Genomic DNA, 72,089 nt, shown 5'->3' with positions numbered 1-72,089 from the left:
GGTCACAGTGAGGTCAAACATCCAAAACATTCGATTTTTGATGGTTTGGTACAGAATCATCGTAGAAACTTCTGGTTTGCGTCGCTACCTTCTCGAGAGACAGCTTTTATTAGACAAGGTCAGAGGTCAAGTTGATGATTTCGTAAGTACCAGTCTATGACTGCTTGTTTGTTTGTTTGTTTGTAGGCACGATAACTCGAGAACGGAAGAAGCTACCAATGCCAAATTACACCACGTGATTCAGGAGGGTGATGGCTAGTGCTGATTAGATTTTGTTCGAAATCGGTCAAAGGTCAAGGTCACAGTGAGGTCAAATATCCGATTTTTAATGGTTTGGTACAGATAACTCGAGAACGGAAGAAGCTACCAATGTTAAATTACACCACGTGATTCAGGAGGGTGATGGCTATTGCTGATTAGATTTTGGTCAAAATCGGTCAAAGGTCAAGGTCACAGTGAGGTCAAACATCCAAAAAATGATAACTCGAGAACGGAAGAAGCTACCAATGTTAAATTACAACACGTGATTCAGGATGGTGATGGCTAGCGCTGATTAGATGTTGGTCAAAATCGGTCAAAGGTCAAGGTCACAGTGAGGTCAAACATCCAAACATTCGATTTTTGATGGTTTGGTACAGAATCATCGTAGAAACTTCTGGTTTGCGTCGCTACCTTCTCTCGAGAGACAGCTTTAAATAGACAAGGTCAGAGGTCAAGTTGACGATTTCGTAAGTACCAGTCTATGACTGCTTGTTTGTTTGTTTGTTTGTAGGCACGATAACTCGAGAACGGAAGAAGCTACCAATGTCAAATTACACCACGTAATTCAGGAGGGTGATGGCTAGTGCTGATTAGATTTTGTTCGAAATCGGTCAAAGGTCAAGGTCACAGTGAGGTCAAATATCCGATTTTTGATGGTTTGGTACAGATAACTCGAGAACGGAAGAAGCTACCAATGTTAAATTACACCACGTGATTTAGGAGGGTGATGGCTCGCGCTGATTAGATTTTGGTCAAAATTGGTCAAAGGTCAAGGTCACAGTGAGGTCAAACATCCAAAAAATGATAACTCGAGAACGGAAGAAGCTACCAATGTCAAATTACACCACGTGATTCAGGAGGGTGATGGCTAGTGCTGATTAGATGTTGTTCGAAATCGGTCAAAGGTCAAGGTCACAGTGAGGTCAAATATCCGATTTTTGATGGTTTGGTACAGATAACTCGAGAACGGAAGAAGCTACCAATGTTAAATTACACCACGTGATTTAGGAGGGTGATGGCTATTGCTGATTAGATTTTGGTCAAAATTGGTCAAAGGTCAAGGTCACAGTGAGGTCAAACATCCAAAAAATGATAACTCGAGAACGGAAGAAGCTACCAATGTTAAATTACATCACGTGATTCAGGAGAGTGATGGCTAGCGCTGATTAGATTTTGGTCAAAATCGGTCAAAGGTCAAGGTCACAGTGAGGTCAAACATCCAAAACATTCGATTTTTGATGGTTTGGTACAGAATCATCGTAGAAACTTCTGGTTTGCGTCGCTACCTTCTCAAGAGACAGCTTTTATTAGACAAGGTCAGAGGTCAAGTTGACGATTTCGTAAGTACCAGTCTATGACTGCTTGTTTGTTTGTTTGTAGGCACGATAACTCGAGAACGGAAGAAGCTACCAATGTCAAATTACACCACGTGATTCAGGAGGGTGGTGGCTAGTGCTGATTAGATTTTGGTCAAAATCGTTCAAAGGTCAAGGTCACAGTGAGGTCAAGCATAATTCCGTAAATTCACGTGGAGAAATGGAGTATTTTTGCTTCGCTCGACGTTACGAGTTCGTTTTAACTTCGATTTTAATTTTGTCTTCGGTTTTTGCGATCGCTTAGGACGCTTAAAGCTCGGTTGTCGAAATTCTGGTAAAAATGGAATGTTTTGGAGACGTTTTAAGATTGTATAAAAATATTTCACTAGCGCGTCATGGGTCATCACGTGATGCAGTGTGCTCGAGCAGACGCGTCGTTGACTCACGTAAGGTCTTCCGTGTGCGCGCTGATGGTGTTTTCGATAAAGATGATGTTTAAAAGTAATTTTTTATCCCAATAAAGGTTATCGTCGCATGCCTGACTCGCTAAGCCGTCGGATTATGTAAAGATTGTTGGTGGATAGCCAAATATTACGGTTTTGTGACTGATAAAATAATATAAAATAATTGCGTGGAGAAATGGAAGTTTTTGCTTCGGTCGACGTTACGATTTTTGATGGTTTGGTACAGAATCATCGCAGAAATTTCTGGTTTGCGTCGCTACCTTCTCTGGAGACAGCTTTAATTTGACAAGGTCAGAGGTCAAGTTGACGATTTCGTAAGTACCAGTCTATGACTGCTTGTTTTGTTGATTGAACATATGAGTTGAATTCACCCATTTAATCGACAAGGAAATAAAAAGACCTTCAGTTCATTTATTTTCCTTGTTAATAATAAATACCTTGTTGACGTTTCAACCTGTCCGTGATTGTCATTGCCTTCCATTGATCCAGCATTCTCCGAACCGAGATAGACTGGGAGATTATAATTCCAAAACTAATTAACCTGTCAGAGTCGGCGTGCACCAGCGGTAAACGTTTCCCTGGTCTCTGTTTATGCTCCAACCGAGGCGAGTGATCTCAACGTGAAGGACGCATTCTACGCCACGCTCGAGTCTGTGGTTGATCAGTTCCCAAGGTGAGATACTCTTCTCGTCTTGGGGGATTTAAATGCATCGACTGGAACTGATAGGGATGGTTATGAGACATGTGTTGGACCCATGGTTCTGGAACACTAAACCAGAATAACACTAAGTTCCTTCACTTTGCAAGAAGTCATGGATGTAGGATGGCTGGTTCATAGTTTTAGTGCACACAGGCTCATCGCTGGACTTGGAATTCCAATGCTGGTGGTGTGGCAAAGGAGATTAACCATGTTCACGTTGATGGTTGCGAGAAGATGATCCAGAACTGCGAGATCTACCGGAGTGCTCAGTTCCTCAATATCGACAAAAGGCTATTTGTAGCAACTCTGAAGTTTCAGCTTACATCCAGGAGAATGGTGCCATCCCAGCCGAGGCTGGATGTTGGCAAGCTGAAGGATGAGAGGGGAGCTGAGGAGTTTGCGAATAGGCTGAGTGGGGATTGGAGTGTCTGGGTGCTTTAAGCGAATCCTGAAGGGTTGTGGAGTGCCTTCAAGCCCACCATCCTTGATGTTGCCGGTGGATGTCTTGGAACTCACCGTAGGGCAAAGAAGAATTTTGTCTCTCAAGGGACACTGGATACCATTGAACAGAGTTGCAGGGCCAGGCTGATTGGCAGAGTTGAGCTGTTCAGGGAGCTGAGGCGTAAAACTGCACATGCGCTGAGGGGGGACAAGGAGGCCAATGAACAAGGAATCTGTGAGGGGGTAGAGCATCACCCGTGGTCAAGAAATTCTCGCCCTGCTTACAGGGGAATTCACACATTGTGTTCCTCCAAGCCCGTCACTCGGTGTACTGCAGTTAAAGCGGAGGATGATGGGCTCTTGACAGAGGAGTCCGAAGTGAAGGCCTACTGGGCCAGTTACTTTGAGTGGCTGTACCAGGATGATCCACCAGCTGTTGAATTGGATAGCAGGGGAGTTACTATCCCTATTGCTGACCATCAATCAACTGTGATCCACCTTTGTTTGTGGAAACACAGGCTGCAGTGAACCGGTTGAAATGGGGTAAAGCTCCTGGGAGTTGTGGCATCTTTGCTGAACTTCTCAAGACTGGTGGAAATGCTGTCCTCATGTTGTTGCCTGCAGTTCTGTGCTCTACATGGAACACAGGCATCATCCCAACTGACTGGAAGAGGGGCCTTGTTGTCCCTCTCTGGAAAGGGAAGAGTGAAGGTCAGGACTGCAACAACTACCAAGTCGTGACGCTGCTCTCAGTGCCAGGCAATGTATTTCCTCGGATATAATTATTGATAGGGTTCGCCACCAATTGCTTGAGCAACAGCAGCCAGAGCAGTCAGGCTTTACACCAAAGAGGTTAACGATTGACCATATCCTTGCCCTCGGGTCCTCACCGAATGCAAACAAGAGTTTCGGCAGGGGCTGCTTGCAGCCTATGTTGATCTCTGCAAAGCATTCGATTCAGTGAATCGAAATGCCCTCTGGCGGATTTTAGTTCTTCGTGGGGTGCTACCAAAACTGATGAATCTGATGTCTCAACTATACTCTGGCATTGAGAGTGCTCTGAGATGTTGTGATACCATCTCGGACTTATTTCCAGTTGTTGCTGGAGTTCATCATGTGTGTCCTGGCACCAACACTTTTCAGCGCTTGTATGGATTGGATTCTGGGGGGATGTGGGACAGTTCAAGCTGCGGTGAATAGTTTGGGAATGTCAAGATCTCTGACCTTGATTTGACAGATGATACAATCATCTTTGCAGAGACTCTGGATATCCTTTTGGGGGCCATCGAGGTGCTGATTGAGGAGTCAGAGCCACTTGGATTATGGGATTCCATCCATCCATCAATTGGGACCACACTCTCGATAGACCGTTGGTGCTGCCTAAGCAGTCTCCTTGGCTATTGGGCACAATCCTGGATGGGTCGCCACTCCGACGCAGGATACCAGCAAGCTGGCACTCATTTTGCCAACCTAGGAAGGACGACAAGCAAAGTCAACCCCACCTGTTATTAATTCAACAGCAGAGGGGGATTTGAACTAAGGATCCGAGGATCCCAAGCCTACCACCCGAACCATTAAGTCAATACCAGGCAAATATTACAGGTTTCCTGTGGCAAAACTAAGATCCAGGCTTTCAATGACATCTTGGATGCTGCTATCTTGTCTGTACCTGTTTGTGGTGAGGATGTTGAGGTCACAGAGAGATTCACTTACCTTGGCAGTGATATTCATATCTCTGTTGGCTGAGAGCCAGAGGTCAATAGATGTCTGGGTCAGGCCTGGGGAGTCATGGATTCACTGGATCATGGGGTGTGGCACTGTCGGTACCTGTGCAGGAGGACGAAAGTCCGAGCCTTCAGGTCCATGGGACTTCCAGTCTCGCTCTCTGGAAGTGAGACTTGGATTCTGACTAGGTATCTGAGACGGAGACTTAATTACTTTGGTAGCAGGTCTCTTCGGAGAATCCTTGGCGATCACTTTTCTGACTTTGTGCCCAACGAGCGGTTGCTGAGAGAGACTCAAATTGGATTTGTTACCTGCATTGTCTATGAGTGTCAGCTGTAGCTGTATGGATATGTGGCTGGTTTTCCTGACGCTGTTCCTTCTTACCAGATTCTCTCAGTGAGGGAGCCTCATGAGTGGAGGTGGCAAATGGGCCGACCATGTGTCTCGTGATTTTAGCAGGTTGATTGGCATGTCAAGGAGATGGGGATGAGCCAGGCATCTGCCTTGGGGATTGCCAGACGGAGGCCCCTTGAGTACCAACGGAAAGTGTATGCAGTGACGCGCTGCTCCGGCGCTTGCTCCCATTCCTGACCTGACCTGATACTCCATGAGAAGTGTGGTTAAAAACCTCTGGAAAGAATTTAAGTGAAATATTTCTGAAACGAGTGACCCAATCGAGTTGCAGCCCAGTGGTCCAGCTCCCTCTGGGGAAGTTTAATTCATCAGTGCAGATGTAATGTTGGCAAATTGAGAAAAATCTCACATTACCACTGAGCTTATTTCAAACACCATTGGATGCGACGTTCGGAAATGGCTGGACTTATCGAACACGTTTTTAAAAATCCTTCAATTGTTTGAATATAACGAGTGAAACGTTATTAAAATGTTTGTCTTATTTTTGACAATTTAATTAGAAAGATTCACACCTTGAAACAGCATTGCACAATGCACTAATCAAATGAAGGTTACTTGAGCCTTTCAGTCCCCAGTTCTGCTGGCTTAGGGTGCAAGGACTAATACCAGACTTTGCCGCTGACTTATGACTCAATTTTTTTTATCAGTGGCTTAATCCCAGCAGCACGATGAGTCTCAGCAGACTGGGAGGTCCAAATGCGATGCTGTCAATGAAAGCACGGTGCATCCATAAGCTTTGGACAGTTATTGGATTTGAGGATAGATGGAACCAAATTGCTCTGTGCTGCTGGAAGCATCTCGGCGGTCCATCTCTTTCATAATCCATCAATCCTGTGCTCCAAATGCAAGTGATTTCTCTGCCTAGATTTTTGTCTTCCGTCTTAAGAATGGATAAAAACTGTACACATGAAGAAAGAGGTTATCTTGTTTAGAATTTCCCTCTTCACCGGAAGCTCAAGATGCAGAAACTGTGTTGAAATCCCATATTCTGTATTTGCCCATTGTCAACAAAATACACTGTTGTCCGTCAATGTCTTTGTCTTCCAAGTGATTTATGTACAAACTTCTCCATGAGCCATAGATCAATATAAAAAAAATAACAAAAAAGTTATAGTTGAGAAAGTTCATACTTAAACGAAAAATGACCAAAATGCAGTATTTGCCTAATATTACGGGTTGATTAAGATCTGATGTTTTCATCATCAAGTAGTCTTCATCCGGAGCCGAAACCCAGCGGGGCAACAGGTGGACACAAACATGGGAATGAATGAGCAGGAATAGAGGAGAGAGAAGAGGGAGAGAAATGGGTTAACAGGAATTAAAAAAAAATACGATTGTGGGAAAGGGATGGAAGATGACATGAGAAGGTGGTATACTGCTGAGAGAGAAGAGGGAGAGAAATGGGTTAACAGGAATTAAAAAAAAAAATTGTGGGAAAGGGATGGAGGATGACATGAGAAGGTGGTATACTGCTGCTTTTAATCTCTGGAGGGAAACCTGCTATTGAACGAAGGTGATTCCATGTACCAAACACTGACTTTGCACCACTGATAAAATTATTTTTCACTTCTGAAAATATTTCTTTATAAATGTAGCTTTCAATAACAAGGTAAAAAGTTTTATTATGAAAACATAAATGACAAAAAGGCTGACATGCTGTTTGGATTTTTGAAAGAAAGATTAAAATGAAGACAGAGGATTTTTTTTTTTAACTACAATTGTTTCAACTATATTCTGCTTTTAAAATATGAAGCCTTAAATTAATCAAAGTAAAGGTTTCTTAAAAATATAAACATATATATATATATATATATATATATATATATATATATATATATATATATATATATATATATATATATATATGAAAAAATGAAACGGCGTCTCACCTGACTCAACCTTCGCTCACCAAAAGCTCACCAACCTCGACCACCAACATCTTCCGCACATGGGAAAGGTCATCTCGCACCTCCTCGCACCTCCACATCGATTCAGTTCGCCACAAAGCAGAGGTATGCTGCATGGCCCAGGCTGCATGGGCCGCATGGTGCGGGGACGGGCAAAGCACATAAACAGCACCAACCGCAGCTCACCGGGGGTGCACCGGATGGGCATGCGGGGCCAACATAACCCTCGTCCAGTCATCAGAACACGGCCCAGGAGTTTGGACCGTGTTGTGCCGGATGTGCGAATGAGACCACTTCGTCCTAGGAGTCTGGCAGGGTGGGACCGGGACCCAAAAGGAGAGCACAATTCGGATGACAGCGCGTCGCTTCAGGTCGTCACCCCACCCTTCGCCAGGGCTTATAAAAGGCAGACCATGAAGCCGTTCGGTCTCTCTCTGTTCTTCGTCCGCCTGCCTGCCTCACCCGATCCTTCGCCTCTCTGCTCCACCCTCACTTCACCGCTCCTCGTTGTCTGCCTGTCGCTGCATCTACACTTGGGGCTGGTGTGCGACAGATGTACTTCTGGACCAGTGTGGAGCACACATTTCAATGAGCCCCGGCAAAGTGATCAAGCAGGAGATAATGCGCCGACTCTTAAGGTGGGATTGCTCAAGCGGAGCATCCCCCATAGTGTACTGGGTTGCGTTGGTCAGCCGACCCAGACAGGTATTGAGAGGCCGTTAGTCCTCATCTGCTCTCCTTCCTTCTGGCTAACTAATCTTCATCAGGTTTGTGTGTGTGTGTGTGTGTGTGTGTGTGTGTGTGTGTGTGTGTGTGTGTGTGTGTGTGTGTGTGTGTGTGTGTGTGTGTGTGTGTGGTGGTGCCTGTCGTGGCATAAGTTAAGATTGTAGAAGATATAATGGGATAAGTCTGCTCAGTCTGCTTTTGTAAGTTGCTTACCTTTTGTCGCATCCCACGAATTCCTTGCTATCCCTGCTGTACATAATAATAAAACCCATTCACTGTGTCACATACCTTTCCTTGCCTGATTGTAAATAAATGCTTGTGCAGAAATGTTCCCAGCTCGTTTTCATCTTTTCCTTCATTGGTCCAGCATGGTCCGTATCCAAGCCTAGCCGGGACGTTGTCCCCCAACTATCTGTTTTCTCTCCGGTACATCCTTGGCAGTTACACTCAGCTGCATCTGATGCAGTAAGGTGATCCAGTTTGACCAAGGCATACTGAGGGCATGCCCCCTGTAATTAGATCACCTGACCATTTTAGGTAACCGGTTTCCATTTGATGCAGGACCCTAAGTCACGTGGTTGAGTTATTAGCATTAGATTCGCGACCAGCCATGTCACGGAGTTACCTGTGTGTGATGGCCTGCAATTCCGGCGAGTCTTGTGGGAACCCGAGGTAGTGGTGTGGCATTGGACCCCCTCGTGGTCTTCTCACCCTGACCCCAGGTCCACAACACTTTATTGTCAGAAGTGGTACAAACCCTGGACACTTTGGTGTCTGGAACAGGATTCAAACCTGGGTTGTTCTTATCGCACCCCCCAAAATTAAGAGCAGGTTAGGATATAAATTTTATTTAATTATTTGGATGGACCATGGTGGACCAAGACGAGCTGGTTCAGGTGGGTTTTGTAACAACAATGTTAGAGGAATCCATGGCTCAGTATGACAGCTTTGACGGAGATCGTTCCCTGCAGCCATACCCAGAGGAAACGTTGGTGGCAACCGCGATAACAACGATGTTTGGGCACCCCCATCATCAAATTTCCCTCATGGAGGACATCGTGATCCCCATGGGATCCACATCCGATCATAGTAGATTGGCTTCGCCAAAGCCATTTGACATGACTCAAATATTGGAAATGGTGAAACAGATGATGGACCAACAGAGTGGTATGCAGAGTGATATGTAAGCAGGACAAAACCAAATGAGGAGTGATATGCAAGCAGGACAAAAACAACAGAAGAGTGACATGCAAAAACTGGCTGAGGATATTCGAGTAAATGGCGATGGAATTCGGGAGGAAATGAAGGCGGGTCAGGAGGAGTTGAAGGCAGAGCTGGAAAAGGGAAAGGGAGTAATGCAAAACATGGACCGTAATTTCGCAAATGAGATCAGGACAGAACATGAGGAGATGAACAGGGTGAAAGAGAATATGGAGGGTGTTTGGACTGCGATGAAGACGGGTAAGGAAGAAGTGACGAATAAAATAATGGCGGTTAAGAGAGAAGTAGATAAACTCGGACAGGTAGAGACGAAAAATCAGGAAATGGGCAAGCAATTAAAGAAACACGAGGACAAGACCAAAGAGTGTTTTAACATAGCAAGGGAGAAATTAACGGAGACACAAACAGAGATGGAACGGGTGAATGATGAATTACATAAAGTAAAAGAGGAGCAAACACAAATAGAAGGGAAGGTGAAGTACATTAAAGGCCCGGTCACACCTTGACGTTTTAGCCAGCGATGGCAACGTATTAAAATGTATGTAAAACGCTGGCTTGCGTTGAACTTTGATGTTTTTTTTGAAAGATTCGGACGTATTCATAGCGACTTGGTCTTATGTATAACGCATTGGTAACGGACACAGAACGTTTCGTTGTGTTATAGATAACTTATACCAACGAATGCTGAACCTGTTGTCGGCCTACACAACCAATGCCCAACGATAGTCTAACTTAGGCATAGCGCGTTGCACGCATCGCCGACGATGTCGTGACGTAGCCTATTAAAATGCTGACGCACAACGATTCGAATCATAACTGCCGTAGAAATGGAAGTGACAACATCGCGGTCACACCTTGGCGATCTTGCCAACGTATGCCGACCTAAGAAAAATGTGTCTAAAACGTTGGGGCACGTCAAATACGGTATGAGTAAGTTTGGTATACGTGAGTAGAACGCTAAAGTACGCTATCATACGTCGTAGTAAGTAGAGTACGTCAAGAAATTTTAAACATGTTCAAAATTTTACGACGTACTCGGCGTATGACACACGTTCCGCATGCGATGGGGATAAGTTTTACACACGATATGCGGACGCTTACACACGTCCACAAAGGCTACTTATAAGCTACTCATAAGTCGAAACACGTCGCGGTAATGTCTTTTTAACGCGAAACTTATTTCTAACTTATGTTTGACATGCTTTGAACCAATTCTTTACGTAGACCCAACACACATCGCCGTATGTAGACGTATTCCAATGACGTCTTCCGGTCGACAAAAATAAATAAATAACGTGTTTCTAGCTTACAACTGCCATATAAAGACGTGTTCCCAGCGGTTTTGGGAATTGGTATATAAAAATGCTGCTCATAAAAGGGGAACCCAACAGTGTTTTCGAGTCCTTTTTGAGTCGATGTCCATGTCAGCAGTAACAGTATCAGTATCAGTATCAGTATTAGTATTAGTAGTGGTTTGTTCATGTTGGCAGTAGTAGGTGAGTGTGAGGGGGAGGGTGTGGGTTATGATGGATCGTCCTTGCGTTTAACGATTTAACGATTTAAATGATAAACTCAACGATTTAAATGGCTGCATCTCCACTATTGAAAGTAGACGCTTGCGCTCAACAATTGGATTTTTTTTTCCACTCAACGACTTTTAAACGGTACCACTCAGCTATTTCATTGTTTACAATGAACGATTTAAATTGCTCTCACTCGCCTTTGTTTTTTGACGCTGGGGTTTGGAAATTTGAAGCGTTTCTTCTGAACGTGTTAAAACGCTCAAACTCGACTATTTTAAATAGACGCTGCCGATGGACAATTGGAATCATCGCCAAGCTAGACATCGAAGTGTGAACATCCTCGTCATGCCGAAGAAAAGTTTGAAGAATGCTGCAAATAAGTGTCCTGGCCGTGGCCCTGGACGCTGTCGCAAGGACGATCCATTATACCAACGTCTTTCAGCCTATGAGTAACTTAAAAGTAACGTCTGTCGACGTGTGGCAACGATCGCGTAACGTGCCAACAACAGGTTAATCATAGGTTAGAAATAAGTTTCGGGAACGCTAAACATTACCTCGGCGTGTCTCAACTTATGATTAACTTACAAGTAGCATGTGTTGACGTCTGTCAACGATCGCAGACCGTGCATACAACTTGTGGCCAGCGTAGCGGAACATGTGAGTCATACGCCGGCATACGTCGTGAAATTTCAAGCATGAAAAAATTTGAGGACAACCAAAAAGTACGTTTAAAGCCAACGTACAACGACGTATGGCAGTGTTTTTCAGCGTGCTCTCAATGTTATCAAAACTTACCCATAATGTATTCAACGTGTGCCAGCGTTTTAGAAAAAAAATTCAAAAATCGGCATACGTTGGCTAAAACGTCAAGGTGTGACCGGGCCTTAAGATTGAGCTGGTTGAATGTCTTGAGACCCGATGTAAGGGTCAGGATAACCTCCTTCAGGAAAAGAAGGGAGAGAATATGCTCCCTCGAAGCAGATGGCGACCAGGTAAGTCCAGTCAGTTTTTCCGAGGTGGAGCGGGCACATAATGGGAAAGTGTACATGGCAAGTTTTTTTTTTGGGGGGGGGTAGAAGCCCCGGGATATATTTGGCTGACACAAGCCCCCAGTATGATTGTGTCAGAATGTATGCAGGGCGTGAGTACCATGGCATGGATGAGTGTGTGTGATGGTGCAGGGAACGCATCGACCCAGACGGGAGTAGCGGTTAGTGTGACAGACGGGAAGGGTGGGCCTCCCGAGCGTGATAAAATTATTTTGGAAACTGTGCCCACTCCACGGGACTCTGCGTGCAAGGTACGACATTGTGCACAGTCTGTGCTTGGCAAACCACCCGAGCGCGGACCATTGAATGAAGTGCTAATGGCTTCGGAGGAGCCGGCGTCAAAACGCTCCGTGCCAGATAAGTTATCGGACACGGATGGGTAAAAGCAGAGCGAACAAAGGGATTATGGGAACTTGGGGAAAAATATTTTCCCATGTGAGCCCATTTCCGAGGGCCCACGTGCTGTGCGACATGATTAGTGCTGGCGGGACACCCGGCACGAGTGCAAATGCCTGTGTGACCGCCGGACGGCTCTTGTGCATGGCCAGAGTAAGAGTGGGCGTGGAGAAGCTCACGGGGTGGCCCGTTTGCAAGTGACATCGGCAGGGATCCCGCAGCACGAATAGTGGGTATGCCGGACACGTCGGCGTTTCCTGTAGGAGATTGTCCAAAGCCAGTGCAAAATTTGAATCAATTAACAGGCGATGGATGTGCTGCCGACCACCTCCGTGGAGACAGAAGGCTCACCAAGACTGCATCTGGGAGAACGAAGCCAGGCGAGGATGAAGTGAACATCCTCGCCTGGGCAAAGGAGCACTAGTTAGGGGAAGGAGATAGCATTAGATAGAACGGCCTCATGGGGGCATTCAAAGCAGTCCTCCATGTGGGTCTGGGAACACGAGTTAGGGGAATTTAGGTTAGAAATTAGAGATCATTGGGAACAAGGACAGACATGGAATGTGGAGTGGGGGATGTAGCTTAGCTCTATAGAATTAAATGGAACGTGCATTCGAGTTAGGGATAACGGGGAGCATGAGTTAGTTAGAAGAATGTAGCTAGTAGAGCGTCTGTGTGAGTGGAAAAATGATGAGTGAATGTGGGTCAGTGGGCCTGATTCTGAATGGAGTGAATGTGAAATGCATGGAGTGAACAAATTATTGGGGGAAGGAGTGAATCCCACCCAAGGGAACCCGAAGTTAGAGTTATATTAGTAACTGGGATAGTCAAATTAACAAAGGGATGTCGTTTTGTGGTTGGTGTTGAACGAAGGCACGAAACATTTTGCAGGGTGCAGGAGATGATTAACCGGCTCGTAGCGTGGCTTGTGAAAGGTGAGTATCGAGTAGAGGACACCCCGGGCGCTGGAGTAGTCGTCCAGAGTAGGCCGTGTGTCCAAGAAACCGAGGAGTTAAATTAGGTAATGAGCATGGGTTCCCAGGGAAAAGGGACCTGGAGCACCAAAATGCCCTGTGGGCATTGAGGGGGAAGTGCCAGTGAGGGCATTCCCCACATTAGTGAGGAGTAGGTAGGCTCGGAGATAGTCTCAGCGAGCCGTGGGTGTGGAAGAATTAGTTCGGCAGGTGGGCAGACCTGCCAATGGAGCCACGCTGCCCAGCCACGAAATTGTGTAAGAGCACGGAGGAAAATTTGCCGGCCAGACCCAAATTAATAATGAACACCAATACAGGCGACAGGAATCATGGTGACTGGTGATGAACTCGAAAGGAGATGACTCAGTGCCATGCACTGCTCTCTTAGAAGTAAATATTTAAAAAAATATTTTCAAGTGTTGGGTGGTTGCTAGACTACCCTTATTCTCAGGTTTTCCAGCTGTCTGTATGTCTGTCTGTTTGTTTGTATGTAATGGACAGCTCTGGAGGCCAGAGGAGTCAACCGATTTTGATGAAACTTGACTGGTAGGTTCATACCGGGATCTAGTTGTATGCTTTTGAGCACCGTTGCTATGGACGCCACCGTTGCCTAGCAACGGGACTTTGAAATTTTTGAAAAAATCCGAAAAAATATTTTAAATTTTTTTTTTCGAAAATCAAAAATCGGCTTCGGCGCTTTTATGCGCACTATAATCAACCTCTTTGTCAAAAAAATTCAGCCCGATCCGTCAAAAACTATGACTAGTATGCAATTATATTGCTACCACCCATGTCACCTACCGGCTTGTTTATTTGTTTGTTTGTGTGTCTGTGCCATTTGTACATTATTCTTTCACGGCCAAACCTTAGCACCTGGAGGCCCCAGATTTTGGGTGTGTGTTGATCCTTCAGAATCTGGGCAAGGTTTGAAGCTGCCACACACTGGCCTTTACATCCGTTTGAAGATCACCAAAGGCTGCTATAAAGTGTATTTTGGGATGTATGGTCAGGCAGTGATTGCTACTGCCAGCCCACAAGCAAAAGGCAACCACCAAGAGGCCAATGACTCTCCAGCTTTTCAATGCCTAGCACACCTCAAAACCACCACCTGTTAACACCTCTCATATTTTCATAAAATGCAGGCAGGTTCAAACAGAAAGGTTGTACAGGTTGCGTGTGATCTGAGTCATTGATGAACAAATGGCAGCCATCACTATGATGACAATACAGTATATTGTTTTTCAAAACAGGTGGCTGGTACACCCACAATTATGCAAGGATATACAAGGAACTTTGACACAGGAGCAGGCAGGCCATTGCTTTCCCGTAGTTCATCAACACCCCAGTTCATTTAATCTATCACAGTTTATTTACTTCATAATTTCATTTACTTAATAGTTTTACTGGGAAGAGGGGAATTAGGTTGAGGTGGGGAGAACAGTTGGGCAGGCACAAGGGCATTATAGCAAGGGTTCATATGAAATTTATTTTATCATTATTATTATGGTATTTATTTTTTATGATCTTTTTTTTTTCTTCCTCTTCATTCACTGGCGTTTCACCCACACCAATTTTTTTCTGTCACGTTCTCATTCCTAATTGGATATTTCAAATGAGGAGCTGAGAGGAGAAAGCTTTGTACAGGATCAGTCATTGCTGTTTTGGATATGACAGCATTTGGATTATTGGAGGAAAATGTTAGATAGATGCTTCAAAAGCAACTTCATGTTCTTTTGCATGTTATAATAGTTGTTAATTGATGAACATTCAAATTTGACCAATTACCTTGTTATTTATCTTGCTTTATTATCAAAATAGGCAACCAATTGTCTGCTTTTATTATCAGCAATTGACAGTATAACACAACGGAACTTGCAAAGTTAGTACACTGAACTGATCAGGACACAACAGACAAAATCAGGATGGAAAATATGCATGCATGTGGTGGACAAGATGGATCCAGAAGGAAACTCCAAGGAGGGAAAACTGGAAAATTGCAAGGAGAAGGGATTTGGGTGGGGTTAACGAGGGTAGAAAAGATCATGGTTTTGTATTGGGGACGATTTGAGATGGTGGTGAACAACTATCTTGAAGACCTGGAGAGAAGAATGAGATTGAAGAGGAGGTGGAAATTGATTCCACAGATTGGGAAAAATAGGAACAAATGAGTGGAGGTGAGCAGTGATCCTGGATTTAGGTAGTTTCATCAGAAAGGGGTTGATGGTGGACCGTGTGAGCCCATCCTCACACCACTCCCTCAAAGCTTCCCCCTTAAACATTCCCACTCACCCTACCCACTCAAATCACCCCCCCTCATCCTCCACCCTCCCATCAAATCCTCCCATCACATATATTCATGTATTCTCAGATGTATTAACTTGCGGCTTGTGATTGAACAAAGTATAAAATAGAATTGTACCTTACTAAATCTTGTGTGCTTTTATCTCACTGAAATACCTCTAACCAAGACTGGTGTCTCCAATGTTTAAATGGAATTGCCCAGCTGCTAAAGAGGAGAACGCCTTGCTAACGCCTCGTTGTCTAGCAGAAAGTAATCCACCCGGTCTCTGTGTTTTGTCCTAACCCAGTTGTCACCCTCTCCTCAAGGCTGAACTGGTGTTCACATTACTTCATGTTTGTTAGCCCTCCCCTGTCTTTTTCTGTCCAAAATAGTATAAAGAGAATTACCGTGTGCATTTTGAGGAGAAAGGGGATTGTGTTTGATGTTGTTCATTGTTTGTTTATCCTCTTTTTCCATGAGCATGTTCGTTGATGTTTTCTGTTAATAAATGGTCTCAGACTCCGACAGAGAAGATTACTGAATTTCTTCCACAGTTGGGACTGCAATTAGCCTTCTCACTTCAAGACTGGCCTCCTATATCTACTGCCCCAGATATGAACTCAGCCTGGGAATTCTTCAAAAGAAACCAGCTCTCTATTATGCACCGAGCCATCCCATCTCAAATTCTACAGTTATGCTACCCTCCTTCCCACCCATGGTACACTAACCTGTGGTGATGCAGTTCCTCTGAAACAACTTGCCTTTTCTTCCTGGAAAGCAAACCCACCGAAGGTAATCTCAGCTTGTTCCACAAAGCCCTCGACTAGTGTGTGTCCACTCTCAGGCAAGCCAGAAAACAACATCTATCCAACCTCAAGATTGAACTTTCAAATTTTTCAAGTCTCCCTCAATTTTGTCCTTCAACTCTGCTGTTGGTGTTTCTCCACTCTCTATACTATTCCTTTTGTTCTGTTGCATCCTGATCCTTTGAGTGTTCTTGCTCTCCCCTGAGCCTTGAGTGTGTGTGTGTGTGTGTGTGTGTGTGTGTGTGTGTGTGTGTGTGTGTGTGTGTGTGTGTGTGTGTGTGTGTGTGTGTATATATATATATATATATATATATATATATATATTGTCATGGTCTGACCGATTGAAAATTGATCAATGCATACATAGGTCACAACAGATGGTCACCATCAATTGTGTTAATCTGCAAAATATTAATGAAATTCCATGTGCAAAGAAGCTCACTTGTGAAGCACAGCAAGCTCATGCTTCAGACGCACTAATCTCACCCATTGAGCACCCCAATCTCATCATTCCAGCACCTAAGCTCACCCGCCCAGCACTCCAAGCTCACCCACCCAGTGCCCCAAGCTCACCCACCCAGCGCCCCACGCTTACCCGCCCAGCGCCCCAAGCTTACCCGCCCAGCGCCCCAAGCTTACCCGCCCAGCGCCCCAAGCTTACCCGCCCAGCGCCCCAAGCTTACCCGCCCAGCGCCCCAAGCTTACCTGCCCAGCGCCCCAAGCTCACCCGCCCAGCGGCCCAAGCTCACCCTCCCAGCACAGCAAGCTCATCTGCTGAGCACAGCAAGCTCACCCATTCAGAAAAGCAAGCTCACCCATTGAGAACAAGCTCAAGTGTTGACCATAAGCACAACCATTCACAAGAGCAAACTCACTCGCCAACCACATTATGTTCACCCACTCAGCAAAGAAAACTCGTGCATTCAGTAAAACAAACTCACCCATTGATGGGTTCAACTCTTCAACAAGCTCACCCATTGACCATAGCAAATTCACATATTCAGTTGAGCTAACTTACTGATCAAATGCAAGCTGTTCATTTTCTGCAATCTTCTGCTGGAGTTTGTTTGAAATGTGAGACTCCTGTGTTGTTGCCTGTGCCAATTTGGACTCCTGGCATTTCAGCAACTACACAAAGCATCGATACCATGGAGGCACAAAACAATCAGGAAACCACTACTCATGCATGCTAAACACTGGCAGTGCCTGTACATATATACAGTATATACATTATGAGAATTGTCATTTGATAGGATTTTCAAACAAGCATGAGTAATTTCTCAAAGTTACACTGAAATAAATGGTTAAATTAATGTGTAAAAAGGAAACAACAAAGCACTGACTTATTATTAATCCTACATATTTTTAATGGGTTCTGGGTCTGTGCACATGGATGTTGGACTGGCAGTTCCTCCCAGTTCATCAGGTTTTTCTGTTATATTTTCGGCCCTGTACTGTATTGCTGTTTGTGTTTCCATCCAATTTTCCATGTTAAACTGTACATTGTTGTATTGTATTGTCAAATTAATATCCGTGCTATTCAGGCCTAGTCGCCCAGGCCTCAGATAGCTGGCCTGAAAATTTTGTCTCCACTCTGATGTCACGTACCTCATTCCCCTTCTTTTCTTCCAGTACTATCCTTTGAGCCTCCAAAAATTTTGCTTCAGAAAAAAATGAAGACAATCAAAAAGCATTTTCTTTTACTCCAATAAAAAATAATCACAATCTCAATCTGCCTGTACGTCATTATTTTTCCCCTCCTTTTCTAAATATCTCGAAAATGAACCTTCATTGAATGAAACACTTCTTCCTTTGAAAGCTTTTATTCATTTTAAAATGCATCACCTTCCTTATTTCTCCATCACGAACACTCCACACGTTATTCTTCTTCTTCTTCTTCTTCTTCTTCTTCTTCTTCTTCTTCTTCTTCTTCTTCTTCTTCTTCTTCTTCTTCTTCTTCTTCTTCTTCTTCTTCTTCTTCATCAAAATCTATTCTTTATATTCTTCTTCTTCATCAAAATCTATTCTTTATCTTCTTCTTCTTCTTCTTCTTCTTCTTCTTCTTCTTCTTCTTCTTCTTCTTCTTCTTCTTCTTCTTCTCAAGGTTTTTTTCCCCCAAAACCTGTCTCAATCCTAAATGTTTTTGTGCATCAATCCTCCGACACACTACTTTCCTCCATGCCCATACCGACGGCACTACTTTCCTCTGTGCCTTCAACAATTTTTTTTTGCACCTCTCCCATGATTTGTGTCTCCATATATCCAGATCAGGAATCTTGAGAAATCCAGTTTGCAGAGGTTGTCTCTCATGACAATCGATCCTGCTTTACATCCCTTATAATGGCATCAAACTCCTCCATGTCAGTACCCTCCTCCAAATTTCCTATATGCCAGCATCCTTCCAACCCCACCGCTTCTATATCCTCCTCTTCAGCATCCCTCCACTTAATTTCCCCTCTTTCTATGCCCCTTCCCCCACCACACCTCCTCAAAATTTCCCCTTCACCCACCCACTCAAATCCAGGCCGCTGCTAATGAACCAGACATCTGATTAATAGAATCCTCCCTCCCACAGGATGTCCCAGACTCCTTAGTGTCTCTCCCTGGCCATTAAATCCTCCAATTTTATAGGCCTGAGCCCCAGGCAGAGATGCACTTTACATCAAGAATTCCATTTCTCACTGCCCAGGTACTGATCTTATATATTCAAACCCCAGGTGTACGTTTGGCTGCGACTCCCCACGCGCTCCCATCTCTTGTTTGGCTGTGTGTTTTACTGTGCTCCAAACATTTCCCGATTGTAGCTTCCACGATTGTGACTACCACTTTAATCAGAGTGTGGAAACTTGTGCACTCCAGTGACCTGTTGAGATACAAGTGACCTGGTATCTTCTTCTCTTATTCGCTTGTTCAAAAAAACAAAATTAAATCTAATTTAGTGTCTTGTTCTTTTGTTCAGAAAAAAAAATTTACTCTGAAGAAAATATAAAATGTAATTTAGTCTTGTATAAAAAACCATCTTCTTTTTCTTGTTCTTCTTTCGGCTGCTCCCGTTAGGGGTCGCCACAGCGGATCATCCGTGTGATCCGCATAGTGATTTGGCACATGTTTTACGCTGGATGCCCTTCCTGACGCAACCCTGGTCGCCTCTTACGACACAGGGATATGGTACACCTATTTTAACCGGGGTATACACCGGCCCAGTATACTGGTACTCATTTCGCCGACCTCGGAAGGATGACAGGCTGAGTCAACCCCCTGGTGTATTAATTCAGTGGCCCAACGGGGCTTGAACTCAGGACCTTTTGGATCCCAAGCCGCTGCCCTAACCACTGCGCCAACCCTGTATAAAAAAAACCATATGAAAGGTAATTTAGTCTTTTTTGAAAATAACAAAAAATGTAGATATATATATATATATATATATATATATATATATATATATATATATATATATTACAAATTTGCTCTTCTCTTTTCTCTCTTGTTCAAAAAAAAAAAAATCAGTATCTTGTTCCCTTGTTCACAAAATTAAAAAAATTAAAATTTCATCTTTAGTCTCTTGTTCAGAAAAAATGTAAAATATAAATTTACTCTTGTTCTCTTTGAATATAATATAAATACAATTTACTCTTTCGTCTTGTTCAAAAAATAAAATACAATTGTGTCTTGTATAACAAAAAAAATACAATTTAGTGTCTTGTTTCTTGTTCAGAAAAAAATAATAATTTAGTCCATGAAAAAAATATAAAACGTAATTTAATCTTGTATAAAAAAAAATACTAAATATAATTTAGTCTCAGAAGAAAATAGAAATCTAATGTAGTCTCTTGTTCAGAAAAATATAAAATGGAATTTACTCTTGCTCAGAAAAAAACAATTTTTATAAAATCTAATTTACTCTTGTTCAAAAAAAAGATTTTATAAAATACAAATTTACTCTCTTCTTTCTTGTTCTCTTGTTCAGATTTTTTTTTACAAAATCTAATTTAGTCTCTTGTTCAGAAAAAAAAAAAATGTAATTTAGTCTTGTTTAGAAAAAAATAAAATACACCACCGCTTCTTGAGTTGCACTGTAACTCTAATATTGTTCAAAATAAAAATAAAAATGTAGTCCATTAAGATAATATAAAATACAATTGTCTCTTGTTGAAAAAAAAAATCTAATTTAGTCTTATACAAAAAAATGTAAAATATGATTTAGTCTTTGAAGAAAATGTAAAATGTAATTTAGTTTTAGTTGAGGAAAAAGTGTAATTATGTCTTGTTTTAAAAAAAGAAAATCTAATTTAGTCTCTGGTTCAGAAAAAAAACAACAACCTAATTTAGTCTCTTGTTCAGAAAAAAACAACAACCTAATTTAGTCTCTTGTTCAGAAAAAAATATCTAATTTAGTCTCTTGCTCAGAAAAAAGTATAAAATATAATTTTGTCTTGTTCTCTTGATCAAAAACGATTTTACAAAATACAAATTTACTCTGCTCTCTTGTTCAGAAAAAAAGAATATGAAATACAATTTACTCTTGTTCAGAAAAAAGATTTTACAAAATTTAATTTAGTCTTATACAAAAAAATATACAAATTTACTCTTCTCTTTAGTCTCTCATTCAGGGGAAAAAATAAAAACTACAATTTACTTTTTACTCTCTTATTCAGAAAAAATAATACCAATTTACTCTTTTCTCTTTGAAAAAAATGTAAAATCTAATTTAGTCTTATTCTCTTGTTCAAAAAATAAATAAATTAGTCTTGTACAAAAAAAGAATACAGTTTGAGTCTCTAGGCCATCACCTTGACAATGCAGACAGATCGTTAGTCACTGTCTTCTCCCACCTCCTTTCTTATCTTGCACCCTCTGCTCTTTCATCATCCCCCAGGTTTCTGTTTGACACTCGTGATCTGCCAGTAGCACTCTTGAGTGAGACTTCCAAAATCCAGAATCGCTGCTTACTTCCACTCATTCTTTCCTCTTTATTTTTGCGACCTGTGGAACCAACTTCCTCGATTTCTTTCATGTAATTCCTCCTCCATGTCTTTAAGACAGCTGTTCACCTGCATCTTAGATCATCCCCCCCCCATCTGAAACCATGATCTTTTCTACCCCCGTTAACCATGCCCAAGCTCACCTCTTTCCAAATTCCCATTTTTGCATTCCTGAGAGTTTGCTCCTGCATATACAAAGCTTTACCACATACAAAGCTTAAATCTGCAGCCTGATGGAGTACTGCTCTCCCCTCTGGAGTGGTACTCCTGTCTCACACCTAGCTCAGCTTCATGCTGTGGAAACCAAGGCTTTTAGGATCATTGGTATCTCCTGCGATGAAGCTGAGTCTTTGGGTCTCTCACTCTCTCACTGTAGGCAGGTCGGTGGTCTTTCTATCTTCTACCATCTCCTCTCCTGCCTTGCCCCCCCCCTGCTCTATCTGTGCTCTGTTCCCCCTATGTTTCCACAGGGCCCTCAAGGCTCGCCAAAAAACCCCTTCTGGTGAAACTGCCAAAATCAAGAATCACTGCTTACCTTCACTCTTTCATTCCTCTTTCCTCCTGGCCCTGGTACTAACTCCCACAGTCTCTTCAATCCCACTATTTCCTCCAGGCCTTCAAAACAGCTGTTCATCACAATGTCTTATCTTTCCCCACCCAAATCCATGATCTTTTCTATCCCCGTTAATACACCCCAAAACCATGTCATTCAAATTGCCCGTTTTCCCTCCTGAAAGTCCCTGTAGTGTCCATCTTGTTCACCCCATGTACCCCTCTCCATCCTTCTCCCTTTCACAGATCTCCTCATGTCTCTGTTCCTCATTGTTTTGGGCTTCCCTCTCCTACCCCTCTTGTCTCCTGCTCCCCTTCTTCTATGTTCTGTGTGTTAGCTCTTATACGAGCCTCGACAATGTATGCAAATGTATGTATGTATGTGTATATATATATATATATATATATATATATATATATATATATATATATATATATATATATATATATATATATATATATATACAGGGTGTCCCAAAAAATATACAACTTTTCATCTGCAAAGAGGATGGTCATAACATATTTTTTAAAAAGATATATGGCTGGCTAGAAAGCTGAAAGGTTGAAGTTTATTGTACCAATGTCAAAATTGCCACCAAAATTTAAATTTTGGTATAAAATCGTCGTTTTCTTTTAGACCACATGTTCGATGTAGGCTCCACGTTGTCCGATCACTACCTGCAAATGTGTTGTCATGCTCTCCATCACTTTGGGAAACGTTTCCTGAGGAATGTTCTGGATTTCTCGGTGGATGTTTTCCTTCAGCTGATCAAGAGTCTGAGGCCTAGGGTTTCCATAGATCCTTTCCTTGAGATACCCCCACAAGAAGTCTGGAGGAGCAAGGTCAGGGGAATACGGTGGCCACTCAACGTCTTCGTAGAGGGAGATTAGGTGGCCCTCAAAATGTTGGGTGAGAAAACGCCTTGTTTGGAAAGGCATAAATGTCTTTGCAAAGGATCCTCTGAACGGTGCTCTTATGAATGTTTATCTTGGCAGAAAGTCGTCAAATCGATTTTTTTGGACTCTGAACGACCGCCTGTCTCACCATTTCCACATTTTCTTCACTACGACCTGTCCTCTTCCGACCACTGTGACCCTTGTGAAGGTCACAGAACGTTCTCACATTGGTAAACTTTGCGATGGTGCACTTTATTGTCCGAAAGTTTGGTGCCGAAGTGGATACCGAAATGTCTCGAGTAAAGACGTTGCACCTGTATGACACTTTTCGTCTCGTGCCAAAGTTCAACAATTTTCGTCCATTGTTGTACGGTCAGTCTTGGCATTTTTCTGGCGCTTGCTTGGTATGAAAATAAACTTCAGGGTCTCTGCAACAATAAATGAAGCATTAGTGACAAAATTACTGCTTTTTTAGGATCAAACGAAGCATTTTAAAAGTTGTATATTTTTTTGGGACACCATATATATATATATATATATATATATATATATATATATATATATATATATATATATATATACATACACACAGATGCATCTTGTCTTCTATGTGCATCTTCCCCTAACCCTCATTCTTCCCCACATCACTTATTTCTCAAAGTTTCCCTCTATTTTTCCCCTCAACACTGCAATTGGTGTGTTCCCCCCTCTTTGTACTGTTCCTTTTGTTCTGTTATGCCCTGATCCATTCTATGTTCAAGCTCCTCTGCAAGCTTCGACGTTGTATACAACCTCCCCCCTTCCACCATCTCCCCCAATCTTTTTTTTCCTTTGCTTGTATGGGCAACCTTTTACAATTATTCCAGTATGTGTTGGATGACCGTTCATCAGGATGACTTTAAACACTGATGACATCATGAATTGCATGTGACCTACCAACGATAAGAAGCTGGTGAAATATGTAGTCATGTAGGACATGATTATCTCAATAAGAGTTCTTCCATAATATTGAGAGAGTATCAATATAAGATGTAGGTTGCATTGAGGTTGAAGAAGAGGAAGGGAAGGTCTGTATGTTTTATGGCTACTGGATAAGGAAGGAGGTGGGAAGGGAGTGGGCGTGTCTTGGATGAGATGACGGTTTCAATTATGGTTAATTCCTTTTTGACACTGAATTTCTTCAAGCATGCAAGCCTTAATAAGACATGCAAGTACATTTCAGAACCGAATGCTAAAGGTACGATTACATGAACTTATTCAATCACAGAAAGACTTTTACAACCTATTGCGTTGTTGTGAATACAATACAACATATCATTTGTTATGGGGTCTCTTCCAGTTCCATGTCAGAAACCCACATAGCATAGTTTCACAGTACATACTGACAGGCATGAATGAGTGTGATAATAATGCTTGGTAACACTCATAGCAACTGAACATCAATGCCCTCTCTCTGCTGTCAAGTCGTGACCCCAACACCGACTGATGATGTCACAATTTTACTTGTTTGTTAAATAATGAATTACCATCTGACAAGAGTCTCTGTTTTCATAAATTGATTGACAGAATTGAACAATAATCCATTACGATTTGACAATATTATGTTGTGAATTCTAAATTAGCCCTTTTCCTGTAATGATATCATGTCGTACAGTATTATGGAATAGTCAAGTTGCTAATGATTTGGTGATGTGTCTTATTTGGGATGCTTATAAAAATATATTATTTGAAGTGATATATCTTTTGTGCACATTCCTTTTTTGCAACTGCCACGGTTGTGATTTATAGTCCTCTGAACAGATATTCCGACGCAAGATAATACAAGGAAACCAGAGACGAGAGAGATTTGGTGAGAGAGGGAGGAGCAGGGGGAAATGGGGAGAGGAGAGGAGAGGGATAAAATTAAAAGGTTTAGGAATGCGTCTCCACATCAGGGGAGGGGAACATGAAGAAGGACGAGTCAATATGGTCGAGTAACTGCTCCTACGCCATAATAACACATGAATAACCACGAGGGATAAGGGTTATTTATTTTCCTTTGCTTTAAGGAAAAGACAAAGTCAGAAAAACTAGACTGAAGACAGTGAATCACAAGGCATTAAACCTCAGCATGAAGGAATTTAAGCAACCTTGGCAGTTTCAGCCACAGAATCACTCTCTTCACCACTTGACATTTGCTGATGGAACAGAGACTGAGATTACCAACAGAAAATAATTCTGAATACCAGACAGCAGGACTTTGGAATTTGATCATAGAACCGTCTCAAACTTGAACGCATGCCATGGCCTTCACTGGCGTTTTGTGGCTGTTGAGTGTATTATTTATAAAGATGCACTGCAGTAACTCAACCTTGCTGTTACAACAATTCTTTACAGATCCCTACCTGTATCATTGACCACAAGCATGGCATTAGGCTGGGAACTGCACCAACTTCAAGTACCACATCATGTCATACAGCATCCTGACAGATTTGGACATATATCTGTGCTCATTCATCGTAGCTGGATCGAAAATGCTGGAACACCCTACCAAGTACCTTCAGAGCTAAACTATTGCTGTGGTAGAGAAAGCCCACCACTATCATCTTTGGCCAACTTGTGATAGGTGCTAAATGCTGCTGCCCAATGCTATAAGAGAAAAGAAAAACCCAGAAGCAATGCAATACTCCAATGCACTACTCCTGTGGCATCTTCAATACCAATAAGTAAATGTTTGTGGATGAGACAAATGACGTCATGACCCCTCCAAAATAATGGCGAATTACATTACACCACGTCCTACAATGCACTCCAGATGAGCAAGCAAAATACTACTGTTTAAAAAAACTGCATACATTTTCTGTTCATTTACCGGTTCAATTTACCGGTTCAATTTACCGGTTTACCGGTGCCAGAAACCACTTTAACATCAGCTGGTGCCTTAGGTCCAGCATTCTGATAATTGGTGGCCAAGGGCCAGATGTAACACTGTCACAACAACCCTTTACCCCTGGGCCACCTGAGTCAGTTATCAAGCCAATATCACCTTTTCAAGCCCACAATCATATACATCCACCTAAAGCAGATGATTTCTAAATGCGCCGTAGTGCAAGGTAAAACACAATAAATCTACATCCTATAACCAGGGAGTCTCGACAATAGACTGCTCCCAAACAATCCATTACGACGGTTCAAAACCTCGTTTGACCAATCGCCCAAACAGGTCGTTAGATCTTCAAGCACGAACATTGTGCAAGGAATAAAAAGTGCTGGTGAGCAATTTATTATTTGGTGAAATAACTGCATTATTGTTGCAATTGTTCATAAAATTCAACACACGTAAAATGACAGAATGCGCAAAAAATGTTCTATATATATTTTGCTTTTACGTAAACCATCCTTTTCACCTTGTACACACCTTTCTGAGCCTTTTTGACATGTTTTGTTTGTCAGTGAGTTCCTTGTTTCGTGTTTCTATCCAGCGACATTTGTCTGCATTGCAGATGGAAAATTTATTAATTTCTTGTTTGAACCTTTCTGCCTAAAGAAAAAAAATAAAGAAGCACAAAATGAAACAATGACAACATCCCAAAACTCTGATAATTTTCAGAATTTGCAGGTTAATTCATAATAGTGTTAAGAATGTCTTTTCTAGTGCTGTTTTTCATTGACCAAAGTCGCATCCTACTAAAAAAATGTCTGATGCTGTACTAGTATTGGTATTACACTGCAAATTATGCCATTTAAAAACAAAAAAACACTTTTAAACTATGCTGTTCTGAAAATACCATTGTGCAAAAATTGGAATGTGTTTAATAATTCTTGTGTAATAGTTGGAGTACTGCTCCCCACTATTGGCTGGCACCCCAGCATCACATCTGTCTCTACAGAAGTCGATACATTCTACAGCTCTCGACATTATTAGTATATCTTGTGATGAGGTCAAGGCACAAGGCCTGTTTTTCTGACATCACAGGCAGGTCGGTGGCCTCTTTTTTTTAAATACCTCTCCTCTGGTGAGGCTCCTGCTCACTCGGTTTTATGAGCCTCCCCAACAATTCCAGGATGGATGCATTCTTCCAGTAATCCCCCTCTGGGTTAAACTCCCAAAATCCAACCTAACTCCCAAACCCCAGGAGGACCTCTGGCTGTGACTTTCCCTCTGCTCCCACCTCATGTTTGGCTGTGTGTTGTACCATCCTCCCAACAGTGATGACTCCATCTACATCTCTTTCTCAGACAACATGGACAAACTTTTAATCAATCATTCCAACTCTCTCTTCCTCATATGTGGTGACATCAATTGTTACCATGCTAATTGGCTAGATGTTGGAACCTCTCTCACCAGCCATGACACTTCTGCAAAGGACTTCTGTGACTCCAGAGGTCTGACTCAATCTGTGAACTTTCCCACCTGGATTCTTCCGAATGGCAACCTTCCCTCCTGGATTTCACGATGACCATCTTCCCCGCCAATGTATATTGCTTATCCTCTGCCACAAATGGCTCTTCTGATCATTTCCTTGTGAAGGTAAATATCTCTCTGGTCATTCACAAAGAACAGGCTCTGCGCTGGTGAGTCTGGCAGTTCACTCAAGCAAACTGGCAGGGACTGCAAGCAGCCAAAACAATTCAGGACTGGTCTCCTCTATCCACCAGCGCGAATATTAATTCGGCCTGGGAATTCTTTCATGGAAGCCTGCTCTCTCTTATGCACAGATTAATCTCATCTTGTCTTCAGTTATCTTACCCATCCTCCCACTCTTTGTACTCTGAATCCTGTGGTGAGGCAGTTGCTTTAAAACAACTTACATTCTCCTCCTGGAAGGCAAAATCGACTGAAGGGAACTTCAGACCATTCCACAAAGCCCGCAACAAGTGTGTGGCTACCCTCAAAAGAACCACAAAATAACATCTGTCCAAGCTTAAGAATGAACTTTCAAAATTGTCTCCCTCCTCTAAAATCTTGCGGTGCCTTGTCAAGTCTGTCTCTAGTGTATGTTCCCCTTCCCTCACTCAAAATGGCATCACAGCCAATTCTGCTCGTGAGAAGGCCGAATGCCTCAACTCTGTGCTTGCTTCAAAATATTGTGTCCCAAACCCCTCAATCTCTCTATACCCACCCTCCCCAGTCATACCCAACTGTTCCTGAATTATGTGTCTTTTGCACCTGAAAAGGGGGGAAGTTTCTGGCAACCCTTGACTTTCACTCTGCAACTGGAATGGGCGGCATCAGATCACATGTACTAAAAAAACCTGCTCTGCTGCTCTTGAACTTCCTCTCTCTGCCATTTTCACCCTGTTATTTACCCTAGGTCATCTTCCATCTGCTTAGAAATCAACCAACATCACAGCATTACATAAAAAGGTGCAAAACGGATCCTCTTCACTCCAGACCAATTAGGTTATTTCCAATCATCAGCAAGGCCATGGAATACATCACCGCAGTGCACATAAAATCATTCCTTTTCTGCAACAGCCTCATCTCAGATAATCAATTCTGATTCAGACCTGGTCACTCTACCTTGGACGTGCTGCTTCTACTCCCAACAATGAATGGAGGCCCTCAATATCAGACATGAGATTAGAGCAGTCTCTCTGGACATATCTCGAGCTTTTGATACAGTCTGGCATCCTGCCTTGCTCTCCAAATTGTCTTCTGCCCTATGAAAGCCAAGGCCAACGCCACTCTGGGATTACTGACTTCCTCTATTCTCGTGGCCAACGTGTGACTCTCAATGGAACCCTTTAATCTCCTCTTCCTGGCAAGGCTCGAGTACCACAAGGCAGTGTTCTCGGCCCCACGTTATTCCTAATCTTCATCAATGATCTCATTGACTTTCTGAAAAGTCCTCTTTATCTCTTTGCTGACGACTCCACTCTCTGCCATGCTATCCCTTATCCCTCTGACAGACAGGCAGCAGCCTCTTGCCTCTCCTCAAACCTTGACAAAATCACAAACTGGTCAAACTAGGGTCATATGTTGACTTTCCGTGACCACTCAGAGCATCGGAAAGTTTGATGGTGGATTTTGTTTCTTTAGAGTACTTAGTAAAAAATAAACCCCCATGTCCCTCACAAAAATGTTGGCAAACTCCACCAGAGGGCCATATCCAAGATGGCCACCACCTCCATGAGTATAAAGTGGAATACGGTTTATATTTTGAACCGCTGGACATATAAACATGTTTGATGGGTCATTTTGTAGTGATTTGAGGATGGAAAATGCAATGGAAGACTCATTTTGATGTTTCAAGGTATAATTAAAGGTGAAAATACATAATTGGTTCAAACAAATGGTAAAAAAAATAGGTTTTGGTTTGTAAACCACATTTATTTCTTTGAATGCCATAGTTTCTGTTCCAACATTACATGTATATTATGGCCTAGAACATTATAAATGTTGCTCTCATACGAACAAGCTTAATTATGCAGCCATACTAATGATCTGTTATTGCATCCATGACATGTGAGAATCACTATCTGACTCTGACGAAAATTCATCACTCGTTGAGAGGGAGTGGTCAGAGTCTGATGATTCAGCATCCTCAGTTACCTCCATTAGTGCCAATGTGACTGGTAGAGCAGGTTTTGTGCATTGTACCGGGAGACATTTGCCATTCACAAGGTGCCAGCCATGAGTGAGCAGTGATGGGTGCAATTTCTGGAGGAATTTCTTCTCTATGAAGGCCAGGTAGTTAGCACGCACAATGTGCATCATTAAGGAGTGTTGATCAGGTGGGAGGCGCATTGTTGACTTGTTCTTCAAATTCTTCCACTTTACCGCTCTTGCCTCTGCTGCAGTTAAACTTTTTTTTATCAGAGTAGATCTATTGGATGATGAACTGGACCATGTTGAGATCGCAGCATCTGCAGGTAAACTTTCCCCACACTTCCGCAGAAGATAAAGCGGCTCTTTGTTGCCTGCGATTCGCACATCGATTATCTTTTAACTATGACCATAGAAATCAGAATTGTCGCATCTGGTGAGCACATGGAGTGGTATGATAACCTCTGCAAAATTCCTCATTACAGATGGAGTGACAGAGCATGACTTGATGCTTCTTCTTGAGAGACAGCAGCTCAGGTGTGCAACGTGACACATATGCAGCCTGTCAATACACATCGGTATATTCACTGTCTATCATAACAGCCTCCACATAACCTGTGTCTCTCAGTGCTCAAAAGATGGTAAGCATTGCCGTATCTGCTTCTGCCTGTTCACATTTGAAGTGGCTAACATCATCACTGGTATTCAGCTGAGAACACTTGTTACCCACATAATAAATCACAACTTGTGGGGATTGCTGGGAAGCATTTGCAAAAGCATCCTTGAGGAAGTCCTGTAGTTGCCTCTTGTTGCTGTCACTGCACATCAGGGTCTTGAAGTCCTTGAGGGATGGGAATAGGTTGACAGACCGAATGAAGACATTGGGCACATGACCCTGTAACCTACTTCTTTGTTACCATTCACTGTCTTTGTTGCTATGAGACATCATAAGGATCATTGATACAAATGATTGTCTCTGCAGCTGAGTCTCTTGATAAAACCATCTTGACAATCTTCCGGGCATTGTCTCCCCATCAATATTTTGTCTCGTCACCATTCTCCCCTTCATGATTGGTGTTGCAAGGCTCCAGATGAACCCCATATCCACCACGGCTGTATAAGTGTTGGGAGGATCAATAGTTTCAGTCATCTTCTCCAGCAACTTGCTCTTTCTGCACCTTTCTCATTGTGGCATTGGAACACCTTTCTCATTGTGCCATCAATGCCTGGTGTTAGCTTAATGGTTAGGGTGGTGGGCTTTGGATCCTAGGGTCCTGAGTTCAAATCCCACTCAGCTGTTGAATTAATTCCACGTGGGGTTAACTTGGCCTGTCATCCTTCCAAGGTCGGCAAAATGAGGACCAACATGCTGGTATACTGTGTCAGAGTGGTGACCCATCCAGGATTGTGCCCAATAGCCAAGGAGACTGCGTAAGCAGCACCAATGCTCTGCAAAAAGCATGGTCCCAATCTCTCTCGTTGGAACTGAAGAGAGCAAGATTTTCCTCGGCGATTCAGCTATCCATGATATGAGATCATTCCACAGCCCCTCTCCTCCACTAGAGCAATGACAGTAGCCATTGCCTTATTTTCCACCTTCTCGGTAGCGATCTTCTGGCCATCGCAGGTCTGTTTGCTTGATTGTGTTTTCGTAAAGTTCAGATGGGAACTCCAATAGACTCTTTCACAATTTTTTTTTTATTTAATGAATACCCTCTCTTTCATGAATGCACTGAGTTTGTTCTCTCCATCCTTGGTGACTGATTGAAAGTCATTCACTTGGTCATCCGGTGCCATGATGCCAGAATGGAGAGTGCGGATGGTTGGAGTGGTGATATCGAAGGGGTCACATTCAAACTCCTTAAAACATGTGCTTCGGTGATGGACAGCTTTTTTTTATCAGCTTTCATGTGAGTTGGTGTGCACTCAGCAAGTATATATTTTTTTCTTGAAGTGCGTCTGGTGTGGTGCTTAACACAAGCTCACACTCAGAGAATATTGTTGACATTTGTTGAACTTGTCAGTGGCTGCTTTTCATTTTTAGCTTATCTGGAATTTACATTCCAGATAAGGTATTGTCATCGCGCACCGTCCGTCCGTCTTCTTTTTCAACTTCTCCGGCCAAAGCGCTGGGCCGATCTGGCTGAAAATTTGCAGCAGCGTTCCTCTCCTGACTGGTAACAGGAATTGCGAAGCTCGTTCTGGTCACATGACTTTAAGTAGGTCAAAAGGGCTGATAGTCAATTTTTAGGAAAATTGCGTAAATTTCTTCATAAATCTTCTCCAGACCCTCCATTCAAAATGCTACCAAATTTGAGTTACAACATTAGGATAGGGTCCTGATGTTAAATTGTGAAGGCCATGCTGATAATATGACCAGAAGTGTGTCAAAATAGCGGTCCTGCAAATTCGTTCTAAAATTTTCTTTTCCTGATCCACAAGTCAGAATGCTACCAAATTTGGGTTATGACATTAGGCCAGGGTATGGATGTTAAATTGCCAGTAATTTCGATCATATGACCAGAAGGGTGTGAAAATGGCTGACTTCATCAATTTTGGTGAGAAATTACATAAATTCCTTCAAAAATCTTCTTCTCCAGACACACCAGTTGGAATCCTACCAAATTTGGGTCACAACATTAGGACATTGTCCTAATGTTAAATTGCAGAGACAATGCTGATCACGTGACTGAAGTGCGTCAAAATGGCAGTCACGTAAATTCCTTCCAAAATATTCTTTAGACCCACCTGTCAGAATGATAACAAATTTGGGTTGCAACATTATGGAAGGGTAGGGATGTTCACTATATTGTGGAAGTCATGCAGATCACATGACTGGAAGTGTGTCAAAATGGCCGACTTTGTCAACTTTTGGGAAAATTACATCAATTCCTTTAGAAATCTTCTTCTCCAGACCCAGTTGTCAGAATGGTACCAAATTTGGGCAACAGCATTAAGACAGTGTGGTGATGTTAAATTGTGGAGGTCATGCCGATCACATGACTGAAAGTGTGTCAAAATGGCGGACGAATTAAAAATTTTTGAAAACCGTGTGAATTCCCTCAAAAATCCTCCTCACCAGCCCCACTACTCAGAAGTCTACCAAAATTGGTTTACAACATTAAGCTCGGGCCGAGATCAGTTACAGGTCCAGTGGTCCGATTTTTAAGGATTGGTATCCTGCTGGACTTCATCTTCAACCCTTTGTTCATCGTGGACTCAATCCATATGTCCAGAGGGAGAGTTGAGAATGGATTTTCAGTTATTGAATGAGCAAACATGAAATCTTTTTCTTGCCGGACATGAAATCAGAGCCATATCCCTTGACATATCGCATGCTTTTGACAAGGTCTGGCACCCTGCCTTGCTTACCAAACTCTCTTCCTATGGTATCCAAGGCCATCTCCACTCATGGCTTGCAGACTTCCTCTCCTGTTGCAGCCAACGTCTGGCCCTAAATGGAGTTCTCTCATCCCCTCTTCCTATCCAGGCTGGAGTTCTTCAAGGGGGTGTTCTGGGCCCTGTTATTGATCTTGTTTTCATCAATGATCTCTCCAACTCTCTGGAAAATCCTCTTTATCACTTTGCTGATGACTCCATCCTCTGCCGTACCATCTGTCATCCCACAGACTGGCAAGCAGCAGCTTCTTCACTCTCAGCAGATCTGGGTAAAATCACAAACTGGTCCAACACGTGGAACATGACTTTCAATCATGACAAATCTCACGCTCTGACTATGTCTCTCCAAAAGAACCATTTGGAACCCCCCCCCCCCTCCCCATCTACTTTCTCAACAATGCGCTGGAAGAAATCCTTTCTTTCAAGCTTCTGCGTCTCACTATCTGCCATGATCTTTCCTGGGAAAGCCACATTTCCAACCTAACTTCCAAAGCCAGTCTCCGACTGGGAATCCTCCATCATGCAAAGTCCTTCCTCGGCCCATCTGAGCTCCTGACCACATACAAAGCTTTTGTCTGCAGCCTGATGGAGTATTGCTCTCCCCTCTGGGCTGGTGCTCCTGCCTCTCACCTTTCTTGGCTTCATGCTGTGGAAACCAAGGCATTTAACATCATTGGTATCTCCCGCAGTTCATTTAAAATCAACAGCTGTTCACCACAACCTCTTATCACCCCCCCCCACCATCCAAATCCTCAATCTTTTCTACCCCTGTTAATCCAACCCAAACCCACCTCCTTCAAATTCCCTGCTTTCCTTTCTGAAAGTTCCTGCAGTGTCCATCTTGTATACCCCATGTTCCCCAGGAAACTGCAAAGTTAGCCAGGAAAATGCAAATGTCATTTCCTGGGAGATAAAGTGAGACCTATAATGTCCACATGGTGATGCAACAACCAGCTTAATTTATGCACCAAAATATGGTTTTGCCAAGGAGACTGCTAAGGTAGCACCAACACTCTGCACAGAGTATGGTCCCAATGGATGGAGAGATGTTCCCCACCCCATACCTCTCCCATCCACAGATCTCCTAATGTCTCTGTTCCCCATTGTTTTGTCCTTCCCACGTCCCTCTTGTCTCATGCTCCCCTTGCTGTGCGTTGTGTGTTAGCTGTCATATGAGCCTTGACCAGGTATACAAAAACAAACAAACAAACAAAAGAACATACTGCTTGCCACAGACTCCTGCTCTGCTGGTATTATGCTTAGCAGTGACCACGAGTCTGGAAGCCATCGACCATATTTGTCATTGTCAAATATTTACATCTACAGTGGCTTCAACTCTTCCCAATTGCGAGTGGGTGTTCATCATCAGTACCTCAACCAACCCCAGGAAACTGATCCAGTATTTCGCCATCTCACAGATCACAAGTATGGCTGAATAATTAAGCTAGTTAATATGACAGCATAATTTAAACATTCTGGGCCATAATAGTGTTACGGCTGTGGAAATTCGCAATACACCATAAAGGGTCCTTAGATCAGTGATGACGCTAAGTTTATGTGCAGATAGGTTCCCACCGTTGTTTGAAGGGTATTTTTCATGTTTCACTGGGCTGCGACCCTTTGAGATAGGGTTTTTCTTTATCTATCGTTATTTTGAGCCACCATTGCAACAAACCTCCACGCAAACAACAACCGCCACCAACCATGCTCACACCACCGCCACAACAATCACCACCATATTCGCCACTATGCCCGCTTACGAACGCCATCCTCCGCGGACCACGGTAAGACGGTTTCCGCACCACTCTAACCGTCCGAGAAGGATTGGCAGAACAAACGCACTTGTGAAGCCTGTGGGGTTTTTTTCCCGCCATTTTCCCCACGCTTGGTGTGAACGAAAGGGGGAGGGCAGCTCGCTGCCGATTGGTGGATGAACAGCGTGAGGCGGTCGGGGTGAGGGAACGCCCCTTTTCAGGAACCTTCTCGAAGGAATGTGGAGCCAAAAACGTGGAGGAGCGAAGGACGGAGCCCCGCGCTATATAAGGCGGACCGCGCGTGAGGCTCACTCTCTCTGTCGGGGTCGTGTTGGATTCCACTCACTCTATTGGTGGATGTCATCCTCTCGCTTCATCTTTGAGCTCTCTCTTGGTGGTCGAGGTCGGGCTCTCTCATCTTAGCGTTGGGCGACCTGTCGGTGAAGGCGCGGGCCGGTGGCGAGTCCGGGCGACGCCTCGGAGACGCAGACGGGAGGGGCAGCCCTGCCGGCTGTGTGGTGCGAATCTGTGCGTCTGGCGAGGGACGCCGGAGAGAACTCACCGACCACATCATCGCAAAGGCCCGAGAGCAGGCGCGGCTACGCTAGCTGCCGTGGGAACAAGGCGTCGCGACCTGCCCACCGTCACACCTCGAGGGGGCAGGTAACCAGCACGGTCTCGCCGGCTTTTTTGGTCATCCACAGCCCACGACCATAAAGGTTTACGAACCCCGTCTACCTCCCTGCCTATGGGGAGGGTTTTCCTGTTGTTTTTGTATGCATGCTGTGGTGCCGTGTCCTGTTAAGTAACGACTGTGTAAGTGACTGTAGATAATAATCGTAGTCGGTGGTATTGCTTGGTCTTCTATTTGTCGCTTGTATATTGCATGACTGTATATGTGTTGCTGGAATAAATGTCCTTGTGTGCAATGTATCCCGTTCGTCGCGTCTTCCTTTCACCCCATTGAAATGCCATCTTTCATCGTGGAATGAGTAGTGCGTTTTAAACACCCGATAAATAATCTGAACCGTCGAGGTCGGGGATAACACCGCTCGGTTATCCCTGTAGCACGGAACGAACCGCTTAAGCGGTTCGTCTTCTAAGCCGACCAGCGGCGTGGTTCAACCCCTCGGTAGGTTACCCACGCGGGTATTTAGGTATATCGACATTCGTCGATTCACCCTATTTCGCGCGGGTAGAATGCGGACTGGGTTGTGGTGAGGTTAAACCCCCACCCGTGACTGGCTCCTGGCAGTAGTTCCAGGAGGGTCACGACTGAATTGTCCGTCCGGTGGGTGACACTGCTGCCATTAGAGGTACGCGGCCGATCACACGCCAGGCGGGCCAGAATTCGCAACAATATAATGCACACCTAAGTTTAAACTATGGTATTCAAAGAAAGAAATGTTTTACAAACCAAAACCCATTTTTTTAAACATTTGCTTGAACCAATTATGTATTTTCAGCTTTAAGTATATGTAGAAACAAGTACTCACAGAATCAAAATCCACCATCAAAATCATAATCTACCTTTCCTAAGCTCTGAGTGGTCACGGGACTCAATATATGCATGACCCTCCCAAACACTTGGAACATGTCTTTCAATCATTACAAATTTCACATTCTATCTCTCTCCGAAAGAACCGCACTGCAAACCCATCCATCTACTTTCTCAACAACCTCCTCAAAGAGGTTGTCCCTCAAACTCTTGGGTTTCACTCTCAGCCATGATCTCTCTTGGGCAAGCCACATTTTAAAATTGGCCTCCAAAGCCAGACACTGACTGGGCATCTTCCGTCATGCAAAGTCCTTCCTTGGCACACCTGAGCTCCGATCCACCAACAAGGCATTCAGCAGCAACTTGATAGAGCACTGCTTTGCCCTCGGGGCTGTCGCACTTTCATCCAGAGTTGAGGCGATTGGCCTTTCTGAAGCTGTTCTATGCCACTGTTCTCTCTTGGCTCGGGCTTCAATCAAGCAGGTGGTGCACCACTATCTCACATCAAGCCCATCCCGACCCACCATCTATTTTACCTCCATTGTATGGTATACCTGCCAAGCCCAATCCTCATCTTCAAATCACTTTAATATCATATATATATATATATATATATATATATATATATATATATATATATATATATATATATATATATATATATATATATATATATTCATTTAAATATGCTAAAATAAAAACAATAACAACCTTCTTACTTGCTCCTTACTCTGTTTCCTCCCCTCCTCTTTTCCCTTCCCTTGCTTATTTTGTCCAGCTGTCAGGTCACAACCTCCGTCATCTTGCTCTTTCATCAGCCTCGATCTTGTGAAGACTTTAAAAGATGCCCAGTATCCATTTGATCTAATTTGCATCTGCAAAGCAGGAAGCATCCTGCATGACCTATATTGAAAATGTAGTAGGAGTTAGCTAGGAAACTGCAAATGTCATTTCCTGTGAGATAAAGTGACACCTATAATGTCCACATGGTGATGCAACAACCAGCTTAATTTATGCACCAAAATATGGTGTGCTTTACGATGCATCACCCCTTGCTGCAACTGCACAAAACGGAAGTTTCAGTTGGATCCCATTCTGCCAAAGGTCGAATCCAAGACCAGACAACCACTGAAATGCTCATCTAACAATCAAAAATTGTATTTTAGTGACCGTGTAAAACTCAACCCCCTTCACATTTTGGTTTCCCCTTTCCCAGCAAGATTTAATGAATTTAATTCCCCCTAGAGATCAGAAAACTTTCTTGAGAAAATGGTGTGCATTACAATTATCACCCATAATCCAAAAATCCAAGGGAATATTTTGCCTGACAGTATGACAGACAGCAGTCAACTTTATTTCTTCAACATACTGTCATCTGCAGCATGATCATCTGGTTCTTGTGTTTGCTTTTCTTTTCTGCAGTGCTCTTGCTGATGGTAGAGATCTGACCTTCTAGTCTTGCAATCTGCTTTTGAATGTCCTTGAGGTTTTCAGATATTGCATCAAGTTCGATTCGCTTTTCAGAGTTTTCCATCAAACGGCGGTTCAGCTGCAGGATGACGGCATTGTTACTCTTAGAAATAGAGGTCTTTTGGTGGCTGTGAAGGAATAAAGGCAGCAAGTGAAAAGTTGTGAAACATGACAACTACAAAACTCAATGGAAACGAATGAAATGAATACGAATCACCCACGGGGGGAGGGGGGCACATGGGGTTTGGGGAGGCTCTTTAGAGCAGCACCATAATGATAGTAATGGGCATTTTCAATGAAAGAGGGACCTTGATGTCCATGAATGCTTACCGAAAATTCGAGTCCATAAGTTGCTTGTCTGTAAAGAGACTTTCAGGAGATTTCAGCCATAAGCTAGCATTCATCTGGAAAAACCAGCTTTAAAGAAATTTCATTTGTATTAAAAATTTATATAAAATTGTTATACAACATTTATTTATGGTTTTGGAATGAAAATGTCACATAAAACTAAAGGACACATTCAAAAATCATTAACTCTAAGCATTCCTTGGTGCTTATGCTGACTTTGCTATGTTCCACACGACACTTTGGCGCATTCAATATAAAACAGCTGCATCTCAGCAACCAATCATAGACCAGGGTATTTGTTAAGTGTATATTTGTTATATGTTTGTTAAGATATTTGTTATATTTGTCAAGATATTAAGTATCCAATTAAGGTAGGTGTTATTGTGGTGGATTTTTATTATTCATCTTAGTGGCTACTCGCAAGCATCAGAATGTGGGAGTCAATCCTTGTTGAATGTGGCCCTACATCGTTCAGGCTCAAGGAGGAGCCTGCACGTACATAATTGGCAGGACATTAAGAGACAACGGACAAATCAACACAGTTAATGCGATGGGAACTTGGGATCCGAGCATCAAGATGCAAGTGCTCCGATAGAGACATCAAAGGTGCCAAAGCAATAGTGGGGCAACTTAGCATAACAGTTGTGCATTTTGTGAGGAAAGCACCAAATTTGGCACACTAGTAGCCTAACAAATTATGAACAGATTTGGATATTGGGCCATCTCAAATACAGCCGCTGATGGCTGTGGCAGCCATTTTCTACTGCCATCAAAAATTTTGAGATGGCCCAATATCCAAATCTGTTCATAATATAATAGTCTACTAGTGTGCCAAATTTGGTGCTTTCCTCACAAACTGCACAATTGTTATGCTATATTTAGCTAAGTTGCCCCACTACAAACACTTGTAGAAAAACAGACAATTAGGATAGAAGGAAGGGCTGGCAGGAAGTATGCACACTCACCTCTAAGCTGTCTAGCCTGGGTTCAAATCCTGACCAAGCAATAAACTGTCATCCCGGTGTTTTACAGGCAGGGTGGTTCATCAATGTGTGTGCCGTCCTTCAGATGGACATTAAACATCCGCTTAGGCATTTCCTGGTGGACGTTACAGATCCGATAGTGTCCTTCAGGGAGAGTCGGCGAGCTATCGCTGGCACCATGGCCAAATTCCAAATTCCTGCCTTAACCAGCAGAGGGCATCGCATCAGTGGCACAGCCGTGCCCTCAGCCTTAGATGCTCTCATGGCCTTGCGCTACATACAGAAGAAGGATAAAAGGAGGAAAAAAAATTTTGAACAATAAACTTTGCTTGGACAGTGAAATTCATTGAAACAAACAAACAAACATAAAAATGAAATATGAATTGATTTTTTGAAATAATTTAATATGCCAGGTTTACTTACAACAACATAGCATGCTGTTCTTTCAAAAAAAAAATCGAGTCTCTCCTTCAGCAGCTTCACTTCCTTCATAATTTTGTTTCGTTCATCGTGCAATGTCCACATCTCAGCCACATTCAGCCTCCCAGCGTGTTCCACAGCCTCTGTGAACACAACAATATCACAACATCGAACCTAAAGCACATTAAGTATGATCCAACTTGACCTATCAGACTTGTATCCCATCACAAAGTAATGAAATACCTGTCTGGCCTTCCGAGGCTAACTGTTTTGTGTTGCGATTAAATCGATTTTGGTTATTGTCGATATATACTTTACATTCGAGGGATGAAACTTTTATAAGCAACTAATGCAATAACCTGAGTGTCACGTGAGACGCACAATGCCTGGTTAGGCAAACATGTTTCCACTGTAAATTGTCTGTGCTTCATTAATAATGGTCCGCTGCTGCCTACCAGGAAACTGCGAAAACATTTTCACTTGGAAAATCCTTCACTGTAATAAGACCTTATTTATTATAGCAACAGCTATAATAAACAAGAGATGTGCAGATCATGGAGTACCAGCGATATCCTGGTTGATTTGAATATGGAGTTGACTGAGCATCCGTCTCTCAACATGCTTGCTTTGATGCTTTCAATCTCCAGGAGGTCACGCCCGTAAGATCGATGTGCATCCTGTAGTCAAGATTGCAATGGAATTAGCCATTTGGAAAGAGAAGAAAGCTCAAGGTCAGCCACATTTCGACAGCCACTGTATAATACAGATTGAAGCATGGATTTAACATGCTGTCTCTTGGGATCCGAAGGGGTGGGGGGACATGGGGAGAATGACTGAGCTCAGACAAAAATTATGATTTCATTCACAGACACATTAAGAAGATTAATTCTTACGAGTTCTTTCACAGCTCCAGCAATTGTGGCGAGGTCTTGTGTCGCACCATGTAGGCCTCCACACACATGTGATTCCAGAAGTTTTTCTGGACAAAAAAAATGACAGAGGAGTGCAATGTGGTCAGTCTGGTCCAACATACAAAAATGGTTCACAGGGGAAGTTGTAAGGCCAAGCGAGTGAGTTTAGGAAATAATGCTCGACATTGCTAAACTCGATGAAGTCCACCGTGCATACCTTTCACGTAACTGCTATATTAATGTTGATGGCTTATTTTGTCCTGCTTGAAGAGCTGGCACTGTGGGTATCGAGATGTACAAAAGCGGAAAAGCGCCATCTGGAATAGGGACGGGAAAAAAGTGTGAATCCTTCTAGGTGGCCATAGCTTTACGACGTTGCCCGATGCAAACACGGTGGAATTATTGACCCCCATCTCTCCCTCTTCCATGGTGTCTGGCTTACGATCTTAAGGTACTGAGTTCAAGTCCCTGTTGTTTCCATTAAATAAACACCAGTTGGGTTGACTCAGCCTGTCGTCATCCTTCTGAGGTTGGAAAATGATCCATTTGAGTGTCCTGCGTCGGAGTGGCGACCCGTCCAGGATTGTGCCCAATAGCCCAGGAGACTTCTTCGGTAGCACCAACGCTCTGCACAGAGTATGGTCCCAATGGATTTGGATAGTAAATAAAATAAATGGCCTCTAAGAAGTGCTGATGCTAAAACAGAAACTGTCACACTTTGGACACATCATGCTTGCAGAAAACGAACGTCTGGAAAAGTCAACCATGGGTACGTTTTTCCAGGCGAGGGTTCTCAATGATGTCCAACGTATTCGAGTTGAAGATAGGCACCAGGGGTCTATGGTCCACAACAAGGTTGCATGACGAAAGTCCCATGAGGTACTGCTTACACTTCAATGTGGCCCAAGCTATGGCCAATGCTTCGAGTTCAATCATGGCATACCTGAATTCCGTGTCTGAAAGGTGACGTGATCCACACTGGACCAGTCTCTGATGCTCAGAATGTAACTGCAACAGAACAAAACTGAGGCCATGTAACCGAGATGCGTCTGTTTGAAGCACGGTGGGTACATTTGGATCAAAATGGGCCATGATCGGTAGTGACACAATAATGCTTTTAATGGCGTTGAATGCCTTGTCATGATCTCCAGTGCAGTCATAGACAGATCCTTTCTTGAGCAATCCATGTAGTGGTTCCAATACACCAGCAATGTCTGCCAAAAAATTGTCTGACTGGTGAACCATGCTGAGAAACGAGTGAAGATCTGTGATGTTGGTTGGAGTAGGGAAATTTGCAATCACGTTCAGCTTATTAGGATCTGAAGCAATACCATTCCGTCCAACAACATATTCGCAGAACTTCACCTGTGCCTGAGCAATCTGGAATTTCTCAGGATTCAATGTGATCCCATGCATGCAACAGCGCATCAAGAATTGTCGTACCCCCTGTACGTGTTCAGGGAAATAATTTTCAAACATCAGGATGTCATCGACCACATTTAGTGTTGCGTAGACCGTCCAGGGCGGTGTCGCCAAAGTTGCAATAATCGTCACCACAAGCATTTAATCCCATTGGTGCCTGTAAGTATTTGTTTCTACCCCATGGTGTGATGAAGACTGTGGTGAGCTGGCTCTTTTCATCGAGGGGGGCTTGCCAGTAACTGTGGGTTGCGTCAGCCACTCAGAAGAATCTGGAAGCAGAGACATGAGATATTGTTTCTGCTGGCATTGTCATTGAGTGTATAGGTCGCTCGACATGATTGTTAAGATTACGGAAATGGACACACATCCACATCTTCCCATTAGCCATGGGTGTGACGACGAAGGAATGGCACCGCTCTGATAGTTCACTGCCCATCAATGCAATGATGTTTTTTTTGTACATGCTATCCAGCTTGGATTTTACCTGGTCTCTCCAGACGAGTGGGATTGGCCGTGCCCTTCATAGTTGGAATAGCACCAGGTCATTGCAGAGCTTAATGATCATCAGTGTGCTGTTGATTGTTTGTAGGACCGTGGCATCAAACACATCGCTGAAGTCAGCCACAAGGTCTGCCTTGTTGACCTGGTTCCAATATATATATATATATATATATATATATATATATATATATATATATATATATATATATATATAAATAAAACGATCAAAATATCCTTATATCAAATATTAAAGAGGGAAATTATTTTATTTTCAGAAAGAGGAGATAAATGTGATATTACATGAAAACTTTCATCACTCTGTGACGTCACATTGTGGACAGGTGAGCTCGACTAAAATGTCACAAAAAATACAATAAAATTACTACAGAGAATATCAACTCAAGATTGTCAGAGGCATATTTGAAAGTATTGTTTTAAAAGAGAAATTAATAAATAATTTAAAATACATTTTTAGGTTACCTTTTGTCGAGGAAACGAATTATGGCCATATTTTGACGATTCCATAGCTTATTTAATGAGTAAATCTCATCGTGTTTAAAATAATCGATTTTCTCCTTATTTATGCTCGAATTACCCTCGCCGGAGGAGAGGGAATTGCATTTGGGTCCATTTGTTAGTTTGTCTGTTTGTCCGCACAGAACTTTGGTGCTTTTCTCTGCAACCGCTTGTCAGATTGCGACGAACTTTTCAACATTGGAGCGACTACTCATGCAGAATATTTTAATGATAATAATGACATCATAGGTCACGTGTTGTGGCATCCATGTTCGAAAAGCGGCAAGACTTTGAACCTCTTCATCTCTGAAACCTCACCCTTTAGACCTTTTAGTTCTGTCCAGGCCACCATTCTTAAATTAAATTAAATCTTAAATTAAAGGGATTTAAATTAAACAACAATGAAACATCGTTTTTATTGAATTCATAATCTCGTGAGATGATGGAATCTCAGAATCTCACAATATGTGATGGACATGCAAACATACATTGCATTTTGAGTAAATTAACTAATTATCTCAGCACCTGGATGGAAATTTAAAAAGGGCTCCAACCGTTTTTGCGCATCAATGTCATGGATCATCATGCCGAGTTTCAAAACGATTCGTTGAGCTGCCTCGGAATATGGAAAAAACGGAAAAATGTTAATGGACCCACTGACTACCTGACTGACAGAAGGACATCATTGTGCCTTTAACAGCTCTTCTCGACTTCATGGTAGATGAGCGAAAAATGCAATATCCTCTTCTCTGAAAAGGGTAATAAACACTCCTGAATTCTGAGTGTTCAGGTCCATAGTATATTTCAGTTACACTGGTTTATTATGGTGTAGTTGTTATCTAGCACCTACTACTTGAGTTGGTTTGGTCTGTGCTGAAATATGCAGCACCCGTTTGGTCAGGTGGGAACACAAAACAACAGCGCCAACCTATCGAGCATGTATAGAAATGCGCATGCCAAGTCATCCTTGGTAGAGACTACATTCGATAGCCTGATGCCATTCAATAGCTGCACATTGATAGTCTTAGTAATAGACCTGAACATCTATGTCTATGTTTCGCAAGAACCTTAGTGGAGCTGTCTACGAAGCTGCATCACCTTTTACCATTAGCCCGATCTCATGTGTATTGCACACGTAGAACTCCGCTCGTAGGTTTGTAAACGTATTGGTGTTGCACTGAAAGGTACTGGAGCATCCCTATCCCCTACCTTACCTGAATGCTGAATCATGACATTGCTCATACTTATACCTCATTTAATAGACACCCTACTTTCAGGATTGTTTGATTGATGTTCAAACTCTTGGACTGTTACTGAATTGAATTATAAATGCAGCACTATCAAAATGACGTATTCTGCCCCCAGAATGCTAAGCGAGCATGCACAGAAACCCGAGGAAACATTGTTATTCAGGGTATCATCAAGTATATGGTGTATCAGAGATAAGTGTTGTTACTTAAAATGGCTGACAAAGCTTCTGAACCAAGAGCGAGAATTACTTTGCCATACATGTCCCCTACCGATGTGATATCTTCTAAATCCGAAAAGGGCATAATTCGGTGAAAAATTGACAAGATGCCTTGAAACTCGAACTTGTTCTGTACCTTACCATAATAAAGTCATGCACCAAGTTTCAGTTGAATATGCTACAGGGGATGAGAAAACGTCTGAAAAACCACAGGTGGGATGGACGGACGGACAGATGGAAAGCAAACCGATCGTCCCTCCAGTGAAACCGTAGGGGACTTTTAAGCTGAAAATACTTGGAAAAGTTCCTGAGAGAAAGGACTGTGCCTCTGTTTAAAGAAAGACTGCATAAAGAAATGTTAAAATGGCTATACGGGAGCTTTGACCACTCTTATAAGATACCTGGGGTTGTAAATGTACACGGTAAGCTGAAATTCATATTTGCTATTCATAATTTTGGGAGGTGGAAGCTACGTGAGCTGTAAGGGCTGTTATAAATATATTGTTTGGTTTTGTGGCCTTAAGAGAATTTATTCTCGATTTTTGCATCTATTGCTAAAAGTTGAAGTGTCGATATTCACTGTGGCCGCTAATTGTATTAATCGGAAATTATATAGGAAATCAACACCTCTCAGTCTCATCCATGGATATTTGTCATATTTCTTGTATTTCCATGAGTCATATTTTCATTCAGGAACAGCCCAATTATGGTTAACAATGAATTACACATTTCACCCTCGTACCGGCATGTTAAAAGTTTCCAGGCGAGCCAAAATGAGTCACAGTAAACACACACACACAGGGAGGGCATGCACAAAAGGTTGTCCAGCAATCATACGTAATTTCAAAAGTCGCGGATGAGGGTAAATATCCATTCCTGGTTTCATTACATTTTAAAATGAATTTTTATTTCCTTTTATCTTATCATGATGATACAGTTTAATTTAATTATTATGATTGTATTTATAAAATGCATTTTTGCTCTTAATGTGATTAATTTTCTTTGAAGTTTAAAAAAAACAAAAGCTTTTGTCAATATTATCTTTTGTTTATCTATTGTGAATATTTTGTTATATTATTCTTAGTATTGTATGTTAAATTTTAATTGTATTTTGACTTCCTCTGATGTGTAAAATTGTAAAATATTCACAATTTAACCTCTAGCTGTTATGAGTAATTCAATCAACCATTTCAATTCAATTACCATAACTTCATAAATGAAGTACGAAAGCAGATAATATACTAACATTAGAATAACCGAATTATCTTTCATGACTAAATGTCTTCAGCAAAGGACCTGATCTCGATAGGACCTGATCTCAATGAGAAAACTTTGGCGTTTTCTGCCAAGAAAGAAAATTTTCTCCAGTTTGGCTTTTTTTTTGAAAAAGTTGTCGAGGCTCATGGAAAAGATACTACACTGAATGTATCAGGATGCAGCAGACCAAAAGAAACAGTATAGAAAGGGGGTGGGTGGGGACACTAACAGCAGACTTGAAGGAGAGATAGAGAGAGACTTGGACAAACAATGAATGGGAGGCAGGAGAGGAATGCATGGGGTGGACAAGATGGATACAGAAGGAAACTATCAGGAGGGAAGACTGGAAAATTGGAAGGAGAAGGGATTGAAGAGCTTAAGGTTTGGAAGTGGGGGGGGGTGCTGAAGGTGCCAAATTTTGAGGTGCTGAAGTCCTGCAAAAATGTTTCGACAGTGATGTCATTGCCAGATCTACCGTCACATCAAATTTTAACATGACAAAATCTATTTGAGTCCCCAAAACTGGACTGACATATGGCGGACCGAAAACTGAACCAATTTGAGTAACTGGACCGATCTCAATAAATGGACTGATTTGAGTCCCCAAAACTGGACCGCCAGTATCTCCACCAGGTGAACTGGACCGCCATATGACCTTGACCTTCAACATGTAAGGATGGAGTGTAAATTAACAAAATGTATCCCCATCTACAATCTATCCATGAAACTTAACATCATGAAAATCGGAGAATTCACGAAATTCAAGTTATGATCAAAACTGTATTTTGGTTAATTAGGTTAATGTCCGAAAAAAGTAGGTCAAAGACACGAATCAAATATCAGGTGCACAACATCAGTGCAGGTCCACTATTATGTTGCAAGAACATCTTGTAAGGTCGAGCGTTCTTTGAGATTTTGCATTGGCAAAATTGAGCAATGACAAAAAAGCGTTATTTTTTTCAGACCGTCATTTGACCTTGACCTTTAACCTGAAGGGGTACGATTTAAATTAAGCAGAAACACGTCTTGCTCTAGCTTATCGAGCAATTTCATTCTGATCGGACAAACCTTCATTGAGTTATGGTGAAAATGTTAAAATGGCTATAATTAGGGCATGACGTTAAAAATTAGAGCAAGGCAAAAAAAAAGATGTCAACCTCACATACTTTCTATTCCCATTATTGCTTTAAAATTTCATTCCAAAAGTCCCAGCGGGCTCCGAGATACAGCTGGGAAATTGATACAGTTTGGAAATTTACAAAACGGATGGTGCAAGCATCAATGATCATGAAGTCACCACATAAGATCATCACTTCCGGTTCCGGGTTTGGAGCGACGAGAGGTCTCCTTAGGGGCTCTCTGCTGACGTTCTCAAAGTTAAGTTTCCGGTCGTTATTTGTCCTGTTTTAACTGTTTAATTTTCTCACTTACATGTTACTGTGTGTTCTTAGTTTGGTTTTGTTTCAAAAATCGTGCTATTTTGTGAGTTTTTGTCAACATTCTTACTGGGTGTTTGAGGCTTCGGCTTGAGGCCTACCAGTTCCCCTCGGTGTTCGATCGTTTTTTTTTTTTGTTTTTTTTTTTCTCCCCATTACCTTCAATTTATATCCTCCCATTACCTTCAATTTCCATCCTCCCCACTTTCCTAACGTCCCCCATTCTCCCAACTAATCTCTCTATTTCTTATCTCAAAAAAACAACAACAAAAAAAAAAACAACAACACGCCAACCTTCTCCCGATTCTGCTTCTTCTTCCTCTTATTTTCCTCCTCGTCTTCTTCCACGATTTTTTTTCTACAACACTTCCATGACCTAATCTGTTGAAAACTCTCTCAAACATTAATAATAACAACAAAAACGATCTTCTCATGCTTCATCTTCCTCTCTCACACATGTGGTACTCTTTACTGTTCCATAATGCACTACTCTTCTGCTATTTTAACAGACTGCTCTCAATTCGACCTCTCCTTCATACCTTGCCTAAAAAATCGAACTATTACAGCACTTCCTCTCTCCATTCTCTGAACTCGCCTTCATTGCATCCATCAAGAATTGTGTTAAATCGCATCTCTGACCTAAAACTTTTAAAAACCTCAGTTTGCTATGAATGTTTGCTTTCCATCAACCATTCTTTTTTTCCAACTTCAGTGCCAACTCACCCCCCTCACCCCTCACTCTCACTCTCAAAGCAACCATCCCACTCTTCTCCCTCCAAGCCTTCCTCTCACCTCTCTCAAAATTCCCCCGTCACCTTTCTCCCACCTTTCATCCCCTCACTCATCCTTCTCAAAGTTTCCCCCCTCATCCACCAAGCTGCCTCCCTCCACGGCCCTCTCACCTCAATCTCTTCACTCCACCTCCTCAAATCCTCAACTGCGTTTTCCCCCTCTCTTGTCCCCCCTATCCCCCAGCACCACAGAGCCTTTTCCCCTCCTCATTCGGCCCCCTCTCCTAGCTATTGTGCAATCCCCCACACTCTTTCAACAACCCTCCTTACCTCCCCCTCATCCCTTGTCCTACCCTCCCCCTCCCCCACCCCCTGCACCCAAAGCCTCCTCCCCTACCTCTTCATTAAAAGTATGGACCTCAAATATCCAGGGCCTTCGCTCAAACCTTTCAGATCTTTCCATACAGGCTGTCACTGACAAACCAGACATAATATGCCTAACAGAAACTTTCCTCTCCCAAGATGTGTCTGACTCCTAAGTATCTCTCCCCGGTTACTCCCTCCTCTGATATGACAGACCTGAGCCTCGTCCTGGTGGAGGTGTTGCTCTCTTCATCAAAGACGCTACACCTCACTCTCCATGCACTGCTCTCACTCCCCCACACCCCCAGGAATTCCTCTGGCTACGGCTTCCCCTCCACTCCCACCTCATGTTTATATGTGTACTGTACCGTCCACCGAACAGTGATGACTCCATCTACACTTCACGATCCGAAAACATGGACCATCTTCTATCTTCTCATCCAAACTCTCTCTTCCTCTTATGTGGTGACTTCAATTGTCATCATGCCAGTTGGCTCGGTGTGGGTATCTCTCTCACCTGTCATGGCACCTCAGCAAAAGCTTTCTGCGACTCATTGGGACTGACTCAACCGGTCAACTTCCTGACCCGGATCTCAACCAATGGTACTCCATGTCTTCTGGATCTGATTTTGACAAATTTCCCTGACAATATCTGCTGCTCTTCCTCCGATCCAATCGGTTCTTCTGACCACGTCCTTGTCAAAGTGGACATCTCTCTGGCTGTCATCAGAGAACCACCTCACTGCCGTCAAGTCTGGCATTTCACTCAAGCCGACTGGCAGTGTCTCCAAGCAGCCATCAAACTTACAGACTGGTCTCCTATCACTCCTTTCTCAAACATCAACTCATCCTGGGAATTCTTTCAAAGAAACTTACTCTTCCTCATGCACAGATTTATCCACTCTCGTGTTCAGTTGTCCAACCCTTCCTCCTGCCCTTGGTTCACTGAAGCTTGTGGCGAGACAGTTGTCCTGAAACAACTTGCCTTTGCCTCATGGAAAGCAAACCCAACTGAGGGCAATCTCAGTTCCTTCCACAAAGCTCGGAAGAAGTGTGTATCTACCCTCAGGAGAGCCAGAAAACAACATCTTTCTCATCTCAAGTCTGAACTCTCAAACCTCGCTCCCTCATCAAAATCCTGGTGGTGTTTAATCAAATCTGTTTCTAGTGTATGTTCCCCCTCCATCCCCTCCCTTACCTCAAATAGCCGCACTGCTGATACCGCACGTGAAAAAGCTGAATGCCTAAACTCGGTGTTTGCAGCTCAATCTTGTGTCCTAAACCCATCACTTTCTCTACCCACCTTACCCAGTCGCACCTAACTGTCCCTGGACTCTGTGTCCTTTTCCTCTAACAAGGTGGAGAGCTTGCTTTCAAACCTCGACTCAGATTCTGCAACCGATCAAGACAGCATCAGCCCACGTGTCCTCAAAGCCTGCTCTTCTGCTCTTGCTCACCCTCTCTCTGTTCTATTCACCCTCTCATTTGCTCAAGGTCATCTGCCATCTGCTTGGAAATCTGCTAACATCACTGCCCTGCATAAAAAAGGTGCAAAAACAGATCCCTGCAACTACAGACCAATCGGCCTTCTCCCAAACATCAGCAAGGTTATGGAATCCATAATCGCTTCAGACATGAAATCCTTCCTCTTCTCCAATGGCTTGATTTCTGAGCATCAATTTGGTTTCAGACCAGGTCACTCTACCCTGAATATGCTGCTTCTGCTCTCCCATCAATGGATGGAGGTCCTCGATGCCAGACAGGAAATCCGAGCCGTATCCCTGGACATATCACGTGCTTTTGACACAGTCTGGCACCCTGACCCACTCACCAAACTCTCTTCCCATGGTATCCAAGGCCATCTCCACTCATGGCTCGCAGACTTCCTCTCCTGTTGCAGTCACCGTGTGGCCCTAAATGGAGTTCTTTCATCCCCTCTTCCTGTCCAGGCTGGAGTTCCTCAAGGTAGCGTTCTGGGCCCTGTTCTTTTTCTAGTTTTCATCAATGATCTCTCCGACTCTCTGGAAAATCCTCTATATCTCTTTGCTGATGACTCCACCCTCTGCCGTACCATCTGTCATCCCTCTGACTGGCAAGCGGAAGCTTCTTCGCTCTCTGCAGATCTGGGTAAAATCACAAACTGGTCCAACACATGGAACATGTCTTTCAATCCAGACAAATCTCACACTCTCACTATGTCTCTTCGAAAGGACCGTTTAGAAAACCCCCCATCCACTTTCTCAACAATCCTCTGGAAGAAGTCTTTTCTTTCAAGCTTCTGGGTCTCTCTATCTGCCATGACCTTTCCTGGGAAAGTCACATTTCCAACCTCGCCTCAAAAGCCAGTCGCCGACGGGGATTCCTCCGTCATGCAAAGTCCTTCCTCGGCCCTCTTGAGCTCCTGACCACAAAGCTTTTGTCCGTAGCCTGATGGAGTACTGCTCTCTCTTCTGGGTTGGTACTCCTGCCTCCCACCTTTCTCGGCTTCACGCTGTCGAAACCAGAGCATTTAGGATTATCGGCATCTCCCGCAATGAAGCTGAGTCTTTGTGACTCCCACTCAATCACCGCAGGTTGGTCGGTGGTCTTTCTGTCTTCTACCGTCTCCTCTCCAGCCTTGCCCCCCCCTGCTCTCTCTGCGATTTGTCCCCACCACATTTCCACAGGGTGCTCAAGGTCCACCAACAACTCCCGTCTGGTAAAACTACCAAAATCACGAATCACTGCTCATCTTCACTCTTTCATTCCTCTTTTTTCACGCCTTTGGAATAAACTCACTCACTCTATTCTTTCCCATTCTTCCCTCCAGGCTTTCAAAACAGCTGTTCACCACCACCTCTTATCATCGCCCATCCAAATCCTCGATCTTTTCTACCCCCGATAATCCACCCAAGCCCACTTCCTTCAATTCCCCTGCTTTCCTTCCTGAAAGTCTCTGTAATGTCCATCTTCTCTTCCCCATGTTCCCCGTCCCATCCCCATCCCTCTCCCTTGCACAGATCTCCTAATGTGTCTGTTTCACACTGTTTTGTCCCTCCCACTCCCGCCCCTCTTGTCTCATGCCCCCTTGCTGTGCGTTGTGTGTTAGCTCTCATACGAGCCTCGACATGGTATACAAAAAAAAAAAATGTTCAGTTGCTATTATCAGAATTGGATCTGATTCACGATGTGATTTGGAGGGCTGTTAGGTCTCCTGACTAGCTCTCTGGTTCATGCTCCATTCAACACGCGGCGAAACTTCGGACGGATGGCTGGAGGCGCACAGATATTGTTGGAGTAACCGGTATCTCCACCAGATGAACTGTTGTTGCCCCAGGAAGCAGAAGCTAAGAACTGTCCCAGCTGTCACTTAGAAACCACACAAGTGGTTGTCAATATCATCATCGTCAAGAAGGGTGCATCCAATCAAAAATGCACCAAACCAAACCTTTGGAGCCACACCTGTGTGGTTGGCAATGTCATCATTGAGAGAAGAAGAGGGGTGCATCCAACCAAAAAATGTACTTGATGTACTCGGCCAATTTGAGAAGACGAGATATGCTAGCCTAATAATAGTTTTGCTCTCACTTGTTCTTTTTCTGCTCTGATGAAGAATTAATGCCTGAATGGTCAACTTCCAAAAGCTTCACAGATAGCTTATCTTTATCAATCTCCTGTTCATTTCTTCAGTTGTTCGATCTGTCCACTAATGCAGATCGACACTAGGCTTTGCCACTAATTATAGTTACTTCTGCCATCTAAGGTGGACGGAGGTTATGTTTTCACCCCTGTCTGTTTGGCTGTGTGTTTGTCTGTCTTTCTGTGAGCAGGATATCTCAAAGAGTTAGGGACGGATTTTGACAAAACTTGGTTAACAGGTTGAGTGTGGGACAAGGACAAATTTTGGTGAAGATCCGGATACGAGAATTTTAAAAAGTGATTCTCACCATTGAAAGTTTGGGCCAAAAACGATATGTAGCACGGTATCTCAAAAAGTTTTAGACGGATTATGACAAAGCTTGGTAGTTGAGTTGAGGAGGTGACAAGAACAAGCCAATTCAATTTTGGTTAAGATGTAGATGCAGATCCGGTCTCTCAGTGGGATACAAAACGTAAACTGTTCAGCATGGTGGAGGTATGCACCCTACCAAGTGCCATTCTACTTCTTAATTATTTTGGTGGAGAGTAAGTGCAGTATGTTTTGACTGGCACTCCAAACAAATTACAAATTGCTGCTCAAATCACCTTCAGTTGAATGTCAGGTCTGGCCGAAAGACTACAAATATTCCCCAGGCAACCCCACAAGAAGGTGGGAATATTTGCAGCAGCAGCAGCAGCAGCAGCAGCATACAATTTAAAGAATATTTCGGTGGCAAGAGCAAATGGGGTTTATTTTATTTAATGAATGCAATGGGTGATTGTTTTATTGGATTAGTTTTAAAAACTGCATGCATTAATTATTTATGTATTAAATAACTTTACGAGTGTCAAAAGATAAGTGATGCAGTATTTATTCCAAATTGAAGATTCTTAGCCTCACAAATGTTCACGATAACAGGAATTACAGTAATGTTCAGGATTTCTCAAACACCTGATAATTTTATCCCTTTGTGGTTTTTACAGCTATTTTTTTTATTTCCAGTAATTAGTTTTAATTTGTGATGTTTAATGATTTCATAATTGTTTTCATTACTGTCTGGGACATCATGCATATTCAGTGGTGTTCAGATTTCCATCAGGACATCACGTCCCATTATACTGGAATTCCAACAATCTCACTTGCTTCTAAGCAGATTATAACCTTCACCGAAGGAGAGGGTATTGCGTTTGGGTCCGTTTGTTTGTTTGTTTGTCCACACAGAACTTTCGTGTTTTTCTCCCCAACCTCTTGGCGGATTGACACAAAATTTTCACCAAATGTGCGATTACTCATGTAGAATGATTCAGTGATAATTATGACATCATGATTCACGTGGTGTGGCAACCATGTTGGAAATTACGAAAAAAAACTTTGGACCTCTGTATCTCTGAAACTACACCAAAGAAATAATTGAAACTTGACACCAGGCAAGTACTTCTCATGAGAAATAAGTGTGATGTTTCTTATGACATCATAGGTGCCTTCATTGTGATATCATAATTGCATATGTAGAACGCTACATCTGATCAGTATGAAAAATTTTGAGTTATCAAGGGATAAAATGATCCACAGAAAAAAAAAAACTAATGGCGTCATCAGTCACGTGATTCGGCAGCCATATTGTTAAAAAAAGAAACCTTCAAAAATCTTCTTCTCTGAAGTGGCTGAACAGATTGAGGTGAAACTTTACAAGTATGACTGACGATCCATGAGGAACAAAAGGTTCACACATATGATGTCATAGGTCACATGGTTTGGCAGCCATATTGGATTTACTCTTAAACCTCTAAAAATCTTCTCCAGAACTGTTGTACAGATTGAGGGGAAACTTCACACAAATGCTCCTCACGCCTTGTGTATACAATTTTGTTGAGGACTAATTGATAGGTTACATGCATTGGCAGCCATGTTGGATTGAAGGAAAATATTAAATAATGTTTTCTCTGGCACCACTTAATCAATCAACATGAAACTTTGTAATTAGTAGTGATGGGGAATAAAGGTTTTAAATTTCAACTTGATCAGACACATGGTCTGGCAGGCAGAATAATTTCATTTTTTGATCTGGGTTCTTTTTCTTTTTTTTGATTAAGGCCCACTTGGCTGTTCCTGGGTCGGCTTGATGGTAGAGTAGCAGCTGAAATGCGAACACTATCCATGTTCCTCCTGATGATGTAATCTTTGCTTTTCGCTTGTTTGGGTTCCTTCTGATGACGTAATCTTTGCTTTTCGCTTGTTTGGGTTCCTTCTGATGACTCCAATGCGGGACTGCACCTATTTGGTCTTCCATTTGATTTGAATGTAATTTATTTTAATCCCATTCTAATTTCAATTGAAAAATCATGACAAACGTCATGTTTCACGGTCAGGTGTCCAATCAATGCGGGACGTCTTTGTTTCCAATCATCACTGCCAGCAATTATTAAGTGGCAGTTCTAACAAGTTCTGGTGAGGGTCTGCAATCTCTGATTGCTCTTTCTAGTTTATGTTAAATAACTCCTCCTATTAAATAAATATATAAATTGTCAAATTGTATCGGGTAGTAAGATCAGACTGATGCCAAGCTCTCTGCAGCAATTTATTCCCTTCATGTTCCAAAAAAGATTAATGCCAAGCTTCTACTCTCTGTGTTTCAGCGAGCTTCCGATGTAAGCCTCGAGGAAGAACCACCTAAACCTTTCTTAAGCCGGATTCACATTGCGGTGATTCATCATTGTCAATGCTGGTCAATTTGCGTTGTTGTGGTCTTGCTTCTTGTTCTGATCGAAACTTTTATGGAACATCTGATGATTGGAGAAATCCATTACGATGATAAGTATTAGGGTTTGAAATATGAGGAGTGAATCAAATATGGATCCTTAAAAACCGAATTAACACTGGAGATCTTTTTGGATCTGTTTTATTTATTTGTATGTATATATATATATATATATATATATATATATATATATATATATATATATATATATATATATATATATATATGTCTCTGTCTCTGTCTCTGTCTCTCTCCCTCTCGTCTAATACAAAATATTTTTTCGGCCACAATTGCAATTGGGTTCTTTGCTTAGCTCACCCTTGTGATTGAATCACAGAGAAGGTGATTTTGACCTCCAGCGTTTGTGGAAAATAATTTCTCAGATCTCTGGGACCACAACAAGGTACACAATATGAAATGTTCAGTGTTTTATGAGCAAGATACTCGAATAGTCCAAGGCATGGCAACTTTTGTTATTTTACAGTTGAAAATGATTATATGAAGTCAATAAATATTTTTTTCCTAATTATACATACCTGTGCATTGAAAAATAAGTAAAGTTGGTGCTTTTGAACTATTGTTCATATATTATCCCAATGGTTTGTGCTATAATTGAATCGTCCTGGAACTTTACTGCCACTCTTGTCAAAAAATATATAAATCGTCAAATTGCATTGGTAAGTAAAATCAGACTGATGCCAAACTCTCAGTACTACGGGTTTGTCAAAAATTTGCAGGCTTGGCATAAAAGTATAGGAATTGGTTTAAATTGTTATCAAGAATTCTGTATAATAATTGCAAGTGTTTCATATTTACCTCCACCACCGAAGGTGGACGGAGGATGTGTTTTCACCCGTTTGTCTGTCTGTCTGTGAGCATGATATCTCAAAAGGTATGGGCGAATTCAGACAAAACTTGGTCGTCAGGTTGGGTGTGTGACAAGGATGAATTGATTGGATTTTTGTGAAGATCAGAATCTGGATGGGGATACAAGAATTTTTTAATTTTTTAAAGTGATTCTTCATAATTGGGAAATGGATAGAGCCTAAAACATTATATAGCAAGCTATTTCAAAAGGTTTAGGATGGGATGTGACAAAACTTGGTGGATGTGTGGGGTGACGGGAACAAGTCGATTCGATTTTGGTTCAGGTCCAGATACAGATCTGGCCGATGAGTGAGATGCAAAACGTAAACTGTTCAGCCTGGTGAAGGTATGCGCTCTACCGAGTGGCGTTCTAGTAATGTATTGCATTCACTTTTTACTTCTGAACTGGAATCTTTACACGTGCAATGGATGCTTCCATTCTCTGGTTTCTTTTTGGAGATATGAAAGAAACTCACTTGTGTGTTGAAATAACTGGTCAAGAGCATTGCTCACCACCATTAGGGAAATAAGGCATTTCATGTTCAGTCCTGAGCAGATGCATTTATTTATTCCACATCCACAAAGAGAAAGTGTTAGTCGGAAAAACCTGGCCATTGTTGTGACTTTTTCAATTAAGCGATGTCCCATCGAAATGCTTTGTGGGTGATCTTTGCAGTTTCTTGTGTCCTGGAGTGGAACAGGACTGCAGCAGCACAGCAGAGAAAAACTGCACGCAAGGGTAGCATTGTTACATAGTCCTAATTAAGCAACAGTTGTGAACCTGAGTAAATCAGCTTGCCGCCGGAAAGCACGTGGCTGCACTCCGAGTTTGTCTGTTTCACGCTTGGTTTGAAAGGCAACGAAAGGGCAAGTCCCTAAATTCCACCATTTCTAATCCGATGATTGCGGAGGTGATGGTTATTGCAGTCCTTTAGTGTTATCTTTATTTCGTTCAATTATTCAAAATAATATTTCTCATATCGCTTTAACTAAACTTATACATGTCATGAGTCATTAATATAATTATCTACATCACCTTACATGGACAGAGGTTCTGTTGTCACCGGTGTCTGTTTCTCTGTCTGTGAGAAGGACATATCAAAAGGCTATGAACAGATACGGACGAAACTTGGTGGTCTGGTTGGGTGTGAGACAAGGCCAAAATAATTGATTCGATTTTGGTGAAGGTCCAGATCTGGATATGAGATTTAAAAAATATTTTTAGGTGATTCTTCACCATTGAGAGAATATACTATATATATATATATATATATATATATATATATATATATATATATATATATATATATATATATATATATATATATATATATATATATATATATATATATATATATATATGTCATGATATTTCAAAGAGCTGTTGACAGATTATGCCAAAACTTGGTGGATGAGTTGGTTATGTGACAAGAACAAGTTGATTAGATTTTGTTTCAGGTTCTGATCAAGATTTGGCCTATCGGTGGAATACAAAATGGAAACTGTTCAGCCTGGCAGAGGTATGCACTCTACCATATAAAATATGTATAATTAGAATGTGTGTCTATAAAGTATGTACAATTAGAATGTGAGTACGTGTATAAAGTAGGTACAAGTAGAATGTGAGCCCATGTATAAAGTATGTACAATTAGAATGTGAGTATGTGTATAAAGTGTGTACAATTAGAATGTGAGTACGTGTATAAAGTATGTACTATTAGAATGAAAGTATGTCTATAAAGTATGTACAATTTGAATGTGAGTACGTCTATAAAGTATGTACAATTAGAATGTGAGTCCATGTATAAAGTATGTATAATTAGAATGTATGTCCATAAAGTACGTACAATTCGAATGTATGTGTATAAAGTATGTACAATTAGAATGCGGGTACATGTATAAAGTATGTACAATTCGAATGTGGGTATGTGTATAAAATATGTACAATTAGAATGTGAGTGTGTATAAAGTATGTACAATGAGAATGTGAGTACATGTATAAAGTATTTACAATTAGAATGTGAGTCTGTGAATAAGGTATGTACAATTAGAATGTGAGTATGTCCATAAAGTATGTACAATTATAATGTGGGCATGGGCGTCGGCAACGGGGGGGGGCATTTGCCTACCCCCCCCTGGAAAATCAAAAATTTGAAAAAATTACATGGAAAATACAAAATGAATAAAATAACATAAACATTTCTCAACAGTTCATTCAGTTAGAGCAGGTTACTACTCTTGGAACAGGAATTGGAGCCGTCGGGGATCTCTTCCGAAATTGTCAATGACCCTGTTCATGAGCTCAGTCTTCTGGCTGTTCACTTTGTCGCGATGGACACTTAGCATGCAGAGGCCGGACAGACGTTTATCACTCATCGTTGATCTTAACCAGGTCTTCACCCTGCGCAGTGTGCTGAAGGACCTTTCCACTGTACATGATGTTGCAGGCAGAGTCAGTGTGATGAGGATAGCCTTGCACACAGCAGGGAAAAGAGTGGTCTGCTTCACCAGCTCGATCATACCCAGAGAGTTGTCATCCAGTGGCTTATGCTTCTGCACGTCATACCATGCAAGAGCTTCTTCTACAAGGTTGTCAATGCCATACATTTCCTTGACAGATGAAACGATGTGTTTGAATTCATCTCTTTCTGTTTGCTGCATTTCTCTCGGATGTAGTGCGAAAATGTGAAAATATGGGGTGTTACTTTCACCAAAGTGACTTTCCAGAGACGGGATCAAGGAATCCATGTACGGGACATAGATGGTGTGGCGATAGTACTCTTCAATGGAGCTTCCTACATTCGGCCGGTGGACCTGGCGTGCGCATCGCCGAGGCATAGTCAAGTCTATGCCAAGTTCTTCTGCCAAGGTTTTCACCTCAGGGATGACATCTTCTGAGAACCACGGTCTGTACCATCTTGGTGAGCTTGGAAAGCCTTCATCAACAGGTCGATGTGATCTCGGACTCCCATCATGTCCATGTCGACTGCCTGCAGCTGTTGGGTCACTGGTTCCAACATCGCTGAGTACTTCGCAATGATCTTCAGACAGATGAGGAACACTGTGGTTCCTGCAGCACACCTCAGCTGATACGCCATCTGATGCGTACTCTGTGACTCATGCTGGTTTGCCTCCAGTTGCTCCAGTTGTGCATAGATATCACAAAAGTCCTCTGAAAAGATGCGGATGCTTTTGTACTTTGTGCTCCATCTGGTTTCACACAACAAAGGTAGATTTGGAACCAGTCTCCTGCGCTTGGGACTGTCACGGAAGAATTTAATGATAGATTTCACAGTTCCAGTCGTATTCCTCACATCTGCGACAGAATTCAGATCATGAACCACCAAATTCAGTCAATGTGAAGAGCAGTGCACAAAAACAGCTTTGGGATAGGTGTTCCTGATACGGGCCTGTACACCATTGTCTTTTCCTGCCTTGGCCATGGAGCTTGTCGAGGTTAAGACCAAATTTTTTGCTTGGTCGATGATTGTATCTGCAATTGTTGCAGCGTCCACCCTCTCCAGTGGAATGAATCCAAGGAATTCCTCACGTATGGTGGCTGAGTCATTCCGTTGTTCCTGCAGTGCAACAAATCATACTCCAATGGACAGTTGCTCGGTGCCTGATATGTCAGCAGTTTCATCTGCAATGATAGAGAATCCATTTGATTCATTTGCAGCTTTCACAATATTGTTTCTTACTACTTCTTCGGAGAGAACTATCAGCTCGTTCTGTACACAAACTGATGTGTATCTCGCATTTTTGCTTGTGCCCTCCATGTGATCCTTCAGGACCATGTCCCCTGCTTCTATCCTGAATCGCAGTAGGTCACAGAGGTTCCCCGATGTACCCTCCTTCCCCCTCAATGCAATGTCATGGCTGCAGCAGAACAGAATGCTGGATAGTATGGGGAACAGTTTCTCTCGGTTTTGAGTGACTGCTTTGTTGACTGCTTGGTCCATCTGGCTCACGATGGTCAACTCTGGCCTTTGCACGGTGGTGAGGAAATTGTTGGCATCTTGCAGTGCACCTTTGTGCCAGGAGGAAAGCATGTGCTTCCTCGCGTACTCATTGAAGTCTTTGTATTTAACAAAAGGAGTCATGATGAACACACCCATTAGACCTCGGTGCACTGGTTGAGGGAACAGCACACAGTATTTGCACAGAGCACCTTTCAAGTGACTTGAGTAGGCCAGCCATGGAGAATATTGGTTTATCCACGTGTGGCGGAAACAGCGGGAGCCCTGTGAATCGTTCTGATAGCTGTAATCAGTTGGTGGGATGTATGTGTTCATCAGGAGGTCATATCTTCGATTATTGGTCAAATGTTCTGTGGTTTTGACGTATGATCCAATGTCCAGATGATGAGGCAAGTAATTGGCCACTTTCGCAAGTGGTGTTTGGGGTGGCATCTGATTGGTTGCTGCGAGTAACTGCTCGTGATGTCCCCCTCTGCGCTGCTCTGCTGGTTCAACATGCATCTCCGATGTACCCGGGGTGTCTTGATTGTTTTCAGAGTCATCAGACTTACGTTTTTAAAAGAACCTCCTGATATCCATTTCACATTCCTGAAAAATAAGAAAAATGAGGTTAACATAACAATACAAATTTAATACACTGGTCTTCCCCAGACTCTATAACAATCAAATCAAGAGCATTTAGTTTGATTATTTTGTATAAAATCCAACGTAGAAAATTAGCATGTTTTGTTACTGAAATAAAATAAATAGCCGCAACACAGAAGGAATGAACGAAAAAACACTATCTTCCACGCCAAATATCATGACATTCGATCAATCGTGTGTTTTCTACCTGAAGAATTGTTAACATTTTGTTCTGTTATTTACAGTAATCTTAGCAAAAAGATGTCTTCATACTTCACACGGCGATCTCAGGATGACATTGCCCCCCCCCCCTGCATTTTTTTCTGCGGACGCCCATGAATGTGGGTACATGTATAAAGCATGTACAATTAGAATGTGAGTGTTTATAAAGTCGGTACAATTACAATGTGAGTCTGTGAATAAGGTATGTAAAATTAGAATGTGGGTACGTGTATAAAGTATGTACAATTATAATGTGGGTACATGTATAAAGTATGTACAATTATAATGTGGGTACATGTATGAAGTATGTACAATTACAATGTGAGTACGTCGATAAACTATGTGCAAATAGAATGTGAGTACGTGTATAAAGTGTATACAATTAGAATGTAAGTACATGTGTAAAGTATGTACAATTAGAATGTGAGTATGTCCATAAAGTATGTACAATTAAAATGTGGGTACGTGTATAAAGTATGTACAATTAGAATGTGAGTATGTCCATAAAGTATGTACAATTAGAATGTGGGTACGTGTCTAAAGTATGTACAATTATAATGTGGGTACATGTATGAAGTATGTACAATTAGAATGTGAGTACGTCGATAAAGTATGTACAAATAGAATGTGAGTACGTGTATAAAGTGTATACAATTCGAATGAAAGTACATGAATAAAGTATCTACAATTAGAATGTGAGTACGTGTACAAAGTGTGTCCAATTAGAATGTGAGTCTGTGAATAAGGTATGTATAAAGTATATACAATTATAATGTGGGTACATGTATGAAGTATGTACAATTAGAATGTGAGTACGTGTACAAAGTGTGTCGAATTAATATGTGAGTCTGTGAATAAAGTATGTACAATTAGAATGTGGGTACATGTATAAAGTATGCACAATTATAATGTGGGTACATGTATGAAGTACGTCGATAAGGTATGTACAAATAGAATGTGAGTATGTGTATAAAGTATGTGCAATTAGAATGTGAGTATGTGTATAAAGTATGTATAATTAGAATGTGAGTATGTCAATAAATTATGTGCAATTGGAATGTGGGGAGGTGAATAAAGTATGTACAATTATAATGTGGGAACATGGATAAAGTATGTACATTTAGAATGTGAGTTTGTGTATAAAGTATGTATAATTAGAATGAGTATGTGCAATTGGAATGTGGGTAGGTGTATATAGTATGTACAATTATAATGTGAGTACATGTATAAGGTATGTACATTTAGAATGTGAGTATGTGTATAAAGGATGTATAATTAGAATGTGGGTACGTGTATAAAGTATGTACATTTAGAATGTGGGTACGTGTATAAAGTATGTATAATTAGAATGTGAGTACGTGTATAAGGTATGTACATTTAGAATGTGAGTACATGTATGAAGTATGAATAATTAGAATGTGAGTACATTTATGAAATATGTACATTTAGAATGTGAGTACATGTATAATTAGAATGTGGGTACGTGTATAAAGTATGTATAATTAGAATGTGGGTACGTGTATAAAGTATAAACATTTACAATGTGGGTACGTCTATAAAGTATGTACAATGAGAATGTGAGTACGTCTATTAAATATGGACAATAAAACCACACAAACGTCACACAAAACAATCCTGGCGAAGGTCTGCCATCTATGATTTCTTGTTCTAGTTATCCCGCCCCACGGAGGGAGGGAGCAGGATATTGTAATCGTCCGGTTTGTTTGTCTGTTTGTTTTTTTGACTGTTTGCAATTTTATGGCAAAACGGCTTTAGCAAACACTATCAAATTTAATCCACAGGTGGGCAATGAACCTTGGACGACCCCATTAACTTTTCGGTCCAATTGGGTAAAAGGTCAAGGTCAAGGTTACGAAAAGATCAAAATCGTTTTTCGCGCATAACTTCGTCAAAAATGGTTTAATTGACTTCAAACTAAGACTAAAATATTCCTTATACTATTCCTGATAATCAACATTCAGGTTAAGGATGTATCAAATTTAAATTTGATCCCCAAAATAACTTGATGCCTTAAATGGGCGGGATTTGTTGTGCCTGGTTTGTTTTGGTTTTGAACTCATTGTCTCACGACGAACAGGAGTTTGTGCTGTGGGAGACAGTGTTTGAATATGCTAGTGGAATATTGGCTTCTTTGCTTGCATGTTGTGGACAGAGAAAAATAAAATGCAATGCTTTGAAAACATTGTTTTCATAAATCATAAGGACACTGTTGCTCACTGAATGAGCATGCAAGAAAGGAGTTTCCTGAGGTTTACAAAGCAATATATCTGTAAAGACAAATGAACACAGCAGTGCCATCATATGGAATAATGATTTCAATGAGAAAAAAAAGCATTCATGCCTAAATCCAAATGAAGAAAATGTAACTACTGCAATTAATGTTAAACCATCTATGCTCTACTCTATATTCACCTGTACATAAAGGTGTTTACAGTATGTATGTATGAATCTATGTTGGGTTATTTAGGCTTCTGTAAAGCATCCAGAATATTGTTTTTTAGGTAGGTTTAACTCATAAATACATGTATATGTATGGAAAAAAGCTCTGTAGCATTTGCCTGATGTATTTATTTCAGGACTTCTTCATTGACAATGTTGCGGGTGTTGCCATGGTGTGTACAGGTTATTACCTCCGCCACCGAAGGAGGATGGAGGTTATGTTTTCATCCCTGACTGTTCGTTACTTGCAAAATCGAAGATTTTTCAAGTATATTGGTGAGTCGATTTTGTTATTATGTCTATCTGTTTGTCTGTTTGTCACCTACAGGTCACAATTTTAAACCCATTTTCCCGAAACTTCACCACATGGTAGAGTTTGTCATAAGGAAGAAGCCTACTGTTTTTGAGGTCAAAAGGTCAACATAGGCCAAAGGTCAGCAATTAAGGAGGTATTTCTAAAATCCTCAATTTTCATCCGATTCACTTGATATTTGAAGAGGATTTATATTTCCGGTCACTGAATTAAACTAGCCAGTTATTCTTTCAGTTAACATTGACCAAAAGGTCAACATAGGCCCAAGGTCAATGACCAAGGTGGTATTTTTAAAATCCTCAATTTCCATCCGATTGACTTGAAATTTGAAGAGAATTTATATTTCAGGTCAATGAATTCAACCAGCCAATTATTTTCGAGGTCCACAATGGCCAAAAGGTCAACATAGGCCGAATTTCTAAAATTGTCAATTTTCATCTGATTGACTAAATTTGAAGAGGATTTATATTTCAGGTCACTGAATTCAACTAGCGAATTATTTTTGAGGTCAACATTGACCAAAAGGTCAGCATAGGCCAAAGGTCAACAATTTATGTGAGATTTGTGAAATCCCTTTCTATCAGATTTCAAATGTAAACATGCAATACAGTACTTTAAAATATGCACTGTAACACTTGCAACTGTACATCATCTGTGAACGATAAATGTTTACGATTTTCTTCTGCCATTTACGGAAATGGCACAGCCCCAGAGGCACCTCTCTAATCATACCACCATAAAACTGTGAAAGACCAGCTCCCTCAGGGAGCGATGGTGCCTGTGCAAGATCACTTCACATGACCCACGGTGAAGAGTGAGGCTGCACTGACCGCCTTTTATATACAGATATTTTCGTTTATGGACAGTTTCCAATGGGTTTGTGATATTTTCTGGTATACTGGCTTGGAGTTACCCTGCTATGTAAAATTTCAACTTTTTGGCTTACCTATAAAGTACTAAACATTTTTATCAGTGGATGACTGAGTGAGTGAGTGGTTAGAAAAAGATATTATAAAGCTGATAGGTTGGCCTAGACCCCTTGAGGTATGCATATTCTCATCTAAGCTCTCTAGCCTGGGTTCAAATTCTGACCCAGCTAAAAATGGTCATCCTGGTGTTTCACAAGCAAGGTGATTCATTAACGTGTGTGCCGTCCGTTGGATGAATGCTAAACTGGTGTCCCATCTTTAAGCATTAGTTGGTGAATGTTAAAGATCCCACGGTGTCCTTGGCGAAAAGTGTACAAGCCATTGCCAGCACCCTGAATAAATTATAAATTCCTACCCAAACGACTGCAGGGAGAGGGATGGCAAACTGCCCCTGCCCAACATGACCCAAGGCCAAGAAACTGCTTCGGCAGAACCAATGCTCGATAACACATGGTCCATCAGGGGGATATACAGTGCCTACAGAAAGTCCACACACCCTTTCAAATTTTTCACCTTTTGTTGCCTTGGAGCCTGGAATTTAAGTGCAATAAATCAGATTTTTTTTTTTACACTTTTATTTACACATCGTAACCCACAACTTCCAAGTGAGAAACAAATTCTACAAATATCAGAAAATGAATTGAAAATACAAAACTGGAATATTTTGGTTGGATAAGTGTCCACCTCCTCCGCCCCCCCCCCCGAGTTAATACTTGGTGGAAGGACCTTTGATAGCAATTACAGCTGAGTCTGTTGGCATCAGTCTCTACCAACTTTTCACACCTTGATTGGGCAATATTCGCCCTTTCTTTTGTACAAAACTGTTCAAGCTCAGTCAAGTTGCATGGGGAGCAGTGATGGACAGCAATCTTCAAGTAATGCCACAGATTTTCGATTGGATTTAGGTCGGGGCTCTGACTGGGCCACTCAAGGACATTTATATTTTTTGTTTCTGAGCCACTCCAGTGCAGCTTTGGCTGTGTGCTTTGGGTTGTTGTCATGCTGGAAGGTGAACTTGCATCCCAATTTCAGCATTCTTGCAAAGGGCAGCAGGTTTTCCTCTCGGAATTTTCTGTATTTTGCTTCATCCATTTTCCCTTTTAGTCTGACAAGTGACCCAGTCCCTGCTGGTGAGAAACATCCCCAGACCATGATGCTGCCACCACTATGCTTCACTGTAGGGATGGTGTTCTTTGGGTGGTGTGTTGCGTTCCCAGAGGTCTTTTGAAAGCTCCTTGGTGCTCATGGTTGAGTCTTTCTTGTGAAATGCAATACCCAGTAGAGGAAACCTACAAGAACAATTGATTATACAGTATTCTGAAATAATCAGAATCACGACAATTTAACACAGGTGGAGGCCAATTAACTTGGTGTGATTTTGAAGGTGATTGGTTACACCAGAGCTAATTTGCAATTGCTATTATAAAGGGGGAGGGGGGGGGTGGACGCCTATCCAACCACAATATTCTAGTTTTGTATTTTTAAATAATTTTATGAAATTTGTAGAATTTGATATTCACTTGGAAGTTGTGGGTTATGATGTGCAAATAAAGGTGGAAAAAGTCTGATTTAATGCGATTTAATTCAAGGCTATAAGGGAACAAAAGGTGAAACATTTGAAAGGGGGTGTAGACTATCAGCACTGTACATACTTTATGTTATATTGTTACGAATCTGGCAGCCATGTGCACACAACAGCCAGGGTCTATAGATCAGTTGTATCGGTAAGTACGTGTTTCTAGTTAGGGTCCCGTCCCTCGTCTAATGGGAATTAAATGTTCGTGCGCTGCAGAGTTATTTTGATAGTTAGGATTTTTACATCACTTACAACAACGCCCATCTTCGCTTTCACAAAAACAACACTCTGCTCACAGCATTCTTCGCGCACTCGCTGGCGAGCACGTGCATGGGCGGAGTTTAACATGGCATGGTGTCCCTCTGGCCAATCGGCAAGGCGTGGGCGTCTCACCTGCCCCATCTCCCACTCAGCACCATCGCCATTACACACGTGGCCGGAGGTGAGGAAGTAGGCGGAGCTACAAACGCCTCCAATCGGGACTCCACTCAGAAGGGTGGGAATTGCCCCACCTACCGTGGGCCTGTCCAATGAGGGATGGCCAGCGAATCGTGTGATGCAACCGTCAAATCAGGAGGCGAGTTACCTCAGAGCAGACGCTCCACCCCCCCACCCCCCGTGAGGGGGAGGGATAAAAAAGGTCGCGAGCTGCTCGTGAGAGAGAGAAGTTGGTTGGTTCCTGCTGGTTGAGTTCGTGGCTCCTGGTCGATGATCATGCTGGTCGGAGTTGGCGTTCGTACTGGTTGGTGTTTGTGTTCATGGTGCTCGGGTCGCCGATCGGTGTTCGCGGCTGGCCAAGTCACTCCTTGGATTCTGGAGGCGTGGGTTCGAGTCTCGTTGTGTGAGAGCGAGCGAGCTGAGGATCCCGTTTCCTTCCATGGAATCCGAGCTCCACAAGCGCGGGTCGGTGAAGACCGCATGAGGCGGAGAGGTACCAACCAGACTTTGACCCTCAGCTCGCCTTCCCCCTCGAGCCGAAGGGCCGAATAAAGACCATTGAGGTCCATTTATTTTGGGTGTGCGTGTCAGTGTGCGGGCCTGTCTTGTCCAAGTAGAATTGTTAAGTGCTTTTGTTGTACATTATTTGCATTTCCTATAGTCATGATAACTCTGCTCTTTGTGTGTTCCCTTCCCCCCATTGTAAAATAAATACCCCTATTGTTGAATGTATCAGCTCGTTTCTGTGCTTCTTTCATTGGCTTAGCACGGTGTGTGTTGGGAAATTGGGAAGTGGCAAATTGTGCATTTGGTCCGATGGGTCTTGGTAACCATCCTCTCGGGTTACACGCGGTTCGAGCACGATAATGGCTCGTTCCGCTCGAAGCCTGCCGAGGGTGTGAATCCCCGGTATCTTTGCCACGTGGATACTAAGGTATATTGAAGTTGGCAATTAACCCTATTCCACGTGGCCGAATTATAATTGGCGATTCACTGTCCTGTAAGGGACCCATGCCTTTTGGAGTTCTCCGAGAAGCACGATCTAGATTCCGGGTGTTCGGTGGAGCTGACTCTACTGCTCCACCTTGCGGTCGTGCTCGCCGCCAACACCCAGCCCCACAACAATATACACATACTTTTGGCTGAATCTTATCCTATTGATGCCAGAAAAGATTGCAAGGAATTATAAGGAAATTATGCACAGGAGGAGGCCATTCAGCCCGTCATGCCTGCACCACACCACAGCCAGATTTAATATATCCATCAATACCCCTTCCCTTCATGTGTAACCTTTTGGCTGCTACACTGGTACTCGTTTTACCGACCTCAGAAAGTCTGAATGGCAGGCTGAGTCAACCCCCTGGTGGTAATTCAAGAGCCAATGGGGTTTGAACTCAGGACCCTAGGATCCCAAACCACCACCCTAATCACTAAGCCAACACCAGGTTAAAAATCTTAAAATTATTTTCTATCGGTGAATAGCAAATAGCAAAGTGAATCTGAGGTTTAATTACAAATTGTGTCCATTGTTTGACACCCAATGGAATAATCTTAATGGAACATTTTAAAGATTGTTCATGTAATCAAGTGATGATAATTATAGAATGACTTCACGACATTGACAAGAAAGATTTTACTTGAGTATTTTAGTATTTTTGGACAACTAATTCTTACTACATTTTTATACAAGATCAAAGCTCATAAAAGAGCAATGTGAATGAGGGTAAAAAGGCAACAAATGCAGTAATCTGCAAAACGAAGGTTGGGTGAGGTTAGGTTAGGTAGGGTTATTTTCATTTATTCGTATGCAGCCTGTGGCTGCTTGTCTGCATCATTTTCTGGGGTTGTGGCTGTGCCGCTGATGTAGTGCCCCCTGTTCCCAGTAAGCTGGTACTTATTTCACCGAGCTTGGAAGGATCAACCCACCTGGTGTTAAGTCAACGGGCCGACAGGGGCTTGAATTCAAGACCCAAAGATCTTAAGGCATCCACCTTAACCGTTAAGCCAACCCCAGGCTGGGTGGTGTTAATGGTGGTAGAAAGACTGCAGGTTGCAATGGCGGCGACCTGATATGGTAGTGTCGTTTGTTCACATTTGTTCCTTTTCACTATCATTCTCATGAAAGGTGAAATTCTTCCTTGTTGACATTATATATGCTCTGTGATATTGTTGAACCCCAGTGAAACATTCAATTCTCGTTTGCTTCAGCCTGGGTAAGCTTTCATCGGGTGTTGAGTAAGCTCAGCAGGCTTGGTTCCTTTCCTAGCAATTGTAGGCTATTGTTTTCTAAATCCTGTTCCATGAAGACACTGTAGGGGAATCTGGAAATGAAGAAAGGGCAAACTGTAAGTGTATTGGTAGTTGGTAACTCCAAGCAATTACTTACGTAGGTCCTTTAAAGCCAAATAATATCCTTTGTCTCTTAGTTCATTTACGAAAATACACCAGCAGTGTCTTTTCTTAAAGGAAGTGAGGGTAGAAGAACATTTTGTTGCACTTTTTGCAATTAACTGGAATCAAACTTTCGCAATTGCATTGAAAATGTTTTTGACTCGATCCAGCTGAGACATTAGTACACCAACAGGTCTATTCTGAGAATTTACTTGGGCCACTGCTAGAAGTTTGTGAAAAATATAGCAAAGTTCCAACTTTTAAAAGATTGATGCACAAAAACCAGGCTCTGTTCACCTCAACCCCAAAATCCAGAGGTCATCCTCCATTCCTACCTGTGATATTTTCTCTCCTCATTAAACCTCCCCTACCTCTCCCCATCTATTTTCAGGTTGCTGGGTTTTCTTATTTCTTCTGCTTCCACCTGTTCGTTCATTCCCTTGTTGTACAGAGGTGTTGTCCCACTGTCAGTGTGTGTTGCCAGTGTGTCCCACTGTCAGCCAGACTCTGTCACTTTGCTCTTCCATGAGAGATGAGCACAAGACATCATGGACCAAAGAATAAACGTATTTACCTTTGATATTTTACATCCTTGATAGTCTTTCCACGAGGAATATGTCTTGTAAGAAATATTCGAATCCATACTTTGGCAAATGTCTGCCTTGGCCACGTCGGAATGAAGGATGCTCCATGTGCTGTTGTCTTCGTTTGTTTTGATAATCGAATCGCCATTCCCGACATTTTCACCAATCCAAGCCAAAAAACTACGTGGTCATAAAATCTAAAGTGATAGTTAAAAGGAATTTTATGAAACATTGTAAACGAATATTGTAACATTTAAACGTTCTTGGCACAGATGGAAATTCATGTACAATAGACTGTTATTGTGAACCTGCAAGGTTTAACACTTCAATTATGACTAAAGGAGGATGTTTCTTTAAGTGTTGGCCTTGATAATTCTTGCATTTTATGGGATACTGTGACTGTGAAAATGGTGTGTGCTTTCATTTTTGGTGTGTCAGACGAAAAAGCAAATGGTGCACGCACGGGATCAAACATTCGATTGGCCTATTTTGCATTTCTGAGCAAACGGCTCTTGAAGCTGGTATTCCAGGTTCATAATCCATATACTGTGTCCATTGTGTACTCGCGTCCTTGTAAGTAATGTAAAAAAAAAATTGTTATGGATCTGGACTCAGGGGTAAAATACGGAATAGATTGGAGAAGGTAGGCATCATTCATGGATCAGAGGGAATTCCTCCTTTGGATATGCCCCACTGAGGAGAGTGAGAAAGACGGTGCTATCTTTGTGGTATCACTGGTACCAAGTGCCCTGGAAAGTGATGGTATTTCTCCCAAGCTCAGTCACTGTTTCTCTCATCTAAAAGTCCTGTGTTGCGTCTCGTGTATTTGTCTGTACGTTCATGTGTTAGATGTGTTGGTGGCATATCCAGTACGAGCCTTAGATCTTGAAAAAAAACAAAAAAAAAGGGGGGGGGAAATATTTAATAGTGCATGTTAGAATAAGTGTGATGTATTTCCTGTAAATAATAAATAAATAATTTTTCCTGTATTTCCTGTATGTATTTCCTGTAAATATGATGTATTTCCTGTAAAATGTGATGTATTTCCTGTAAATAATAATTAAAATAATTTTTTTTTTACATGATCGAGGCTTGTGGAAGAGCAAGCACAGAATGGAGGGAACAAAATAAAAAGTGGGAAACACCAACAGTAGAATAGAAGGGAGAGTGACAGTGAGTTGAAGGGTGGGGTTGGGGAGGGGGTCGAGGGGTGAGGAAGGACACATAGTGAACAAACTGCACAAAATCTGAATGAGTGCTTGGGAATGGGGTAATTTGAGGTCGAAGAGATCACGAGTATGAAAGGGGAATGACCTTTTAAGTTTTTATTTATTTTGTACACATCGTCGAGACTCGTATAAGAGCTAACACACAGAACATACAACAAAGGGAGCAGGAGAAGATAAGAAGGGTGGGAGAGGGAGAGCAAAACAGTGTGGGAACAGAGACATTAGGAGATCTGCGGAAGGGAGAGGGATGGGGTGTATACACGGGGTAAACAAGATAGACACTACAGGGACTTTCAGGAAGGAAAGCAGGGAATTTGAAGGAGGTGGGTTTGGGGTTGATTAAAGTGGGGAGAAAATGTCCTGTTTTTGGGTGGGGGGAGATAAGAGATGGTGGTGAACAGCTGTTTGAAGACCTGGAGAGAACAGTGTGATTGAAGAGAACGTGGGAGTTTGTTCCAGAGGCAGGAAAAAAACAGAGGAATGAAAGAGTGAAGGTGAGCAGTGATTCTTGATTTTGGCAGTTTCAGAACAGAGTTGCTGGCGGACCTTGAGCACCTTGCGGAAATATGCGGAGGACAGATCAAAGACAGAGCAGGAGTTGGGCTCGAGGCTGGAGAGAAGACGATATCAGACAAGAATACCACCGACCTGCCTGTGGTGAAAGAAAGACCCAAAGACCCAGCTTCATCGCGGGAGATACCAATGATCTGAAAAGTCTTGGTTTCCACAGCGTGAAGCCGAGCTAGGTGTGAGGCAGGAGCACCAGTCCAGATGGGAGAGCGGTACTCCAGGTTGTGGATGAAAACTGAATGTGTTTAAGAACTCAGGTGTGCCAAGGAAGGACTTTGCACGACGAAGGATGCCCAGTCGGTAACTGGTTTTGGAGGCCAGCTTGGAATTATGGCTTTTCCAGGAAAGATTGTGGCAGATAGTGAGGCCCAAAAGCCCAAAAGCTTGACCTGAGGTAGCAGTGAGCACGTGATTAGAATGATCTCGCCCCCCAAATCAAGTGTCTATATCTACCCCTCACATTTCCCTCCTCCCTAATAATAACAAATAAGTAAAGCAAGTGGACAAACTCTTTTTGCCGACATAGCATAGGGTCCATGGAATAGATAAATGTCACTTCTAGTAATTGCTTATTTGTGCAAAGAAGAAGAGGAACACAAACTCGTCTCACAATCACAGATGTTGATGAAAAGGTTTCTGCAACAGCCTTTGGGGCTCCACCTCAGACTCTTCAACCTCCAATTAGAGAGCTGAACACTGAACAGGCTCCTCCCACTCATACCATTGGGAGGTGATGACGCATCATTCGAGAACGTCAAATCAGAAACGACTGTTTATAGGTGTCTTTTAGACTGTTCTTCTTTAGACTGAAGTCTTTAGACTTTTAGACTTTTAGACTTTAGACTTTTAGGCTTTAGTCTTTAGACTGAAGCCCAAAACTATGAGAGAATCAAAAAAAAAATATATATATATATATATATATATATATATATATATATATATATATATATATATATACACAGCTGAGGACAAGGACCAAGAGGTAATGCTTGCTGAAAGTAAACTCAAAATAGAGATGATCGCAACACAAGAAAAGAAACTGACAAAGTCAACAACGGGATAAAACAACACAGCATGCTTGAGAATAACCTCAAAATATTAGATCGTGAACTAGGAAAACAAAAGCAAAACATAACCACATCTCAACCAAGAAAGATAAACTTGAAAATTTTCTGGGAAGGAATCTTTGAGGACCCAAAATAACACAACAAAGAGGTGGATTGGATCCAAAACTTGGAGAGAAAAAAGCAATATCTTCAGGAAATTCCTCTAGTGATATTTAACGAAGAAAAAATAAAGAAACATAGAGTAAAAATGCCAAACTTTAAAAGCCCAGGTATGGATAGAATTCCAAACTCCTGGCTAAAGAAACTAGATCCTCTCCACAGTTACGATGCTCGAGCATTCAACAAACTTGTCCAAGAGGAGACCTTAGATGAGTGACTCACAGAAGGTACCATCAGAAGGCCTGATGTTGGCTTAGTAGTTAGGGTGGTGGCTTGGGATCCTAGGGTCCTGATTTCGAGTCCTGTTTTCCGCTGAATTAACACCAGGGGGTTGACTCAGCCTTTGATCCTTCCGAGGTCAGCAAAATGAGCACCAGTGTGTACTGGTAATAGGGGCACTGTATCAGCGGCATAGCCGCATCCCAAACCAATAATGCAACCAGCAGCCAAAAAGGCTGTACTCAATGGGGATCCTAAAATCTGAAGACACCCAACTACCTCATAAGTATAGACCAACAAACAACCTGTCTACCAACAACGTAAAACTTCTGATGGGAATCCTCACAGAAATAATATACCATCACCCAACATAAGAAGGAGGCCTAGAGGCAGAACAGATGGGAATACAAAATAGGATGCTATGGAACAATAGACCACCTACT

General features: G+C 42.2%; 2 long non-coding RNA genes across 3 annotated transcripts in view; both read right to left on the bottom strand.

Moving 5' to 3' along the window:
• LOC147022737 (uncharacterized) overlaps positions 1-18,104 on the bottom strand; it is a 77,606-nt gene extending 59,502 nt beyond the window's left edge. For both annotated transcript variants that reach the window (XR_015059886.1, XR_015059885.1), the window contains exons 1-2: positions 18,050-18,104; positions 17,223-17,332 (exon numbers count right to left, since the gene is read on the bottom strand). This is a non-coding gene — a long non-coding RNA (uncharacterized LOC147022737). The remainder of the gene's footprint in view (positions 1-17,222; positions 17,333-18,049) is intronic.
• A 20,976-nt stretch (positions 18,105-39,080) lies between these two features.
• Positions 39,081-47,077, bottom strand: LOC147022736 (uncharacterized). Its single transcript, XR_015059696.1, has 4 exons — positions 46,842-47,077; positions 39,930-40,015; positions 39,600-39,713; positions 39,081-39,179 (listed from the first exon to the last, which is right to left on the bottom strand). It is a non-coding gene; the product is annotated as an uncharacterized LOC147022736 (long non-coding RNA).
• Between the last annotated feature and the right edge of the window lie 25,012 nt (positions 47,078-72,089).

This window comes from Eptatretus burgeri, chromosome 7, assembly GCF_056783735.1.
Source record: "Eptatretus burgeri isolate ZD-2024b chromosome 7, Ebu_testis_v1, whole genome shotgun sequence".
NCBI lineage: Eukaryota > Metazoa > Chordata > Myxini > Myxiniformes > Myxinidae > Eptatretus > Eptatretus burgeri.
Note: the sequence above shows the minus strand (reverse complement) of the source record. Positions and strands in the feature narration are given on the sequence as shown.